This window comes from Amblyomma mixtum, chromosome 10, assembly GCF_055824585.1.
Source record: "Amblyomma mixtum isolate Tamu chromosome 10, ASM5582458v1, whole genome shotgun sequence".
NCBI lineage: Eukaryota > Metazoa > Arthropoda > Arachnida > Ixodida > Ixodidae > Amblyomma > Amblyomma mixtum.
Genome location: NC_143021.1, coordinates 74,054,972 through 74,115,919, shown reverse-complemented (window position 1 = coordinate 74,115,919; position 60,948 = coordinate 74,054,972). Strand labels below are relative to the sequence as shown.

At 45.7% G+C, this 60,948-nt stretch overlaps 1 protein-coding gene and 1 long non-coding RNA gene across 2 annotated transcripts; one reads left to right on the top strand and one right to left on the bottom strand.

The window, feature by feature from the left end:
* Positions 1–1,049: 1,049 nt before the first annotated feature.
* On the top strand, positions 1,050–16,719 carry LOC149326133 (uncharacterized). Its single transcript, XR_016286360.1, has 3 exons — positions 1,050–2,789; positions 12,071–15,844; positions 16,459–16,719. It is a non-coding gene; the product is annotated as an uncharacterized LOC149326133 (long non-coding RNA).
* Positions 16,720–24,552: 7,833 nt separating this feature from the next.
* LOC149326132 (kinesin-like protein KIF23) lies at positions 24,553–52,074 on the bottom strand. Its single transcript, XM_089564485.1, has 18 exons — positions 52,064–52,074; positions 51,447–51,481; positions 46,809–46,873; positions 46,076–46,181; positions 42,630–42,766; positions 40,550–40,662; positions 39,987–40,151; positions 37,398–37,632; positions 34,318–34,420; positions 34,061–34,140; positions 33,650–33,769; positions 32,694–32,820; positions 32,055–32,119; positions 30,264–30,366; positions 30,103–30,161; positions 28,345–28,494; positions 26,708–26,794; positions 24,553–24,893 (listed from the first exon to the last, which is right to left on the bottom strand). Exons 1-18 carry the CDS (start codon positions 52,072–52,074, stop codon positions 24,723–24,725), a joined length of 1,932 nt encoding a protein of 643 aa, XP_089420611.1. The 3' UTR covers positions 24,553–24,722.
* Positions 52,075–60,948: the final 8,874 nt, after the last annotated feature.

Sequence of the window (60,948 nt, the reverse complement as noted above, 5' to 3'; positions counted from 1 at the left end):
TTTCCGGTGCACGGCACTGTGCACACCGCTGACGCCCAGGCTGACAAGCATGCCAAAGTCGGCAGCAGCAAGCTGGCAGACACAAGGAAGGTCGCCTGCATCACAAAGGTGTGGATTAGATGGCTGCACCGTAGTACAGTCACTCAAGTCAGCACTACCGCAACTTTCGTTATGGCTATGAGGGACGCCATACTGAAGGCCTCCGCGGAGTTCGACCACCTGGGGTTTCTTAACGTGTATTGACAATGCACTGTACACGGGCCTCTAGGATTTCACCTCCGCTGATGGGATCAAAGCCGTGTCTTTCGGGTCAGCAGCCGAGCGCCATAACCACTGAGCCACTGAGGCGGCAGACTCGGGAAATGAGTTGGCTCACAGTACAACTCGAGGTTATGTCAGCCGAGCAATGAGTTGGGCTCAGTCCCCAAGTTTCACGAGAGATGCCTTCATATCCGTTCACGACACTAATCATTTTAAACTGGAAAGGAGGATATATCTGCTACCAGACAAGAAGCTCGACAAAAGGCAGGAGGTAATGTGGCGTTGGCACCAGACACGAGCCTTCTTTAGCCCGTAGGAACTAGCACTCATGCACCCAGTGCAATACAATCCAACTTGCAAAGAATGCGGCGCGATAGCCGGATATGATCACATTTTATGGAGCTGCAAAAAGGTGCCGCCACCAGTGGACCTACCACCAGTCCCTTCTCTGCAGTGGTGGGAGGCTATACTGGCCAACTCAGACCTGTTGACGCAAGTACGGGCCACTGAGTTGGCTCACAAGGTCGCCGAGAGCCACGGGCTCGAAGCCTTCCAGTATAGTGCCCGCATAGGGCTTGATGCTGACTATAAATGTTTTCCAATCCAATGCGAGCAAATGAGGGCCTACTTCATGTTTGTTTTTCCCTTGCAACTGGTGTGTGCCTACGTGTGACGGAGCAGCACACGCTCCGCAGCCACAACATCATGGACAGACGGCAAATGCCTACTCATTGTGACTCTCGCCCAATGAGGCTTTCAGCCTGTCCAGGTGAGATGGTGACCTACGGTCAACACACTCAAATCCAGTGCGAGCAAATGAGGGCCTACTTCATGTTTGTTTTTCCCTTGCAACTGGTGTGTGCCTACGTGTGACGGAGCAGCACACGCTCCGCAGCCACAACATCATGGACAGACGGCAAATGCCTACACACCACAACAGTCGTTGTGGTGTGTACTCTCTTCTTGTCCGTCGTCTTGTGTGACTGGTTTTTTCTCAGCACACTCAAATCTCTGGGTACACAATGCCCTTTTCATTGTAGCCATAGTCTCTTTAAGCTTTGCAGGGCAGAATGAGGCTCTCAGTGCCACCGGATGTCATCTGCACATAAAGAAGGCTCATATACAAGCCACGTTTGTTTCGCAAGGGCTTTATAATAGGCAGGCACTGTTTTGAAGCTTCTGCTCCAGCAAGATTTAAGCCTGGGTGAGTATGTGCACTGTGTGGTAAACGTTCGGGTACTAAAAAGTATAGTACAAGAACAAGTAAGACAAGCGCTGTACAAGTGTATCATGATTGCCCTTGCCCAGTCTATTTTGGCATGGAGAAAATGACCACTTTGTTTCAGACTAAGACATGCTGAATATCTTGTTATTTAACTGCCAAGGTACTTGAGGAAAGTTGTTTAAATAATTGTGATATCTATCCATTGAGGAAAAAGTATGATGGATGACACACATTATAGTGCTTAGGTTCAAGATAGGCTACTTAATTAAATGACTACCAAACAAGCATCTCGTTTTTTGCTGCCACTAGGCTTCCAGCTTTTGCAGGTCCAAGCCCACATAGCAAGTTGTGCACCTTCTAATCATTCCAGTCTTAACTTGCACCATGACTCACATGTGACAATGTGCCACTTTCTTGCACCAGTGAAATGCTTTCGACCATATGAGCAGCTTTTAAAATTAAAAAAAAAATACCAGAACTTCAAAAAAGCCAGAACTACGATTATTAAGCGATGAAAGTGGGTTTTCCCAACATTGAATTGTTTTATGTCTGCGTCCTGATGAAGTGGAGGCTTACATCTGCACTAAATGTATGACACCATGGTGAAAACGAAGCTTCCAGCAGAGATACTTCGTTGTGAACACATGACAGTAGCAATTCACTAGTTTCAGGAAATGGAGAGACAGCTTTCTGTCATCGAGTGTGCCACAGCTTGTGGAGGTAGTTATGAAAGGGCACAAAACTTAAGGATCACTGCTACCATCAATTACTCTGTTACTAGCTGTTTCTGCAGCCAGTCATCTCCTGGAGGTAAGAAATTTTGAATACTGAGTTTTTTTCACCTGCAGGATTCAGTACACTAGAGGGACTGATTAGTTTTTGAAGAAATAAACTAATACTATACAAAATAAAAGTGTTCACACGCATGTCATCAGAGAATATTTTTGAGATGAAATGCAAAAAAATTTCCAGAAGAGTTTTGAAAAATGAAACAGTTACAATGCGGCCACAACGAGGCTGTGTGGTTGGTAAAAACAATTTGGTATAGCAGAACCTCAATGAGTTGCATCCCAAGCAGTACACTACATCAGGACTAATCTGCAGCTACAAAGTGTGCCCCCTACTTCTTTTTGTGTTTTACAGTGCCAAAAAACTTCTACATATATAGAGCACCTGGAAGGCCACGCATTGTCTCATACTAGCCCAGTCTGCTGCAACATACCCTGACAAAGAGCACTGCAGTATCAAGAACTGTAGAATGGTGCCAAAGCAAATGAACACGAATTGAGAAGGCCTTCCCAAAGTAAGCACTTTCTAGCCTCCTGCCATCTACAAACTGCATGCTTGCACTATGAATTAAGTCATACTAATACACTGAAGTGAAGATTCTTCCACACATAAAATAAATTGAAGTAACGCAGTTGGACAGCAGTTTGGGTGGATGGGTGCGTCATGAAAGAAAGCTGGAAAAACTGATTAGTAACAAGAGGAGAATCACAGGAGAGTTTATTGTTTCTGCACTGTTTTCTTTCAAGATAAAAAGTAACGCAGGCCTTAACAGTCTTTGTATTAGAGTAAAAAAGAAAGAATGACTTCTCAATAAGCACTTTCTACAAACCACATCAGAAATTCCCTTTATATTTGTTACATGTTACCTTGTAAAATATTTGCATAGTCTCTCTACATCAGGTGTATACATTGAAACCACGTACCGTGCAAGACCTATGCTTGTACTAGTTTGAATGACTGTCACATGCCACATTTGGCAATTAATTGATACTGCGTGACATTCCCCTGCCAATAAATCCTTCCTCCTCTGAGGAACAAATCATGCGGAGAATATGCCTGTAGCCCGCTCTAAAGTTTTTATAGCCAGAAGGTCTGGATATGTAAAGAAAAAAAAATCGAACCTGAATACCAAGACAAAAAGATGTATGCCACCAGCTGAGATATCAGAGCACACTTATAGCAATTACCAGTATTATATCCAGAAACACGTACGCTGGAAGAATGAAGAAAGCTATAATGTACAGCATACTGGACAAACAAACTACAGTGAAATGTTCACAGTGAAAGAAATTTGTATTCACCTGCATCAGCCCTCCTTATGCATTGCCTTAAGTTACAATCTGGCAATATATGGCATCTCCGCCAAGGTGGAAAGACAGAGCCACGCAAGTGTCTAAGTGGAGCTGTCAGGATCGACGCTCAAAAAGATTAATTCCGGATTTCCCCAGCTGCACTCAGCCCCCCGTGCAGACTCTACTCACGCTACACAGCTGTCAGAACCTCCGTGAAAGGGATTCAGCACCAACGAATCACTTCTGCCCCCCCATCTTGCGTGCAGCCACAAAAGCACCCGCTTGCACCATTTCACTGGACAGCGTCCGCGTTGCGGTCTCGCTCTTCAAGGATGGCCTCGTGCAGATGGCGAAAACTGCGCTGTGCCACATGTCAGTGCGCATTAAAAATCCCCAAGGGGCCGAAATTATTCTGGAACCCTGTATTAAGGCTCCCTTCCCTCTCTTACATTGACTACAGCCTTCTCCCCTCCGCTTACGGCGCGGCTGTGTCGTCCAAGGCATACCCTTTCTCGATGGCATACCTTTGTCCCTTCCTATTAAATGTTTTCTCTCTTTCTTATAATGACTCCCGCTCTCGTCCCTCCACTGAGGTGTCCACCGCATGCCCTTTCCCACAGACCCTGTCCCTTAATTCCGATTAAATGTTTTCACCACCACCGGTTGCGAACGGGCGGGAAACATTGGATTTGTCGGGAACGGAGGTGGGCAACACTGGGCTTGGCCGGCTGCAGCGGCTAGCGAACAGAAACATACTTAAAGGTGTTGTAAAACATGTGCAAAGGCTTTAAAGATGCATTTGCGCACGCATGTTTTAAGAGATCTGTACACATGATCGCTTTGAATAAGAGTATTATTTACGCACTAATATATTTGCGCAAGTAAATATGTTCTCTCAAAAAATTTTCAACTATGTAGCGCCATATTGCGTGTTTGAAAATGTGGCACCTTCGCAAAGCAGTGGTTATAGCCATATGCCAACCGTTTCGGATACTTTTCCATTTCCATTAATGTGGACCTAAGTGTGTCTTATCTCATATTCTGAGCTACCGTATAATGAAGGAAGCAAAGTGAAAGGAGAATAGGTCACTCGGCAAGCACGTCGTACCCTTGCCAAACCTGAGTGGGCGGTAGAACTGTTTGCAAGGCGGATGTGGAATGGCGGCGAATGCTGGGCATAGATTCTCAATGGGCTGGGCCCTAAAACGTTTTAGCGGGGATACCCGCCGCGGTGGCTCAGTGGTAAGGCGCTCGTCTATCGAGCCCGAGTACCTGGGTTCGAATCCGACCGCGGAGGCCGCGTTTCGATGGATGCGAAACGCAAGAGGCGCCCGTGTGCTGTGCGATGTCAGTGCACGTTAAAGATCCCCAGGTGGTCGAAATTATTCCTGAGACCTCCACTAAGGCACCTCTTTCTTCTTTCACTCCTCCCTTCCCTTACGGCGCGGTTCAGGTGTCCGCCGATATATGCGAGACAGATACTGCGCCATTTCCTTTCCTCAAAAAACCAATTTACAATTTACGGGGCTGCAAAACACTTAGCTGGCGTTCTGACGCGTCGAGAAGAAGCGAGGTCCGAGCTCCGCTTTGGATGGCTATATCGGCGGAAATATTGCCAATTCACCCAAAATTTTGGTCGGACGAGGTCCGGGAACGTGCGAGGAACTCGGGAAGCCCACCCGCTTCGAGGTAGGACCACCTGTTCGTTTTCTGTGATTCTTAAAAAGTTCGGGCACCCACGCCGGAACGCTTGGCCTCGTCAGGCCTAGCCTCCAAGCGGCGCCTCCGCCGGGGCGACCGGAAGTGCCGTGACATCATGGACTGGTACCCGGAAACCAGCCAGGGTGGCCAGACCGCCCGAAATAAGCCAAGAACAGGGAAATGATGCCATTACCGACCAACAGGAAGCCACAGGCACCTGGTTTCGCCGCCAGGGGCGCAAATACGTGGAGGAAAGGGCAAATATGCCCGAAGCGGAAGAGAAGGGGCGTGCCAAGCCCTATAAAAAAGAAGGAAGAGCGATTGCGGAGAGATCCGTTGGCAGAATTAGATCGAAGATATCCGGAGAGATGCACCGCGTGGTCCTTCGCCCCAAAGGCGGTGCAGATCAGCTGATGAAGAAAGCTGGACCCTTCCTAAGAAAGATTTTGGTGGAGGCGGCTGGCCTGACAGTCCTCCCGGAAGACAAGTTTATCGTGAATGTCAAGAACCAGTCTCTGCTCATCGTGACCCCGTCGCTGGAACGAGCTGAAAAATACGAAAGGATTACAAGTCTCAGAGTGGGACAGCAGGCAGTCGAAGCTACTGCTCATGCGGCCATGCCGGAAGGCGGAAAAGGGGTCATCTACGACATCCCGCTCAGCCTGACAACACAAGATATTCACGAGGGCCTCCAAGAAAACGAGGACATCCGAGGGGCAAGAAGATTAGGAAAGAAGTCAAAGACCATCTTGATCCTCTTCGAGGGTCCCGAGGCACCAAGGGAGGTGTGGTTTTTCGGCGTAGCCTATCGCTGCAACCTATATAGAAAGAAGTTAGATGTATGTTATGCCTGCGGAGAGCTCGGGCACCGCTCGGACGTGTGCCCTGACACCACCAAAGTCCGATGCCGGGGATGCAGAGCCAGCAATCCTGAAGAGGGCCACACCTGTGAGCCCAAATGCTTGCTATGTGGAAAGAACCATGTGCTGGGAGACAACCGGTGTAAAAATCTCTACCCGACACCCCACATCATCAAAGTGCGTCAGGCGGCAAAGATCGCCAAAGATGCTGAGGTAAGGAACCAGAAGCAAGGGCAAGTCAGGGGCAGACCACAAATAAAAAGCAAGTCCCCACCAAAGGACGAGCGGAGATGTAAGGTCCTCTAACGGCACATCTCGACCCAGGAGTGCCTCGCAATCCAGAAGCAGGAGCAGAGAGGCACCACCTCGATCCCAAAGGGAATCAGGACAAAACTCATGGGCGGAGAAGACCAAGTTCCCGGGGAAGAAGACACCGCCAGGCGAGGCGCCGGTAGCAGGTAGGTCGGTTAGCTTCGCGGGTGTGGTCTCCAACCCAAGTAAAACGCTAGAAGCGCGAGTAGATGAGAACACAGCAGCCATACGGCTACTAAATGAGAAAATAGATAAAATTTCCGAGGCAATTCATGAACTTGCGCAGCAATTTCAGCAGTTGAAAAAGCCGCAACCGCTACTCAGACCAGCCACCCCGATGTCAATCCGCAAAGCAGGTGACCTCAGCGACTCTGCTGAAAACATCTCTGCAGAGATGAGCGTAGACCAAGTTAGGCCTGCCAAACGAAAGCAGGATGAAACGATAACAGTTGAGAGCCAAATTAAAAGGATAGTAGCAAAGGAAAATGAAAAAATGGAGAAGTCATTCGAAGAGCTCGAACAGCACGGGGCCATCCTCGGCGCTAGACTAGAGAACCTCGAGTCGGTAGTGTGCAGACAACTCGAACAGCTGACGAGGCACATCCAAGTCATAGGCCAGGCCTGTAATGTTAACATCCAAATTGATAGCCAATAGCACGTCGAAAATATGGCAATGGAACTGCCGCCATCTTGCCAGGAAACGATCGCTATTGCAACAGTACATCCTCAGCCAGGACTACCCGCCTTTAGCAATTGCAATGCAGGAGACGGGAGGGAACTGGAATATATCGGGATATAAGGGGTACGCTGCTAAGGATGGCAACGACACCAATGTAGTAACGTATGTTAAAAGCAACATCGCGGTAATCCAACACGACATATTGGAAACCAGGAGACGGAGACAGTATGCGTAGAAATTTTAACTGGAAAAAAGACTAGGGGTAGCATATTCCTTCTAAATATTTACAGCCCACCAAAAAAGATGAAAGTAAAATTTGGCCCCATATTCAGAAGGGCAGCTAAACTCGCGGGCAAAAACCCCCTGATCATAATGGGCAATTTCAACGCCCGGCACCAGGAATGGGGTTACGTAAGCAACAACGCCAAGGGTCAAGCCCTACTGGATGATATAGTAGCATCCAATTTCTACATAGCCAATGACATCTCCTGTCCCACGAGGACTGATAACAGCGTTACAGCGGACACATCTCCCGACCTTACGCTATGTAGGAATGCTGGTATTGTGAAATGGCGGAACCGACAGGAAGATTTGGGTAGCGATCACTTTCTGCTGGAGCTCGAGCTCAGCAGAAAAGTCAGCGTGAAACCTACAACCTACAGGCAAGAGAAGCTTACGGATTGGTATAAATTCAGAGCTATCAGAGAAGAACATGAGCATAGTGACATAACCTGTATCCAGAACTGGACGGCAACGCTGCTTGAGCATGTAGAAAGAGCAACTGAGGAGGTTCAGGTAGATGACTCCCAAGATAGAATGGACAGCAGGCTCTTCAGCATGTACAAAAGGAAGGAACAGCTAAATAACCAGCTGAAACGCCAAAGGTGGAACAGAAACCTAAGGAGGGAAATAGCTAGACACAATGTAGAATTAGAAAGGTATGCTCGACAGTTGGAATCTCAGAGATGGGATAATAGATGCGAGGAAATGGAGAAAAGCATGGGAAAATCTAGTACATGGCAGTTGCTCAAATTTCTTATAGACCCAAATAAATCTAAGACTGCTATGAGAACTGAGCAAATAAAAGCTAGGTATAAGTTTAATGGCACAGATGAGCAACTTATTGACACGCTCAAGTCACTGTATATTTCTCCCCATGGGGCCGCTAAATATGACGACTATAAGGGACAACCAAATGAGGAGTTGGATGCCCCCATATTAAGAGCAGAGGTCAGGATGGAACTGCTGAAGCTAAAACGAAGGTCAGCCCCGGGGCTCGACAGAGTAGAAAACAGAATGTTGAGAAATCTGGATGAAGAATCAATAAATAGCCTCACTAGGTATCTCAACCAAGTGTGGAAAGCAGGCGCTGTCCCCGAAGAGTGGAAGAAGGCCAAGATCACGCTTATACACAAGCAGGGCAAACCTCCGAGCTTGGAGAACTTCAGGCCGATCTCACTAACATCATGTGTAGGGAAACTGCTTGAGAAGGTCATCCTGACTAGACTGACCAAATACATGGAGGATAACGGCCTCTGGCCAGATGAAATGGTCGGATTTAGGCCTGGGCTCACCACCCAAGATACAATGCTAAGACTCTATGCAGATATAGTAGATCAGCTGGACCTCGGCAACCTGAAGGCGATCTTAGGTATAGATCTTAAGCAAGCCTTTGACAATGTCAGCCATAACGCCATCCTTGATGGGCTAAATGAGATAGCTGTAGGAAAAAAAACACCTATAACTACATCCGATCGTTCCTAAGGGACAGGACAGCTATCATTACCTTTCAGGGCATCACATCCGATGAGTTCCCCATGGGATGCAGAGGAACCCTACAAGGGGCTGTCCTCTCCCCATTTCTCTTTAATCTGGTAATGAGGGACCTTCCCCGCAAGCTTAGAGAGATAGAAGGCTTAAACATCAGCCTCTACGCAGATGATGTAAATGTCTGGCTAAACAAAGGAGGCGAATCACAAATGAAAGAAAAGCTACAGAAGGCAGCGGATATCATTAACGAGCGTGCGAAATGCGTGGGTCTCAGCTGCTCTCCGCAAAAGTCGGAGCTATTTGTAGCAATCAGCACGCACAGTCAAAGGATACCGGCAATCGAGGTTACACTTGAAAATAGAACGATACCAATTGTCGAGGAAATAAGAATCCTAGGCATGTATATTAACAGAAAAGGAAAAACAAAAGTACGCTAGACAAGCTGAAAGCGCAAGCTGAACTTGTCGTCAGAGCCTTCAGAAAGGTATCTAGAAGGGGGGAAGGACTCTCAGAGTCCAGCAAACTAAGACTCACGCAGGCCTTCATCGTTAGCAGGATATGCTACGCAACCCCATTCCTGAAAATAAACAAAACCGAAGAAAAGGCATTAGACACAATCATCAGAAAATGTGTCAAACGAGCGCTAGGGCTGCCCATTTCCACGTCCAATGATATACTGGAGAAAATGGGCCTGCATAACAATTGGAGAGAACTGACTGAAGCGGTTAGAACATCGCAAATCGAAAGGCTAACATCCACACCCGCAGGAAGGAAATACCTAGAGCCAGCGAAATGGGCAACCGTAGATAGCACAGTGAACACCAGAACAGATCTGGGAAGAGAAATAAGAGAGCATCTTATTATCGCTCCCATACCTAGAAACATGCATCCCATCCACGACAAAGGCAGCAGGAAAAGCAGGGTCGCACAGCTGGCTGCTAAGCTAGGCAAGATGCCACGGGGAACCGTGGCCTACGCTGATGCCGCGGTAGGCACGAGACACCGTCTCCGTAGCCGTCGGGGACTCAGGCAGAACGTTACGCGTTGTAAGACACCTTAACTTAAAACCCCTTGTGGCGGAGGAGGTTGCAATAGCGATCGCTCTAACTCAGCCAGGTACCAAATACGTAGTAATTAAGCGACTGCAAAGCCGCAATTAGAAATTACAGCAAGGGACGCATCCGCGAAATGGCGGCTAAATATCTAAAAGACTTTATCCCAGCCCACAATATTCTAATTATCTGGACCCCAGCCCACTCGGGTCTGGTTGGAAACGAGGCCGCCCACAGGCTCGCCCGCTCCTCTTTACCCCGGGGAGCCGTGCACACCTCATACGAATTCAGCACTAAAGAGGAAACCAATACCTTTAATAGCATCACAGACATTCAGAAAAAGAACAAAAGGATCTATCCGGCTAGATCGCTTAGCTCGGCTGAGGCCTATGACTGGAGAAGACTCCAAGCTAGAAACTTCGCATCCCCGCTCTGGAGGAGCTGGACAGGAGGTGACACGAGGGAGGATGCAGAGGTGTGCGAGATCTGCGGGCATACCGCTACACTCGAACACATATACTATGGAGATGCCCCAGTGCCCCAGGATATGGCAGAATCAATAATGCAGAGGAATGGGAGACCATACTCAGAAGTGCCGACCTTAGCATACAACGATACGCTACCCGCCTGGCAGCAGAAGCTGCGCGACTATACCGTTGCTAGTCTTCCAGCTGCGACGCTGCCCCTCCCCGGACGCCTGCGTGCGGACCCGGAGGGGCACGGGTCTTATTCTGGCGGAAATAAAGTTTCTTCACTCACTCACTTATATAAAGAAATTCAGAAGTACAGATAAAAATGGTATAAAACAACAAAAAGAAATGAATATTTTAATCCCACGCTTTATAAAATAGGTAAATTATTTCAGCAAAACATATTACACCGAATTTTGTAATTTTTTTGCAACGCTCTTCTTGCGCCCTTTGTTTATGAGCGTGCGGTGCATTTGCAGCGCGACTTTGCAGGCCTTGTTTCGGTACCCGGCCACAGTGGCCGCGGGAGCTTACGAAGCGGTTTATCTTCAGCTGTCTGCAATGGCGCGCCTGGGAAAGCGTGTAAATTAATCTAGTTCACTATAGTGTAAATTAAGCTCGCCGGTCTCCAAATGGCCCTTTCGAGAAGTTTTTGTCGTCCTTGCTCGTCGCTTCTCTGTCACTGTTTGGTTAGATTTGCACCCCGCCGCACCGCTGCAGCAGTTTTATTGGTTCTATCGTTTCCTTCGGTCTACGGCCAGTGCGAAACCTTTTCCCGTCGTTGTGTCACGCTCGCAGTGTTCGTTTGAATCCTTTAGCTCTTCATTTCAAGATGAGCTCGCGTCATGTGAATAAATTTTGCTCCGTGGCACATTGCGGCAGTGTGGACTGTACCACGGCCGCTTGATGGACTGTACCATCGGTGTCTTACTACACCGCTTCCCACTGTACCTGTCTGTACTTTCACAGGTGAGCTCTTGCCATTGTCTGCTGTAGATGTGCTTTTGTCGGAATTTTTGCGTCTGTTTCGTAGCTGTAGCCGTTTAATGCGTACTTGGCTTCATGTTATCGGGGATATTTAAGTAAACCGCAGGGCACGCACTTGCAGTGCGAAAAAGGCCCACCGTTTGTCTTTTCGTGCAGCCGACTGTCGCCAACGTGAACTTGATATCGGGCTCAACCACGAGCCCTCTACTGGCCGCAAGGCCAATTTAAAAGCATCTTGCTGCCTAACTGCTATGAGCATGACATTAATAGGTTTTTCAACCCCGCGAAGCCAATTTGAGGATCCTCTCGCAACGCAATTGAAGTATCGAAACTCAACCACGTGTATGTGCGCCGCCTTGACGATGCCTTAACTGAATTCGGTCAGCAGTAGTTATTGCCGTTCTACACATTACATGACCGTCAAAGTAGTTTTAAACTACTTTTGCTGCTTCTCTTTCCTCACTCTTTGAGCATAGAAAAACAGCTAGCCGCGTGGTATCTGGCGAGTGTAACCGCACAATGAGGCACGGAGTCTTGACGCGAGCATTTACTGCCACAGTTAAAATATAATGTACTGCATTTAGGTGAAAGGAATCATGGCGTATTGACATTTCGAGCGTATGGTATTCATTTGGTTGCAGTTGTATAACGTGCACACTGCATCATTTCCAGGTGCGAAACGTGGATGCAGTTCTGCCGCAACCTCAGCTTGGAGAAGACGCCGTGCCAGTTGCGAGACCTGAGGGTTTGTTCCAAGCACTTCGCACCGTCTGCGTATCTGTGGCCAGGATGGCTGCGTCACGATGCCGTGCCTACTAGATGAAGGACTGGCTTTATTGAATGTCCTTGTACTTCACTGTAAACTGCATCTCATGTATGTTTTAGTTTGAATAGAATTGCTTCAAATACTGCGGTTAGCGACAAGAAGCAGCTGGTCTCGAGTTTGTGCGCAGGCCCTACGTATGTTGTAATGCTCTAGCGTTGAGCAGGTTTGTTGATGCTAAAACTTGCTTTTAATATTGTCATGCAGGTGTAAACATAGCTGCTGTATTCTTTCAGTTGAAGAAATGAAATGTGAAGAGTAGTGTCAGTGCTCTATGCCCCATGTGTATCTTGGGGCACCTATTTGATGTCATTTTTTATCTAAATTGAAGTTGTCATAGCATGTTTTCTGTACATTTAAATCTTCCAACTGGCAACATTTGTAGCACTTCAGGGCTTTTTCCTGTCTGCGCTTGGTCCATTGACATGATTAGCCAACTTAAACAGTGCTACTGTTTGTGCTGCATGTGACATGCGTTTCTGATTGTGTGCTTTATCACTATATTCATTTGGTTGATGTAATAAACCATCAATATTGTTACGTGGCGGCCAGCCGAAGAATGAGACGTGGTGAACGATGGCTATGAGATGATTTAATGGCCGCTGGCCTAGCGCGGGCGCTCCGTCCCGCGCCACTGCCAGCTTCGTCTTCGTCACACTACCCGGGGCCTCCGAGCGATCGTCCCGATCGGTGACGAACAGACGGCGAAATGGCGATGGTCTTGAGTGAAGGATCGAACAATATGTTGAAGATGGTGCAGTGCTGGCCGCCGCGATGAGAAAGATGAGAGAATGAGTTCCGGCCGGTCCACGAAGCATCCGGCCCGTAGGGTGCCAGGAGCTGACGGCCGAGGTCTCTGGACGCACCGAACGGCAGAGGCAGGGGGACGGTGTCTTCACGTTTGGGTCAGTGGGGTCTTGGGTCGGTGCGGTCTTGGGTCCGCCGGGTCTTGGGTCGTCGTGGAGTATGGTCCGGGCGGGGGACGGGGCTGGGGTGAGCGTCGAGGTCGGTTCAGGTGGGGCGGGCTGGGGAACGGCCGTGCGGCGCTGACCAGGTACTCACGGCCGACGTCTACGGCAGGCCCAGGACGCCGAAGCTCCGTGACCAGGATGGCGATGAAGGGACCCCAGCACCTCACACCAACGTGGCGGCCAGCCGAAGAATGAGACGTGGTGAACGATGGCTATGAGATGATTCAATGGCCGCTGGTCTAGCGCGGGCGCTCCGTCCCGCGCCACTGCCAGCTTCGTCTTCGTCACAATATGAAAACGATACTTGCCGTACACTCTGTTGTGAACTGTGCACATGAGCCAGTGCTTTGTGGATCATACCTTGCTATACTCAGAGACCAAGTACTTGTAAAGGTACTTGCATCAGTATTTGCGCTGCGAATTATGCATGCCTAGCCTGTGTCTAGGGTTGCTGCCTTTCTACGCTGCCTTCTTTGCCAGCTACATTCATTGGGTTTCCAATTGCTCATAAATAGAGACATAACTAGCAGGAACTCGAACAGAATTGACTGGAAAAAGTTGGCGCGCGTTGAAAGGCAACAACCTCCAAGGGACGCGGTCTCGAAAATGCGGATTCTACAAAAAAACTGATTTATAATTCGCGGGAAAAGGGAGGTCATTCAACGTCACTCATGCGTAGATTGCCCCGCAAAATAGGGGCGCTGGAGTGCCCCATGAGCCGACATTTTTTGGACCAATGGGCGTCTATGGAGCCTTCGCTATCATGGTATATCTACCTTGGAATAGGCGCAGATACTCGTCATGGAAGGAGAACAAGAAGCAACAGACAATGCTCCAGGAAAGTGTCATATCTCAGTGGACACCCCAACCGCGCCTTAAAGGGGCACTGCGATGCTTTCCTGGGTACCAGTTATATCATTAAATAGATTCATCATGCTTCCAGAGACCAGAGCAAAAAGAATTATTGAAATCGGAGCATGAAAATTTGACGAAAACGCATTTCACTCGCCCATTTCACTCACCCAGTATCGAGATTGGGCGCTACCAATCAGAACCGCGCCTAGCGCACACGCAGCGGAAGCGTGCATGCAGTTGTTGCTTTGTCGGGGCTGTAGCAACACCCTCTAGAGATTGTTGGCTGTAGACAGCCGCGCATTTTGACGGCGTCTTTCCCCCGTGTACGCGACGCCGTAGTCAGGGCATGGGTGACTAACAACAAAGGAAGCTCCCCGAAGTTTCTTTTTTAGTCGGACTGGAAGGCTGTCGGCAGTAGCTCCCCTCCCCCCCAAACTCGACTCCCGTCTCCTGTCCGGCCTTTCTCTTCACAATTTTGGGCAAGGTGTGTCGACTGGCTTTTTTTTCACTGCCGTCTTGGTATGGTCACGGCCGGTCTCGACGCGCGCGCTTTCTGGTTTGAGCCAACGTTTTTTGAACAGCGCTGGCCGCCACGAAGGTTTGAAGCGGAATTGAAAGTGTCGCCCCTAGCTGTATTCTTGTTGGTTTTCGTTCGCTTTCCCTGCTTCTTTCTAGTTTTTGTGGCATGCGAAAAGCTTTCAGTACTCAGAGACATAATATTTTGGATCCATTTCGCAAGTATAAATGAACAATATGCAAACTGGACGCCCGACTAGAGTGTACTAGAATAGCCCAACCAATGAGAAAGGCAGCGCCCTATCTGGATGCCACGTCATTTCCGCTGCCGCAAATGGCCGCCGCGCTGCGACACCAACGGCTCAAAAAACGCATTTCTAGCGAAGATTAAAATATCAAATATTATGCTTTCGGTGATCTCATTGCGCGTTCAGGACTCACAATGTCCCTTACTCTGCATATACAAACCCAAGCAACCACAGATATCCGTCGGATGTACGAGCTAGATCCGAACGTCCTTTGCCGAGATCGGACGTCCATCGGACGTATGAACACAATCCGATTTCGGATATCCGTATTCGTACATCCGCCGGACGTACAGATAGTGTTCACTTTTGTATATCCGCATGAGAGTCGAGGTGTACGTCCGAAGGATGTAAGGACGAGTATTTTCCTTGGCAATGAGTATGGATGTTTTTTTATTTCACAGAAAATTCGCGTCTTTCGTGCATGTATACTGTTTTATTTGCATCAGTTGGAGGGTTTGACGCGAAGACGTTTGTAAATTGGTGCGATTCCACTCCTACCTGCAGTGCAAGAGCCGCCAACGAGCTAAATTTATCTACGAGGAGAAGCAGGTGTTGCAGAATTTTGCAAGAACTCAATGACTAGTTATATATTTATAAAACTTCTCCAAATTAGTGGAGTTGCGCGACATGTCCGCCGTTTTGCTAGCTAAACTTGCCATTCAAACCATTCGTATCAAAACTCCCGTGCATTCTGCTATCACCATCATCATAGATGTCAGTTCGCGGTCAGTCCACTCCAATCCATCAGTACGGCTCCGTAGCGCTTTGTTGATTTGTCGCGTAATGTTGTCGCGCAGAGCTTTATAGCTCTGTTATTATAATGTGTGGCTTTGTTCGGTCTGTGGACGAAAGTAGTATGTAACTTAAGCAATTCCGAAAGATACGGGAAGCGCCTGAAGCTCTTCTGCAACACCGGAATCCCGTACTGCGCCGACCTTGGTTTAAAGAAAGCTTAGTGCACATGTGATTGCAGGTATGTATCCAGTACACTTCTTGGAACTTGCTTCTAGGACAATGCAGCATGCTCATACAACATTCGTTCACAGGACAGTGGGAGCAGTAAGCGCGAGGAGATGGCTTCCACAAGTGTGTGCTGTTCTCACGCTCTCGGGAGCCTACATCACACAGCTGCGGGAGCCCTCAACTCGCGCGGCTAATTCCCACTCCTCTTCAAAGTTGCGGGATGGAGTATTTTCGCATCTTGTTAATTTTTAAGGCATCACTAGGTTCACTGGGCCTATATAAAGAGTGACAACGCGCGAAAGGCAGAACATAGGAAGTACGTGTAGTTCGCAGTGGTTCGCAACGGAAGCTTTGCGGCTTTCTGTGCACAGTCGCATACAGTGCTGCGTAGGTTAGTGCCCTAAGGCCCATGAGAATAAAGAACAGATACATTGTCAAATATGGTGTGGAAACGTGAGAGCTGTTATTGCCTTATACTTATTGAGGTGTTTGTTAAAGTGCATTGTCTGTTATACTTGCAGCATTAAACACTTCTATTAATTGGTTCCAATGTTTTTACTTGGGCTGCTGCATTGTGCCATTTGTTTCACATGACTGATGTTTGCCGCGTTCATTTTATTTCAGAAATCCTGTGGGTGGGAAGATTACGGATGTGTGTCCCAAGCTTGCCACATTTGAAGAGTCACATTTAAGAAACTTTCCTAACATAACCCATTGCTCTGCTGATGTATCATCAACCACAATAAAATATGCGTGCTACGCATCAAATTGTTTTTGGTTTTATTGCATCGCGCGGAGTGAAAAAGGCACGCATGCACCATATATGCGAATATTCGAGAAAGATCCGCCAATGGACGTACTCAACTGGACGTCCGTCGGCGGGCGAACCGTATACCTTTGGCCACCTTTCGGAAGGCCGATGGACGTCTGCCGGCTGTTTGCAGTTCAGCGGACGTACAGAACATCCGAAACAGACCTCTGTCGGCCGTCCGAAGGATATCGGTGGTTGCTTGGGAAAGAATAAAGACCCCATACTTTATCTACGTTGCAGCGCACCTTTAAGGGAAGGGAAATTAAAAGAAAATTGGTTTTAAGGACAGCAAACGGTGCCTGTCCCTCTCATATTTCGGTGAATACCCGAACCGCGCTGTAAGGGCCTTAAGGAAAATGAAATGAAAATTGGTTTTAAGGAAAGGAAATGCCTGTCTCTCATATCTTAGTGTACACCCGAAAGGAGTGACGTTACACGCGGCACAAATAAAAAATAAATAAAAGACAAGCAGTGCACCAGGAAACTCATATTTCGGTGGAGACCCGAACCGCGCCATAAGGAAAGGAAAATGAAAAGAAAATTGGTTTTAAAGGGGCCCAGAAACACTATCTTAGTTGACTATTTTGCCTGTTGATCGCATACAGTAAGTTGCAATGTCGCTACTAGCGTCGGTAATACCGCGTATATTCCGTTTTTTTAATATTTTAATGTCCTCCCAAAAACAAATTCATGGCTCTGATGGTGACCCCACACAGTGGCGGGTTTCAGCTTGATGATTGTACAAACAGTAAATATACTGCAAAATGTGTGAATAAACAGATAAACATTTTGTCACCTGTCTGCGTTTTATATTAGACCAACAAAAACAACTTGTTTGTCTTTGATAAAAGCCCTGCAAAGCAAGTAAGATAAAAATACACCACCAGGGGCTCTGGCATGGAAACGACGCTGCCAGTTTCAGCAAGAACGAGTTACAGAGAGCAGGCAACCGTGGAGTGCAAACTTCCGCGACGTGCCGTCATTGGGAGAGCGAAATAGGAGTGGGAAGCCCCGTCAAAATCGAGTTGAGGGCAGCGTTTTCTTTGCTTGTATTTTGAAATTTCTTCATCGAATAACTCCCGTTCCTGTGCATCGATTCCTGTAATTCTTTTTGAGTCAGCATCTGTGTGACATAAAGAATCCACCTGAGGTATAGCCGGTATCCCCCCAAGCAGTGTTTCACAGCCCCTTTAAGGAAAGGAAACGACGCCTGTCTCTCTCATACCCCGGTGGATACCCGAACCAAATGAAATGACCTTGGTGTACACCCGAAAGGAATGCACACCACAGTACATGTCTCTAAAGCAACCTTCTAAGGCAGCACCATATTCACTACACGCGCGGCTCCCCCCCCCCCCCTCGCCGCAACTTTTCGCTTCGAGATATCCAGGCTTAACCTTAGCTGAGCCACAGCCAATATTTATGACTGCGCAGTGTAGGCGTCCCCCGACCACGCCCCCGACAGTCACCTTTCCTTCTAGCCAACGCGCGGCGCGAAATTTGAATGAACCGCGGTGGAATTGGAAAAATTGCAGATTCCCTCAGTCAGATGATTATGCAATCGATGAGAGATCGATACGTGATCGACGAGTAACCGATAAGTGATTGATAAGTGATAAGTAATTCATGAGTAACTGATAAGTGATGGACGAGTAACTGATAAGTGATCGATAATTAACTGACAAGTGATCGATAAGCAACTTATACGCGATTGATACGTGATATATATGTCATCGATAAGCCAATTAAATGGACAGTTGTGTGAGCAATATAAAGAGAGGCATTTATTAGCAATGAGAGGCAATTAGGAGCCAAGAGAGGCGACGAGTGCCGAGAAGGCGTCAATGCTTTCGCATTCTCCCAATGCTGTTTCTGCAGTGCCTGCTAGTGTTTTTGGAAAGACTCATTAATAACGTAGTTACAGCAATCGCAACCAAGCTACTTCGCCATGCTCCTCTCCTTTGGTTTGTTGGGAATGGACAGGCTTTTTCATACATAGATCTCTATGGAGCTTGGCTGGACCAAGTGGTGTAGTTCGAATTATCCACAAATTCTAATTATTGAGGTTCAAATTAACGAGCTTTCAGTGTATTGGCTAACCGCTTAAGTAGTGGCTCATGCAATGCCTCGGTTAAAAAAGTAGTTTCCGCCACAGTTTGGCTGATACCGTGCTGTGACAAAAAACATTTTCCACCTTTCTAAAAACCATTATCAACGTGCGGATCGCTGGCAGTAAAACATTATGGCCATTTCAGCCACGTTCCAATGAGTACAACGATGTCCATGTCAACAGGGAGTCCTGGAAGCGTCGCCCACTTCTGTGTTTGTGTGCAAACGCCCCGCTGAGTAATATTGTTGCCAGCCCTGTCACAGCAACCATCACTAGCTGCCATGCTTGGTGCACTATGAGCAGATAGGGGAGCAAGCCTGGAAAGGCACCAGTGGAACTTGGTTTGTTACCAGATTCTAACTTCAGAAAATTCGGTCGGTTCAATTAATCAAACTCCCATAGTTCTATCATTCCTACTGACATCCACAACAACAAAAACATAAAGATAAGAGAGAATGTAGCTGTTAATACATAGCTCCTTGAAGAGAGCTGAAACCTGCAATTTTTGCGGGATAATGAAAAACTAGGGTCCTCAGTTATGCACAACATGGGAATATTCAAGAATACCAAATGTCTCATTCCCAAGTTGAATAACAGGCAATACTGAATTCAACATTGAATCTTGAGAATGTGCCAATGCCTAGTTTAGAGAAAAATGACAAATTCGTTTGCTGTGTTGATGGCACAGTCAACAGCAAACGCTCCATCTAAATGCGAAGGAAAGAGGTAAAAAGGAACAAGAATTATACTGCCACACCCCATCATTATCAAGAGCAAGCGCATCTTTTCAAAGGAAAGCAGAAAGAAAGCAGCAACCACATTGCACCCAAAGAAAAAACTGTATCAGTGACTAACATACTCATCGAGCTCACTGTATACTGCAGGCGCCATCTGCTTCAAAACATATCAGTCGGTAGTGAGCTGCCCCAGAGTCATCACTTTTCTCTGGAACCATGGGGCTGCTGTCTCTGTATGTACACTCAGGGGGTTTCATTCAGCTGTGTGGCTTGTTACGCAACTTCACCGTTACAAAGTCTCTTGAAGGTGAGAGGAGCTCTTGACCTCACCCCTCAGAAGCTGAAGAGCCCCACTACATGGCTTGGAAGTAAGACCCTTGGGCTCTAATCTTTTGAGAAAGGCTGCACATCCATAGATGCATGCAGATGTACAGGCGGTTTAATAAACCTTATGCGACTTCAAGTTGAGGATAAATACTTCACCGCTTCCACATCGCTGAAGACCACATGAGCTGCGCCAGTTGCAGATAGAATCACGTCTCCCTAACGAATTAAAAAAAAAGACGGCATAAAATGTGGCATAAACAGTGTCAGCTGGCTTGTGCTCCACCCACAGATCAGGACCAGATGATCTGGACCGTCGTTGACGCATCACTGGGTGTATATGAGCCTGGACACACACGTTAGTGCATAAGCATTCTCACAAAATCCCGAACAAGACAAGTGTGAAACGTGCATGTATACTGCAGTGCTTATTATGATGCAAACAGTCCACAGCAGATTGCATCATACGTCGAGGCATCTCGGATTTTATAGATTGAGCAACATGCTATGCGCTTTTTTGAGCACGTCATCACAACCTGGTGTCTAAAACTTTATGCTTTACAAATTGTCGCATTGATTGTGGCAGATGAATGAATTGCATAAGGTGGTCCTACAATTAAAGGCCCTTACCAATAGCAACCATCAAAGATCACAGCCAACTGTCTCCAATTGATTCCCGGCATACAAGAAACAGATGTAGACTGACAGAAAACACACCACAAAGCACCGTACTTCAACTAGTTTATTTCCATGCAATGTGCCTACATTTATGCAAAGCAACGCATAAGTGCACGCAGGAAAAACCCTGCAAACGTACAGGCGATACATTGGGCTCCTCCTTGATAGTGGCAACGAACAACGTGCTACGCAAAGCAACTGCACAAACTAAACAAACGCATTACTGTACACTGAACAACTAGTAAACACATGAATGGGCAGTCTTTGAACAACCGCTACTGCGTCATTATGCCCAAGAAGTGCCACTCCTTGTCACTTAACAGTACTGAAGGTATGCTGACACAATTTTCTATGCTTTGTGATTTCCCCAGCGTCAACAATTTCCCTTGCGGTCTTTTTGGAACATCTGCGCAGAGCTGTGGTCTGCTGAAAGGAAGGCCCTTGTTGCTTGCAGTGTTGGCAGTTACAACAATGCGTGCCTAGTTGTTGAGAGGCAACTGTGACATTATAGTTGTGCTCCCTGAGCCTTTAATTCAAACATCTGCCAGTCTGGCCAACGTAGGCTCGTCCACAGGGCAAAGGAATTGAGTACACTATGTTTTCTGTGCATGCAACAAACCATTGCCGGCACCTAATGGTGCAGTTCCTATCCTGACTGTCGGTAGAGCTGACCTTCTTGCACAGTTTTTTAGCTTATCCGGTGCCGAAAAGAAGACTTGCACACCCACTCATGTGCCTGTTTGTTTCACTCCATTTCATACATCAAGTACAACTCTGTAAAAGATACGGAAGTAGTCTGCATGAAAAAATAACGGCAGGACAGTTACTCCGCGCTTGTTTTGTGGCCGAGTGGCCTAAAACACCAGAAGGCAAAAACGTGCCATCAGCACTAAGTACGCATTTAATTAACAAATATGTCATGTAATACACATACAGGAAAAAATTCACTACTTATTGCTTACCGCAGGTAACATCCTACTTTTTGATCACGGATGTAGGCAGTGCAAACCAGAGCGCTATCCTTGACAGCATTGCACCTGATGCATGAAACAGAGTATACGTTTGGCAGTACATGTTAACAACTAGCTTTTCAGTAATTATCAACACTTAACCCGCTGTGAAGCTACTTCAAATGAAATGTATAACAATCTGCGGCAGCCCCTGAGCCACAAGAAAGCTCTGAAAGTATGCCCTAACTTCACGCAGAGCAGTTCTGCTGCTGAACCTAGTGCCGTCATCCTGGTCAAGGGTGGCTTGCATGTGATTGGGGGCCTTGTGGAGCGGGTTTTGAGTTTCCCACCTCTCAAATTCGAGGCTGCAACTGGGCGAAGCACACGCTCCTTGAGAATGCAGGGGATAGTGTGACTGCTATTAGCTACTGCGTGCGATGACGCAGCAATCTCTTCCGTCTACCCCCAGTATGCCATCTGCTCTGGCTTTCCTTGTTTCTGGCAGCCTTTGTGTTTTGTTTGCTCTCTTCACATTTTGCCATTTTTCGCTATGACTGTGTATACGACCTCTTGTCATGACCTTTGAACAGTTTCGTGCAACCTGTTGATTTTGTGCAGTCGACACGTGGAACAAAGTTCGACATGCTAAACGTGTTCGGAGCCCAGAAGCGAAGCGTTGTATGAAGTTAGTCTGTACGCCACTAAATTCAGAAATTCAGTGCTATGGTAAAATTTTTCAGCAAGTAAATTTAGAAAAACGGCCTTTTCTTGCCGAGAGGAATGCCCAGGAATGAATATAAATGTCCTTTGCCTTTGTCTGCAAAGTGCATTTCTGGTCAAGAATGAGCATTCAGAGCAAAGAAATTCAAAATGAATTCCAGCATATTTTTAACATTAACAAAAATCTGAAGCTGAACTGTAGCGAATACCAAAACACGATCATTGAAATATGATTGACGCACTGATGGAAGTGAAATAATTGAAATATTGCCTAGAAAGAAATTCACTGTGCATCAACAAATGTGGGCTTCGCAATTTCTTGTTTACTGTGAACTCTTATCTTCCACTCTCTGGGCATTACAAAAAAAAACTAAAATGTCAGTTTACTTTGAGCAGGATAATGAATGTTGCAAGTAATGGCATGATGTGGAAGTAACAAGTACACTAGCGCCCGCACTGTCTCTGAAGGCAGCAGACATTAACCAGACAAGAAAGCACTCCTCATTAAGGGGGGCAAGCTAGTCTTAGAAAAGAAAAGTTTATTATTAATGAAGTCAGTATTCTTAAATTTTCAACAAACATTTTTTTTGTGTGCCAATTCCAATTATGTCTTTTAATTTCATATAAAATAACTCCTTGTGTATTCATGAAATATGTAAGTTTTTTGCCAAAAGCCTTTAAGAAATTTTGTCCCTGGGAACTTACTGAAATGCCTACCATAGAAGTCAAGTTAAGGGATTCTGAATGTGCCACTTCAGAAGAGGGAAGAAAACTTTTGTATTCCTGTTCCTAGAGTGGCAACTTCAAAACTCTGTACCTCAAGTTCTACGAAAGGCAAGAGAACAATTTTACCCTTACTGCATTCCTTGGTGTCAAGACAAACTATTGGCACGCACTTCAGCAAGTTCCCTGCAGCAAACTTTCTTACGATTTCTCTCCAAAATCTTGCATAACATATTACACCAGTGAACAAGCAATTAAATGCCATATTTGGAATTGCAGGGGAAAACACATCTTCCCAAAATCATAATTGTGACTGACATCAATTTTTTTTAAGACCAGCTTCTTTCTTAAAGGACCACAAATCAAGCCCATCTTGGATGCTGACTAAACGTGCTCAAGATTTTGACTACATAATTAAAATTAAAGGCGATTCACTATTAGAAAATGAAAAGCAAGCTACACTGAAACTTCCCTTTATATAATGGTGCGAATACAGTTACATATTTATGCCTAATTTCAGGGGGCTGCATTCAGGGGAACAACAGTTTACTGAAGTTTGTGGCCAGCTAATAAAGCTTGCTCACTAAGCTGAAGATACACCAACAAACACAGTAACAGTGTCAGGACAGGACAAAAGAAGGGTATGACACAAGCACTTTTCACATCTTTTCATTATGCCATCACACCAGCCAGCCGGTACATTGCTCACATATACCACCTCCCTCGTCAGTTACCACTGAGCTTGACACACACAAATAGGAGACATGTCAGCTACTACTGTCCGCCTGGTACACCAGGTACGGCAGTTTCGAAATGTTAATTGCAGTGAGATTAGCAACAGCACAACATCACAAAGCATTTGGCCATATACAATGGCATGTCACAAAAAGTGTTTATTTGCCACACGCATGTTGGTCCCAAAATAAAACAGAAGGAAGAGAAGTCAGGTGCCAATGAAAATGCGACTAAATATAATGAGGCCCTCAAAAATGCTTCGTTGTGTTAAGTTATTGCATAACGATGACTAGGTGTGGCAACCATTGCCCTTTAAAGCAAGTTGTCCAGCATAAAGACACTTGTGCTTGCACTGATGCATAAAACCATGCAGCCCACACAAATGACACAAACAAAAAACAGATTTAATTAACTCTTTGTATCTAATGACTTAGATGAAATCATGAAAAGAAGAGAGTGTACAGCCATGCACCTCAAAAGTCTTTATGAGGCTAGAACGCATTCTTTCAGAGTATGAACACAATTCCAAACTAAAAGAGCTGCAAATTCACATGCAGCAATGAACGATTACTAGATGCAAATTGCGTAAGCAAAGCATGCACGCCTTTTCTCAGGCTAGAGCATAAAGATGCATTGCCCAAAGGTACAAAAGCAAATGCACAGCAAGCCTGCATTCAGTGAAAGGAGCAGCCATCATATGAATGCATGTCCATCCACATAACGAGTGTAGAAAAAAGCAAAAAAAAATGAAAAAAAATGCACGAAGAAAAGGTGTGCTTCAGTGCTACATTCGATGCACTAATTCAATGAGATATGCAAAATGAAGCGCAAGCATTAGAGCAAGCATCAGAAATGATAAAGCGTAGTCGCAAACACTGTTCACTGCATATTAGCATCACTGAACTGCAGTGTATAATTGTAGCATTTGTCACAAGGTTGACACTGCAAGCAAATTCTTGCACAGATGCGCGTGCTTTGAAGGATGCAAGAGAAAACGTCTCTCACTTTTCCAGGCTACTTCAATAGGAAGGAGCATGGAAGCCGCAAGCATCAGCATGCTCGGGAAGCTGGAAAGGTGCTCCACCGATGACAGCAAAAGGCTAACGGTGCCCCGGGGTGTCACCACTCACTGGCAGCAGCAGAGGAGGTGCAGCCGGTTCGGGGTTTCCCGCTGATGCCGTTGGCGGCATGTACGAGTCGGTGGAGTTGAGCACCTCTCGAAGAATGCGCAGCTTCTCGTTGGCCACGCTCAGCTTGGCCTCCACCTCGGCCTGTTTGTCAGGGAAAGACATCGACCAGGATACAGCCTCTTCACAGAGCGCAACAACAAAGCCATCGAGTACTAAATGGGTCTCTAAACTCAACAGTGGGGGCGTTGCACGTGAAATAGCTCCTGGTCTGATCAGCGCCGAAATGGCTGATGAACAAGAGCAGTTGTTTGTAGCAGCAACCATCCCACCACAGAACAGAATAGCACTCTGAGACCTGAAATGGGTGGAAACTCCACTGCATAATAAGTACAGAACAGCCTGAATGAGCATTCGTAATGAGCTTAGCTGTTCACCTGCAAGCTTCTTTGGCATTTCGGCTTTCTGAATCAAAGACAATGCACCGGAGTGGACCGTATGCTTTAACATGCTCAGCTGTAGCAACATTCCTCTGTGCAGCAAAGCGAATTTTTTTTTCCTGTCTACCACTGACAGAACTAACTAACAGCACCATCACCAAGGGCTCCAAGAGGCAATAAAATGCACCCTATGATAGGCACCCAAAGAGAGTGCGCAGTCAAATGTCCAAGTGCTCTTTCTGCTAGGAAATTTCAATGGAAGGAACAAATTTATATTATGCTCCTCAGCTGAACTCATGATGTCCATGGTCTATAGCTCAAGAAAAAGATTTTAAGGAGGAACGCAGGTCTTTAAATTTAAATTTTTATTATTAGACACAGCGTAATGAAATTAGATGTGTGTTGGTATTTCTTCTGTTTTCAATAGTATAATTAGTTTAAGTATATTTTGATTGGTTTCCATGTTATAGAAAAATAGTTCAAATCTAATAGGGTAATTTCTTACGGGTTGTTAAGACGCTTTCCTTAAATAATTTTGGTTCCATTTGAAATGGAGCTATAGCCAATGATCTGCAATGGGGAACTATGCTATTTATATTGTTACTGAAATAAATTATTATAAAAATATGGTCAGTTATGTCGAAGCACCATAAGTATGAAATATAATTAGGTAACATTACTGTTCAGAAAATTTTATGTTTGACTGAGCCATTAAAGATAACATAGCTCCATAGTTCAGTTCTTTCTGACTTCAACGGTATGAGGTTAATTTAACTTGCACCATAAAAAGATTATGAAAATTTCTGTAAGGCTAGTCATGTTGCCGAAGAACGCGAAACAGAAAAAATGCATTTGAATTGTGCTCGCCAGCCATTTGGAGGCGTTGTAGAGACCTAAACAAATGGCAGAATGCGGACGTCGCAAGAGAATTTCACAACAGCGAGTAGCACCAAGATATAGAGAAGAGCACCAGCTTCTGAACAAGACCAATATGACGATCATTGGGGACACGATTGTGGGAAGAGATGGGAGTGAAGTTCTCCGGCATTTTGCTCCAAACTCAACACCCGATATATCGATTTTATAGTAGTCAGAGGTCGAATGAGACCTTGAAACTTTATAGGCAGCTACTTTAAAGTATATTGAATCCAAATAACGTAATTTTTGAATTTTTTTTACCATTTCAAGACTTGCATTTCCCATTAAGCTGGGCGCAATATGGATCGACTTTCGGAACAGTCGGACTTTCGGAGTAAGCAGTTCTCGCAGTACACATGAAATATGGTTGAAAGTAGTCTACATGCATGAAAGTAGTGTCATAAAAATGCACCAATTATGAGTGATGGATCAGGTACAATTGCCGTCGCTACAAAATTAACAGAAAGGTGTGATGGTTTGAAGTATGCTTCTGAAAGCACTGCTATGTAAACTTTGTATCTGTATGCTCCCACCTGCTTGGTCTTCCGAGACTGCAGTATCTCCCAAATAAACAAACAACATGATCAAGCCAACACCCACCATGGCCGACTTCATCCTCTCCCGCTCCAGCTGCATCTGCACCTTTTCCGGGGCCTCCCGGTCCAGCAGCCTCTGCTTCTCGCTGAGCTGCACACAAATGATGAAAAGTCTGAGCTAACTTGCAGCCAAAAACATGTTCAAGCACCGAATACCTTGAAGCAGGCAGCTACTGTCTCCCAGAGGACAAAAACAATGCGAAGGGCCACAGCTAAGTTGTTTCATAGGCGATTTTTTTTTCCACGAATGATCGAGTTTCTGGTCTGAATGCTACTAATGACATTACTATCGCACAATAGTATTTTTCTGCAAGCTCTAGAAATTTCCAAACGTAAGAAATCCAATTTACTTGCACAGTTTGTATTTTGTTAAATTTGGAAGTCAGTGTAGCTAAATTTGCCCCACAATGTACAGGTGCTGTCAAAAGTAAATGGCAATATTAACGAAACGGTTTAATCACTGCCCACTCAATTCATGCATCCTTGAATACATACGTGCAGACTAATTGTGATTGTGCGAATTGCAGTGTGCACCAAGAAACATGGATCATTATGCTTTAGATTTAAAGAAATTAAGTTTTTTTGATGAAGTCGCCTTCCATTTACTTTTGACGGCGACTGTACACAGAATGCAGGCCACAGGCACTTTATAATTAAGCATGGTGCTCAGACAACCAATAAATATCAGCTCAGGTGAAACGCAATAAACTAAGGAACACACTTCATTACACACTTAATTAAGTAAAGATGTTATTTTTAGGGTGGAGATGCCATTTGAAAGGAACAACTCTTTTGTACAGCTCAAAAGTGAAAAATATAGAATGTTCATGTTTGCAACAATCGCTGCTTGATCTGGCTGGACACTGAAACATTCAGATGTAGTTGTAGAACCAGCAACGCATGCCTTATTGTCCAGGTACAACTGTTCATGGTGTGCCTGCAAATTCGCGTACCTGGCAGTCACTTATCACCAGTATGAACAAAGTCAGTGCTTTGCAGAACCAATATGAACCACATTATCCAAAAGATGAGAGGTGGGTACTGCAACCTTGCATGTTCTGAGAGGAGCTGCATAGCCTGGAAGCAGCCGTATAGAACGAAAACTTTACGTCACAAAGAGTCTTTCATACGTACAAATGTTACCCCGCTCTTTTAAATTTGCATATATATCTCATGCTCTCACTTGGCCCATTATAATTAAATGACTACAGAACTTAATTTTATTACATGTTTTCTTCTGATGTGGTGTTCAACTACAACTGCTAAATAATTTGTAATCGAATTCCTCCTCTCATGCTGTTTCGGTTTCATCAACCGAACGATGGCTGTGATGTGCAGTTGTGCCTTAGGCTCTGTGAGGCACAGCTAAAGTGCAATATAAATGTGGATAAGTAGTGTTAACTCACTACAGCACTGAAACCAGCCAGCGTCAGGATCTATAATTACAACAAATGGCATATCAGCAGTTATATTGCCATTTTTTTGTGCCTATCCTGACCTGAAGTTCAACTACTACACATCACAGCCATAATTTGGTTGATGAAACCGAAACAGCGTCAAATGTTAGAGCCCATAATAGCATATCATAGCGAAGGTCAACAACAGGCGTAAGTAAAAAGGACAAGACTGCGATGCACTGACCATGTTCTCCACAGTCCTCTTCTCCTGGGCCATGCCCTCCAGCTTGAGGGTGAGGGCTTGCACAGACTGCTCGGCATGAGCCACTTTCTTTTCAAGCAGAACGACTTGCTGCTCTTTGGCTTTCAGGTCCATCTGCATCACCTTGATATCCTGGACACACCACAGAAACAAGATGGTCAGATGAGGCAGCGCACCACATTAGAGATGCCCTCTGCTTGCTTCCGGTTCTTGCCCTTTCACATCTACCTTGACAATGTCATTGTTACCAATGCATGCATGCCCTACCTTGGAATCCACTCTATCACCCTAAGGGACCATCACTTACATTCCTTTCACATCAAGACTCGCCCATGTCCATTCTTTCTTGATTTCCACTAAGGACAGGTCAAAGGATACCAGCTCTCATTTGTTCCCTAACGTACTCTGCTCTCTTTGTCTTCTAACTTTACCCTTTCAGGTTCACCGACAGTTTGCTAGGAGCTAAAAGCACAAGTTTTGGGAAGTGCTATGTGCAACACCCGTAAAGATTGTCCAGCCACCACCCATCATGCTACTTCTCCTTGGGGAAAGGCTGGCTGAGGACTGCTTTTTAAATGCAGTAGTGAAAAAACAATGCCACAAAGGTACAAAAGACGAAGAAAAAAAAGCATGAAGAACTGCAGTTAAACTACTCCCAATGTAGAAATGCAGTTTCAGAAAGGAGAAAGTGGACACCCCCTTTTTTATGTGCGATTTTTGTCCATATGTTATATGTGATGTCGGCACTCATGAGTGCCCGCATCACATATGCAATGCTCAGCTTAAAGAAGCATGCTTAAATTATTGATTCCTTCAAGTACTTCTAGTATGCCATACTGTGGACCCTATTATCAAAGGTCTTAGTATTAGTTTGACAGTGTCACACAATATAAGACCTTCGAAAAATCCACAACAGCGGCCCATTTGTGGAGTTTTTACATCAATCGCATCAAAGCATTTCATTTTCTATCAAGACAGCTTGGGTGGCATGCAATTTCTGGGGGGGGGGGCCAGAATCCTATCATTGTATTCATTATTTCGCCGATAATTGTATTCTTACGTATGGTTTATTTTTACACAGTGGCAAAAAGGGAATTAATAAATCTAAAGAACTTGATCATTATTAGCAATATATAGTTATATCTGGTATCCTTATAAGTGAATTACACTGCATAGCACAACAAGCACCTCTTAGATACTCTGCGTTCATGGCTGAAAGGTGCATCCAACCTTTTTTTCTTGTTATTTCTCCTCTCCTCCCATCTGCAACACAGCAGTGAATGACCCGGTTGGTGCCGGTCCACACAGCTCCATCCTTTCCCGCTGGCTGGTCCACAGCACAACCTCTCATAAGTGCTGTAGCTTTGAGTGCTTAACAAAAGTGTAAGAGTGCAGGCCACACAGCTGTGAACAGAATACAAATTAGTAGAACATTTGTGCGCATTCTACATACCAAAAAGATCACTGCACTGAAGGCAGTCATTCACAAAAGGAACTCCTAAACTAGACAAGTGTTCTCGTGATGCCTGAAGCAAACGCACAGGCCGTGGAACTGCACTGCACACAGTAGTGGCCTTAATATGTGCTGCCGACTAGTTGCGGCACTAAGCTTAACCCTTGCGCCTTAGCTTCGCATGAGTAAGCCCTGATACGAGCCCACAAATGCAATCATGTGACTGCAATAATCAGCCCGGTGCTTTCAACTGCAACGCTCTCCACTTGTGCCCTTGCTTGTCATACCTCTTTCAAAGCACTGTTCTCTGCTTCCTTCTGGGTGAGCTTACTCCTGAGGTCATCAACTGACAAGAGAAAAAAGCAGGTGAAAGCATGTTGAAAAAATGATGAATACACAAGGAATTGAGTACCAAAATGAACGCTTAGGAAATAAGATGGACAATTACTTTCAGCAGCATTGTTTGGCTTCATTTTTTTCTTGGGATATCTCCTATTGGTCTGCTGCTCGTCCTCTCGCTGCAGAACATCACTGTCAGAGCAGTCGCTGAGCTTCAGAGAAACAAAGAAAGGGTAAAAATATTTAAATCACCAAACAAACCAACGTTTAAGCAGTGCAACGGTACTCTCGCAAGAAGATTGCATCAAGGGAAGCCACCTTCAAGCAAAGTCTGCATATTGTACATCACATACGCTCATGCTCAATGATATAAATATGCATGTTAGTTTTTAGCAGAACAGCTCAGCTGATGACGATGTTGAATTTTAATGGTGCAAGGAAATCTGTGCCGAAGAGCACCATCATACAAGGTATTTTTCATCCATATAAGGTCCCATTTTCCAAGCACTTCACCCCAGAGATGCCGAGCATCAGGCCAAGGAAAAGCTTGTACCCACTTCATCACCGGTGGATACCCACCGGCACTGGGGATTGAACCCCGCACCTTTCACATGAGAGGGGAGAACAGCAGAATTTTAGCAGAACAGAAGGTCAGTTGAGCTACCATGCCATATTGCTATCGTATATTAGTCTCTCTGCATATTTGTCGGTGTGATATTGCAGTGACTGCAGCTTTTATCCTCCGCAAAAATATTCCAAAAACACGCCAATTTTATGATTACCGTTTCATGACCTAGGTTGCAAAACATGCAAATAGTGGTAAGCAAAGCCCATTTTTGAAAGTGATGCATGTACTAAAGACAAAAATAAAATTTGCTACAGCATTCTTAATGACAATATATAGGTGAATTTTGATGCCTGGTCACCTGCAGTTTTTTTAATGAGCACCAGAATCTCAGTGTATAGACATTTTTGCATTTTGCTTCCCCTGAAATACAGAAGATGAGATCATGCCTATGACCTCGTGCTGAGTAGCAGAACACCAAGGCCACCAAGCCACAATGGGTGTTGTCGTAGTCTTAATCCATTACAATGCCTGCACCGCATTCAATGGGCTCAAAATAGCGGCAAAAGAGTAAATAAATTATGGGGGTACCTAAGCAGTTATGATGTGTAAATGCGAAAGTACTGCTTGTGGCTGAGCGTGTTGCTTAGTTGTTGTTGGGGGATAGGAGTGAACGTTGTTTCGGAGCAGCGGCTCGTTTCGCACATTTTGTTGCATTATGGTGGCTGCAAAATTTGTTGCCAGTGAACTGCTGCCTCCGGCCACGCTTTGCTGTCTCGCCTGACGATGTAGACGTGAGCGACTCCATGGTGCCACAACCTCATTCTCCGAAAGCTGAAGGTCAACTGACGGCAGTGGCGGAGACTTCCCCTTTGTGTAATCTCTAGCCCCGACAGTGGCGCACCATATTTCCTAGCGTATCTCGCGGAGGCGGTGTACATGTAGCACTTCACATCAGACGAGACAGTAGCATCTCGCCCAGTGCATGGGGCAGAGGGGGCCATATCTACTCCCATCTTGAGCCTGGTCTGCGCTGTTATCAGCGTGAAAAGATATAGTGTAGTGACCCCAGTGAGGAGGACCCTCAAACCTGTTTCCATTCATCGTGGAAGTCGACTTGCCCTTCTTAGAGGGAGAGAGTTTGCCTGATTTCATTTGCGTGCAGCGCTTCTGCCCCATGTTCCTGCCACAGCTGTCTGGCTATGGCAGGGTTTTCGCACAACGAGCCATGCAATGTTCTCGCGTTAAAAGGTGTGGGCGGCGGGCTAACGTGAAACGTTCACACACATGAAGTAAAAAATGCACCCTGAATACAAACAAAGCAGACAGCCATACCGGCATGCAGCTGACTTCCCGTGGTGGTTCTGGTGGTGGCATTGTGGAATGCTCTTTCAGGCTCCCTGCAGACAGGGTAAAACAGAACCTTTGAGTGAAAGAAACCAGCAGTCAAAGAGCAAATTTTATGCTAATAAGGTAACATAGTACCCCTAACTTTCATGCAAGCACGTCTTTAAAAGGAAAGTGCCTTCACCTCTCCAGTTTCTCCAAGGACAGATACTGTAATTTTGAACTTGTGTTCTCCTATTAGAGGTGAAATGTGAGCAGTATGCTGTGCAGCCTACTACGCTGGAGCCTTAGTGCAAGAAGCATTAACGCATTCCACTCATAGCTCATTCCATCTTCAGCTCCAACCATGAAATTTGCTGTCAAAAAGTAGGCACCTCAATCTTTTTCAACACAATCTTCTGAAATGCCAGTGAGTATCTTTAAAGAAGGCTTTGTGATGTTATAGCAGTATGCTCTGCTCTGAACCTCTGGATACAGGCTGTCACTCAGTCTAGTGGTTGGTGTTCTTTGGTGGTGCTGAGGTTATTTAATTGTAGGCAGACCGGTACAAGGCAGAAATGCAACGAGTATTCAGCATAAGTGGAGAAGTAGAGGAAACACGAGTGAAAACAGAAAACCACACCTCACCCTGAAACTTTGCCGCGCGCGGCAAGATGGGCCGGCGCCGGCCTGCATGCAGGTGGAGGGCTGCAGACTGTGCTGTGGCCGTAGGAACCAGAACCTCCTGGGTCATCTCCGCAAACTTCATCACATGCTGAAAGCAAGGAGGATGTCAAATGAGAGCACTGCCCAACTATTTTTAAAGCATATTGCCACACTGCTGTCTTGACCCGTTGCCAAGCGTCTCTCTGTCTCGAACGTTTAAGTGCAGCTGTTCGGTGATCCTCGCCACAGCAGACTGCTGTGCTGTCCTGTTCCTTGCTGTGTTTGTCGGTAACAATGTGATATCTGAACTCCTTAACGGTTGAAAAGAAACTGCACATTTTCTCTGACACATATTCTGGCTACACCTGTTTGTTGCACAGAGTGCTCCAGTCTAGCAGTACTAGAACAATTTCAGCTGCACCAGTTTACTCAAGCGCAAGATACACTGGTGATGCGAATGGCCATGCTCTCTAATCAAAAATAGTGTCCAAGAAAGATTGGTTTCGAGGAATGTGTCAAACAAGCACCGACTATTCCCAGCGGTTTAATGTTAAAGAGTTGACAAAAAGCACCGCTCATGAATGAAGCCAGTTAATATTTGTCAAAGCGTGCAATACCACTTACAAGTGAGAACAAATGTAAGCACACTCATGTAGGCAGCGTTCACCGACATAAAATTATATGGCACTACATATCAGTTACCCGCGGCAAGCAGCGCACACTTGGCGAGCTGCAATGCGATAAGAAACCCTTGGATGAATTAATATTCTTTCCTCATAGTAGTCTACAGAGATTTGAAGCTAGAAAATATAAACATTTTAAATATTAAATTATGCGCTCAGTGCAATACATATTCGATCTGAACTCAACCTAAATATTCATCCAATCTAAAATGCAAGCTTAACACTGAAATTACGACTGCTCTGCTATATACTTACGAATGTTTCATCATAGTCATCTGGTCGTGGGTTTAAACAAACAATCATGCGAACTTTGCCTTCGCCATCAAAAAAGTTCTTGAACAGGTGAGTGATCTTTGTGTCCCTGTATGGCACAAGCTGAAAAATAAATGCAAGTTTTAGAGAGGAGGCCCCAAGACCACTTGCAGAATATGAAATGCAGGGTTGCAGTTTTTTAGGGTCGCAGGTAAAACAAACCAAAACAAATAAGCAAAAAGTAAGCTTAAAGCTGCTATAAACAGGTTTTTTGCCCTGCTGAAAGTTCTAGAAAAGCGCACAGTGACCCGAGTGAAGATCTCCGAGACAAACAGGCAAAGAGAAAAAGCTTCATCTTTAAGACGTTCATAATAGCACCAATTTATTTACATAGCACAAAAGCCAATACATCACCTTATTTGACCCAGTTGTCTGGTTCTCTCGTAGTGTTTCAATGCAACTACGCAAAACCATCAAGGAATTGTTGATGTTCCCTGGGGGGGGGGGAAGGAAAGAAAACAGGTCCTGAACAAAATCTCACACAGCATCATTTCTAAATGCAAAGATGAGCGTAGCAACATGCTGTCGCACAGAAACAAGGAACAAGGTTTGTTGCATGCATGAAATGGTGGGCATCTATGAAACAAGCTAGCTGTCAAAACGAGTCTCACCAGCTTCCCTGAGCCTGTGGCCAGTGTTCCCAGTCCTGCCTGTGCGTTCACTGCCAGCAAGGTCTACAAGCGAAAGCTGACTAATGACAAGTGTCCTCTTGTCCTGAAAATGAAGAGAAAAAGAGTGGTCAGGTACTAACACCATGAACATAGTCTTGGATTGAATAAAAAGGAATTTAAACATCCCAGCTTATGCACAAAAATGAACGCAGCAGTCTGGTTACCAATCCTAGCAGCTGACAACTTTCAACTCTCCTAATTCACTAGAGTGCTAATAGCCAGAATCCACATTTCTGAGAGATCTGAGAAATATATCCAATGTATGAGTCTACATAGGCCTGAGGGAATAATTTTCTTTGAATAATTTCGAAGCGAATATTTTGAATGCTTCTGGTGCACAAAAAAGGTTGAACGACACAATAGGCAATTTCAAAATCATGTATTCTGAAAATAAAAACAAACTAAGAGTACATCACAGCTTTGCAACACTGCTTCAGGCTGTGCTGACTTTCTGCAAAACTGGCCATCGGAAATTGGAGGAGTCGACCTGCCGACGAAGTCGACATATTTGTCGGACATTTGCGACATTTGTGGGACATTCGTGGGACCTCCACCTGCTTTGAAGAAGCTACTTCATGGACACCTGCTGCGCGTACATATCCTGCGCCTCTGCACCCAGTGCCATCCCGCTTGAGGCATCTGAAAGAGGCACCCATCTCCATGCACCTCGTGCTGTAGCTTTAGCTTCGCGCTCACGCCACTGCACTTGATTGGCGAATTTCGCACTGATAAGAGCAACTGCGACAGCTACACCCAGCTCGGACTCATCATGCAAAAGTCGAGGGAGCTGCACGTCCTTCATTTCATGTACGTGTGCACTGCAGGTAGCGCAGACACAGTTACAGATCTGGGCGTTGCACTCACGGCTGCTCGTGTGTGCTGCAGTGCAGCATTACATGCAGGCATGTGGCGCGAACATTCTCAGTAGTCCCTTGCGATGAGTGCAGAGGCGGTGTGCCGATGCTGCAGAATGTAGCGCCAGTGCAATATGGACATATGAGGCACGAGGGACGGTGTGCTTTAAGGTGTGCATACACCAAACGCTATTTCAAATTGAGCCTTACGGGGGAAGTGGGTCTTAAAAATTTATGTCACAATATTGAAATCATCAAGGAACACGTATTTTTGTGTCCTGATTCTAAATATGCCAGTTTCATGTAAAAAAAGCCCTTCTGCACTAATGTAGTATACTTTATGCAAGCTTTCTGCCGAAGGCTTACAAGGAATTTTTACTGCAGGGAACTTGCTAAACTGCATATCACTGGTTTGTCTTGACATCTAGAAATACAGTAAGAGTGCACTCATATTTTGTATGCTATTTCTCAGAGTTGACGCTTCTGTATACTAAAATAAAGTTTCCAAAATGGTGACGCGCTTCGAAGCAGTACTCTTCAATTCAGAGTGAATTCGTGTCACTGGGTTTTTCAGCACTTCCACTGGTCATAAATGGAGCATTGTGATTTCAGGCCACTCCTAGGAATAAAAAATAATGTCTTACAAAAGTGGTTTTCTTTCTAAAGAAACGAGATGGTGCCATAGGCTTAGGTTATCATTTCGTATGCTTTTGCATACGCTGAACTAAAAGTGAGCGTATGGCAAACAGTAACATCTCACAAAATACTTCCGTTTAGCATACATAAGTAGCATACGTAAGCATACCCTAATCTGAAACTGACTAATGTTTCTTCATTTCCCTTTTTCAACCATATCTGCAAACGACGTGAGCAGACGAGGCAAGAAGTGACACATTTAGCACGCTCTCCTGACCGGCTAAGGATTTCTTGAGCTTTCACAGTCCTGCGAAGATCTTATGGGATTGCATATAGGAAGTGTCCGTGGAGTCGGTTTGCACCATGGTGCCATCGCAGAGGGGGTACACTGAACCAAAACCACACAGAGCAAGGGTTCTGTAAACGCTGCTCACACGAGACAAATGATTAATACTATAGTCGGATACAACCCATGAACAAAGTTTTCCCCGTCGCAGGACCCCCTTCCAGCCAATGGCGTCGATCGATTCTTTAGACCGTGCTAGCGTGACAGTGCAGGGAAGGGACTATCCCCTTTCGTCTGCCACTCCCTGCACTGTCACGCTGCAAGGTCATGAAAATTGGCCGCCATTGGATGGAAGTCAGTTCTTTGACGGGGAAAAGCCGCTTTGTCTTTGAGTTGTATCTGCCTATATGAGATTTCAAGTACCAAACATTTGGATCGAATCAAATATCACATAAACTAGTCGATTGCATATTTGGAATTATCGAATACTTGCCCTACAGCAATAAATGCCAGAGAAATTTAGTTCATTTGGATGACCACATACCTGTCCACAGATTCATTGGTGATGCAAAGAAATTTTAGACTTGCATTTCATCATTTTTTTTTGTCCTCGTGGACAATCCAATCCAAAAACCCTATTTAAAATTGCCGTTCTTTGCTGAGCAGAAGCAACGGAGTCAAAGACATATTCAGCTTGCATGGTGAAGAGCAAAACTGCATAAGTTAGCGCAAATCATTCTTCCACCATTATAAGAGCTACAGCGAGTACTGGGTGGCCTTTAACATTTTATTAGCCATATTCTGGTCTCTTGGGTTCTTTAGGAGCATGATGTTTGTGAGCACTCTTCGGCAGATGACCTGTGCGAGATAAATTTTACGAGAAAAGGCTAAAACCCGCAGCAACTGTTCGGCTGAGTAAGCATACTCTAAGGCGTATCCGAAAACAGTACCTTCAGAATGATTATCTAATGCTTCCTGGTGAACTCATCACTTATGCCATCTCATTTACAGTTAAATAACAGTGCTGATGTCCTCTCACCCGACTTGACATCTGGGGTGTTAAGTGCCTTACAAGCTGACAAGATTTCCAGCATCCAGCTGTGCTTGCCTCAAAGGGAGTCTACCATAATTTGTAGGTTAGGAGAGTGATTAGGGAAGATTTCAGCGAGTCACATAGTCCGACCATCAATACACAGTGTGCATATTTGGATTCAGCATCATAGAACAACAGAACAAAAATGTACCTGTATGATATCTTGTCCATGGGCATCAAGAGGGGCTTGGACCAGCCTAATGTTGAAGACACTGTGGCTCCTGCTTGATTCCGCATTGAGGGCTGTGTGGGCCACGTGCCTGGACTTCTGGCCTTGACACCAGGCTTCAAATGCCTCGTCGGCACTCTTCACTTCAGTCTCAGTCACCCCCGAGATATACACACAACGCTTGGAATCTTCTCGCAGCATCTTCGCTTGCATCTGCCTGGATAGTGGGAGGAAAAGAAAAATAACCACAGAGAACTGTTGGATGGCTGCCCAATGGCTAGTGCCACATGGACTTAGGATGATAGCGCAATGACGGATCAGTTGTGGATGGGTACACTACATAACCTGTTCAGGCCTGTGCGACCATCTGCTAGCATCAAAAAAAGCACAGCATTTTTCTTTGAGTCCCGTAGCCAAGTTATTCTCTTCAAAGCTAAACACAGCTTTTTTTGTATAACCATGTGTTTGTATAACCGTTATCATGTCGACGCCATTTCGCTCGCCTAACCTTACTTCACAAACTGTATCACCATCCCACCCTCCACGACGACTCCTTTTTGCCACACCCTGCAGTCTTTCCTCGCCGCGACCACAATAACAAAATAAAACGCATCACATGCCGTTCATTGCTCTACGCGAAATCATTCATTCCTCGCACTATAATAGATTGGAATAACTTGCCATCACACATAGCTACTGAGGTTAACCTACAATCGTTTCAGCATTCGTTAAAGCAAACCATGGACTAACAGATTTGATATTTTTTGTTGTATTATGCGCATTATCTAATTATCTTTTTCTGCGTTGTTTGTTGTGTTATTTGTGTACATTACTAGTTTTAATTCATTATTACGTGTATTTTGTTTCAGATGCCTGTGCCATATTTTTATGCTTGTATCGCCCCCCCTATGTAATACCCTCGCACGATGGCCCTTAGCGGGTATTGTAAATAAATAAATAAATAAATAAATAAACTGTTCAGGTAAGCAGGAAACATTTGTGAACACTGAATGCAAGTCCAAAATAAGTACATATGAATGCCTGGCATGTGAACTAAAATGAGCCACCCAGCTGGAAATCATTCACATGCTTCAATTCAGTGGTGTCGAAGGCAAGGCAAACAAGCATCCAACAAGGATGGTGCTGTGGTCCTGGTGCCTAAAAAACAAAGCTTGTGAGTGGAGCCCTAAGTACTAACAGTGAAACTTTATGATAAGACAATGAGCATGTACATTAATGCTTAGGTTAAAAATTCTTCACACTGTAGACCCTCCAAAGCAAAAAATTTGTTCCAATTATTCGGAAGGCTGATGCAGCAAGGCCCTGCACTGAATGCTGGGCCATGTGTTCAAAGCACTGATGTGACTGACTGGTACGGTTACTGGTGCGTGGCTTCTCAGTGTGGAGCCAGAAGCGAGCCGTTGTGTTGTGCCTTGTCAGCCAGGATAAGTGGGATAGGCCACCGTTCCCCCACAAACTTTGTAAGCTCATCCGCCCACCTAACCTTCTGCCACCCCCTGCTACGCTTGCCTTCTCTTGGAATCCACTCCGTTACCCTTAAGGACCAGCGGTTATCTTGCCTTCGCATTACATGCCCTGCCCAAGCACACTTATTCCTCTTTATTTCAACTAGGATGTCATTAACCCGTGTTTGTTCCCTCATCCACTCTACATCTCTCAATCAATCAGTTCAAATTAACAAGATTATAATGTAAGTCAATTCTTTAAATCTGGTTTCTGAACTTTTATTCATTTCCACAAAGGATGACACTCATGCAATCTTTTATCGCAGACAGCAGAGGTATGGGTGACTCAACAGTACTGTAAATGCCCACCTCTTGCAATTACAGACTTGTTGCTTGCACCCTGAATGCAAGCAACGTTTGTGGCACAAGTCTAATATTTGGCTTCTGTCACAACATTTGAACATTATTTGATTCAAGGTCAATTCAGTGAGATTTCCCAGTAATGTGTGGAGTTTTGGTTCTCAATGTATTGGACTGGAAAGAGCAAAAGCTGTAGGGGAGCCAGAGTTCTAGCCTAGAATGCATTGCATCATGCATATAGCAAGCTGGAGATGATTCAATGAGAAATAAGTGCGAAGGAATAAGGGATAGTCATCAAAACATACATGACAAGCGCTTATATGTGGTCAGTTGTGACCTAGCACTCCCCTTGTCTGTTTCCACTGACTATAGCCACCATGTGCTCTTCATGCCTCAACACAGATGAGTGACAAAGGATGCTCTAACAAAGCTCAATGCTGCCGTGACAGGCACATTTTGTCACTTTACATAGTCTGAGTTTCTGCTGGTACTGATTACATGAAATAGCTAGTAGCATAGATTTTAAATTATCAAGAAGAGGTGTATGCACCTTTAAAACAAACAGATTAGCAGTTGGTTTCGACAAATAGTAAGTGCAAAGCAAAATACGGATCAGGTTACACTGGTTGAATGTACTGAACGTGTTTGGTGCAATATGCTACAAAGAGATGCAAATAAAGATGCCCAAAGCGAAGGTAATTGAAATTTAAGACAATGATGAACATGGGTAAGGTAAAGCGCTCACTTTGTGTTAGTGTCAATTGGATTGTCATCCAGGAGATCGTAGACGTAATTATTGTAGATCTCAATGTATGACACAAATACTGCGTATGCCGTATCAGGGTCGACGTCTTCCACTTTGCCCGTTTCATGAGCACGAGCAGCCCAGTCCACTCCATCGTCATCCCTCCTGAAATTAAAATATTGTCAACATCAGCAAGGTGTACCATTAAGTGGCACAGTAGCAATCACAAATGTGAATAATGCACATTCCAGTACATTAACAGCTGTGCAGTTGCTTTGTGGGCATGCATGCATCTTGAATTCACAACAACCATTTGAGGTCAGAAGAAGCCAGGCTGAAGAAGAGCCGGGAGAGCTTGGCAAGACTAAGGATGGCGGGAAAGAAGACTTCACCGAACAAAGCGTTACGTCAACTTCCCACCAGGTGTGTCCTTTACACACTAGGCCCAGGACCACTCCAGCAACAAAGCTGCTTGTAAAAAGCAATTACATCACTTCTTTGCGATCACATGTGCGCCTGACTGCAGTGCGGCCAAAAATAATGAAGCATATTATTGCGCATACCTTCTTATTTTTGGTGCCTTGGGTGTCATAGGCACTGTCTCGCGCTGGAACTCGACCAATGCCTCAGCCACTGTTTTCGTTTGGAAGCCATTCCGCTTGTCCGGCTTGAAGACCTGGGAGAAGAGTGCAGAACAGGCAAGGTCAATACATTCAACAATCTTCTGCGGAAGGAGGCAATTTTTCACCAGAAATGAAACTGCCTGGAGGACATTTTGCAATCCCCTGTGTATGTCAGTTCAGTTTAACAGCATTTAAGATGTATCTGACAGGCGCTAAAAAAACTACCTACTTACAGAGATCGCTCACATTGTAAGGCTATAACCCTGGCTCTGCTGTTGGTCTTTCAAAATGCCTTCATTTTATCTTGCCTACCAGTAGCAGTAGGACCTATACTTTTTGCTGCAGTGAGTAGCAGCTGTATCAGCTCCCAGTTTGCACAAAGTGAGTCATGAGAAAATGAAAGAAATACTGTCTGCTTTGTAGAAAAAAAAAGCACGGCAAAAGACGCAGGATGAAGAAAGGCACACAACACAGGCGATTTTCTTGGTCCTGTGTCCCTGTTTGCACTGTTTTTTCCTACAAAATGAACATCACCCAACTCGCCCAGCTTGCCATCTACAGCAAATAAAAATTGCCCTAGAGTTCCCCACATTTTCCAAATGCCATGAAATATATTTAAAGCTTTTTCCAGGTAGCAGATTCACTAAAAAACAGTGCTATCAAAATGTCACGCATAGAGGAGGCTTACACCATGCATACTAAATACCTGTTTCTTACAGCTAGTATTTTGCATGCTCAGACGCTCAATCAAGAGGTGTTCCAATGCCCCAAGGCACCTTTTAGGCATCACAAAATGTGCCGAGCCGTACACATTGTCAGCCTGCAAATTACACAAGCTTCATATCCATTCTCTGCCAGCAACAATTACTGAATGCATCCAAAAACACTTTAGCGTGCTATTAACTTCACATCCACTGTTGGCCACCAAATGTGAAATCACAAGAGAGCTGCCACACCCATGCGATGCCAAATTTATGCTGTTAAAAAGCGAATCTGCCAACAAACTTTTGCCATTACTGGTTCTGCTTCTCCAGCTGCTCAGTATAGATGCTAGAGGTGATATTCACAGACACACACAAAAAAGAAATGAAGTTCTAAAGTACAGTTCATTACCTTGTCTATGAAAGGTGTAGATTAATGCACTTACTATCAGAAATTGCGTAACTAACCCTCTCACTGCCTGGTTTTTCGCAAGAGTGACGCACCCCCAGTGTCAGACCTGTGCAGGCAGCCATCGCAAAGCAATCGTGCACACAGAGGAAGCACTCTCCATGGCCTGCACAAAGCTAGAGTGACAACTTGTGAGAGAAAGACGAAAGAGAGACAGAAGAGTGCAACTACTTCTCCTGCCACTGATAGTGGTGAACGAGCCCGCGGAAAGGCAGCGGTACACGCTCCTTACACTAAACGTGACTTAGCGGACGCGGCGAGAATAATAAAAAAAAAGCTTCTAGACAGTTACAAGAGATGGCAGAGCCATTCTCCACCACCTTTCAAGAGTTGCACGCGTGGAGATAGTGCCGAGCAACTAAGCCCCCTTGGAGAGACATGGCCATGGTCACTCAGTGCACCTCAGCTTATGAAGAAAACACAAGCACGAAATGAAAGTACAAGCTTCTAGATGGATAAAATAGATGATGGGAATGCCTCAAGCAGGCCACCTATGTGTTCCGGTGCACATTTCCGAAAGCAGAAAAAAAGAGAGTAGAGCTAAAGTTCAAAACATACAAGTACGTAAGTGACACTCAAAGGGCTAACTACCATGATGTGTCAGCAGGTGTACCAATATACTACTGAAAATGAGGATGCAGATATGATACCTAGCTGTAGTAGTGACGATTTCAAAGGAAGAAATGCAAAAAATTGATCTCCCAAAATTGAAGCAAATAAAAAAGAAAACAACATGGACGGTAAGAATGAAGCCTGAAGCTTACCACCATGCCATGATAGCCAACACTGCATACACGGTGTAAAAATACATTTTTAAGAACCACTTAACTGAACAACAAAGGAAACCTACGTATTTCCTGGCTTGGTATTCGCCAATCGAGTTGAATATGACGTCCAAGCAACGTGGCAGAATGCCTCCATCCTGAGGATTCCCAGTCATTGTATAGGTCTTGCCGGATGATGTGATTCCATAAGTGAACAGAAGCCCTGGAAGAACAAAAGTTCCCAATGAAAAATTTACATATGCTATCCAATATGATATTCTAGCACAGGAACTATAAGCACATTGGTACACATTAAACTGCACATTCATTCCCGTGTAAATATGCGGCAGGTACATATTCACACAGTGCCTGCTGCAGTGGCTTTGATGCTCAGCTGCTGACCCCAAGGTTGCAGGATTGAATCCCAAACAAAACGGCCGCATTTCAATGGAGCCGAAATGTAAAAATGCACACACACTATGCGATGTGTGACAGCAGTTTAAAGAACTTCAAGTGGTCTCAATAAATCCGGAGCCTTCCACTTAGGCATCGCTCAAAGCCCATGTGTCGCTTCATGGCATTATACCCCCCATACCAAGAGTAAAAACTCGTTGAGTCCAAAAAATCGGATAATTAATTCAGAAAAACTGAACAATTTTGGAAAATTCGATCATTAAGAAAAATGAGAATTCAAAAACTCCGTTCAGTCACGGCAACCAGGTGATAATGATGGTGAGTGGGCAGATTAAAAACCTGGCCACTATAGCACCAGGCAGCCTTGGCTTGTACTGTGGACTGAGGGGTTTTAATGTCCTGGAGCAACTCTGGCTTTGAGGGATGCCACAGTGGCGGGCTCTGGATTAATTCAGAGCACCTGGGGTTCTTTAACACGCGCTGACATCGCACAGTGCACGGGCATCTTTTGTATTTCGCCCCCATTGAAATAGTATGGCCATTGTGGGGCCGCGATCACACCTGCGACCAGCAGCCAAACACCATATACAGCCACTGAGCCATCACGGCGGGTCCAAGTGACGCTGTTGTCGAGCCAAATTGCAAAGGCAGCGCACTCATCGCTACATTAGTCAAGAATGTACAACAGGATGCTCCGATATTTTCTCTTTTCCTTGCATGCACATCGCTGACTGATGTGCAAGGTGTGTGCAGGGGTAGAGAACACGTGTGCGAGTGGTTCATCCCACAGCATGCATGCACTGCACTGTTTGGCAAAACTAGGAGAAACACTTAGTGCTGCACAAATATCTCTATAATTTGGTCCTCAAAAATTAAACACTCAGTTAATTCAAGCATTTTTTTCCAGTCCCATGAAATACTAATTAACAGGGGTTTTACTTGCACAATTATCACTGATATTTTGTAATGTTTTGAGTGAACACACAAAAGTCTGCAGGCAATCTGCAGTCAAGGGGTGATAAGCAAGTGGTATAATACTATAGACATCCAGCAAGAAAGAAAATACGAAATGCAATACAGCTTGAGTAGGAGCTAGTTTGTACGTAAAACGAAGCACTTGAGAGCTTTTCTTTGGCTATGGTTCTCTGTCTGGTAAACAATGTTGCACTTTTTCCTATTCTTTATACAATGCAAATACAGTGGTGGCAGAGTACAGAACGGTGCACCACAGAAGTACTGCCCAAAGGCAAAGTGCCATCACCGCGTGCATCATAGCTCTCGCATTGCGCCAGCTCAGTTCTGTCCCTGTTGCCAAAACATTCGGACGTGCGTAATTCCTTTCAAGAACAACATCCCTCTAAGCTACAGCAATGCTGAAAAGCTGAAGCTTGACACTGCCTCATATTTCTTGTATCACGTTGTATGATTGCCTGGCAATTTTTTTTTATACGTGGGTCATCAAAAAAATAAGGTCACCTATTCTTTTAGAAACGCAGAAGTACGTGAATTTTCAACAAGTCATATATCCGTTTAAGTGTTGAACATCCTGCTGTTTTTCCACATATTCGGCAATTCAGTCGATGCATTTTTCTAGGCACTGGGGTAGTTTTTGTATGCTCTTGTCATACCAGCTCACTGCGATCTCGTTCAGGAGGCGTTGAAGCTGAGCTTCCACTCCGCCATCGTCTTAGAAGCGCCTTCCGGCTGGATGCTCTTTTAACTTTGGAATCAAGTGGTAGTCACTGGATGCCAAGTCCGTAAAACAGGGCGGGTGAGTGATGATTTTTCCTACGAACTGCTGCAGGAGAATGACAACGTGGCGAGCGACATCGGGGCGAGCTTTGTCGCGGAGAAGTCTCACGCCCTTGTTAAGGATTCCTGCTCGATTTTGAACCGCGCGTCTGAGTTATTTCAGAGTCCCACAATACCTGTTAGCATTTATCGTGCCCCAAAGAGCCATAAAGTCAACCAACAATACGATCTTTCAGTCCCAAAAACAGTTTTCATGGCTTTGTCGGCAGACTGCGCGATTTCGCGGCTAAGGCGAAGAGGAATGTCGCCACTCACGTCGTTTTTTTTTTGTCTCAGGTGGGAAGTGGGACGCCTAGATTCCTCACCGCTAACCATAGAGTCCAAAAAGTTCTTGTTTTTTTCTGCGTAACGCAGAAGAAATTCGTGGGAAGAGCAGGCGCGTTGCCCTTCATGGTCTGGTGTGAGCATTCGCAGACCCACCTAGCGCACACCTTCCCATCTTCCAATTTTTCAGCCATAATCCTACGCACGGTAGCTCAAGACACCTCAGGAATCAAAATGCAGAGAACGACGAGAGTAATCTTCCGATCTTGCAACATCACGTCTTCAAGCTTCGCGACTGTGTCGTCAGAAACTGAAGGTCGGCCACTTCTTTCTTCATCATGAATTGCAGTGTGACCAGCAGTAAACTCCGTACAACACTTGCGCTCGTTTTTGGCGTCTGTGCACGAGCATACCTACACTTCCATCAAGTGGTAATGAATTTCAGCATACTGAAGAGCTCTCGCGTTCCAAACCCGAATAACTGCGCCAACTGCGCACCTGGCGGCAGTGACAAGCCGGACCTCCTTACAAAGATGGCTGCCGAGCCCAGACTGGCCGGCCCAGAAGGACAAGCGTGAGCTTGTTCGGGAGAGGAGGAGCAGTGAGCAGAGCAATGTGGCCTGAAGCAGCGTCAATAGTTTTTCAGCAGCGCCAGTGCTTTGGAGACCTTACTTTTAGGATTACCCTCGTAGTTACAATTTATGATTTTTATTAGGGGCTGTAGTGAGTGCAAACAAATCCACTGATGCAGACAGAAGAAGGGAAAAGCACGATATGCTTTAGACATTTTAGTAGCTGTAGCAGAAACCTGTCTGTTTCCCTCACATGTAGTTAAGACAAGACTTTTTGTTTTCGCAAAGTTAAACGTTGCTAAATGAAGTTCAGGGTGGCAGACCTCCATCAAAGAGGAGGAGACAATCTCAGCAATTCCAGCAACAAAAGGAATGCTAAGCAAGCCTTACAAACACATCATAATTCAAAGAAAGAAAAAGAATCACAATTCAATTGGCTATGTGAAATATTGAATACTGAGAAAGCTTACCAGGCTTTCCGTGAACAAGATCACTGACCAGGGGCAGGCCAACGTGGTTGAAAACCTCCTTCTGACAAGCATTTCCATCAAACAAATACTTGAATCTGTAATTGTACTGAAAGAAAAAAAAACACCATTAGTCACTTAGGTTGTCTCAAACAATCAGCTTTATTTAAATTGTACATCATAAAGGACAGCTCTGCTGTAAACAATCTGGGATCAAGCGTGTTCACTATGACAGGTTCATAACATGTTCGTTCATGCATCAATAAAGTGCCCAAAATGGCAGCAACTGCACTGAATATGCAAGTGCCGTGTCACTCAGGAGGTTCTCTAGGCATAAAATTTGGACATACAGCTATTGACTAGCATCAGCAGCACTCAGCACTTTTGCAACAGAGTATAGCCGCAGTAGAATATCAACCCCGATACCAACTGGTTCAGGCATCATGAATTTTTCTTGGCTCCCAAACGATGCGCAGCCATTTTGCATGTTTGCTTCGCAGATTTCAAAGTCAATGTCTTTGTCCCACTCACTGAAACGTGTTTGCAGCATTACCACAATCTGAGAATGGGCAAACCTTTGTGAATGGTGTCCTGAATAATTCAGTCCAGGGAAAAGGCACCTGGCTCTACAAAGTTTATATTTACAGCCTTGTTACACGATTCCATAGTGCCATGACAGCACGGTTTGGGAACGGAAAAGATGAATAGATAGCAATGTCAACCAAACTGAACATACCTCAAAAATGCACTGCAGCACAGCACTAGTCAGGGGTCTCAGCCTTGTCAATCCACTGCTTTTCACTAGGGATAATCAGTATTGTCAACATAAGAAAAAGGTACTAATTTGAAATTGGCAAATCAATTTACTACAAGCATAGGTGTACTATAAAAAAAGGTGCTTGTTCTGCACTGAGAAGACACTATTTTCCAAAGAACACCTACGTTGCAGCAGGAGCCAAGAATTTTTTCAAACATGGCAAGCCCACAAAGCTTGTGGCATATGCATATTCAAAATCTCTCAAGCTTGCCATCCAATAGCAAACTAACAGGTCCCCAAAACTATTTTTCGTTTCACAATGGTGACAACAGTCAGCTGCAGTGTAATAGTCAGTGCAGGCGCTGTTATGAATGTGTGCACAAGTAGCCCGAGAAAGGCTACTAAAGTCTGCAGAGCTGACGAGCGGTTTGGACAAGCTCCAGACAGGTCTCTGCCCTTGATGGAAAACCAAAGAACAACCTTTCGTCTTGCGGAGCTGAACTAGAACCTACATTACATAGCACTGTGGCATTTCTGGACCTCAATAAGGCCTATGAAGGTGTGCAGAGGTCTATGCCATGGGAAACCCTGCAGGAACCAGGCCTCAGTGGAGGGGTCCCTGTACGTGGACCTAACAGCCAGGGTGGACTGGTGTGGCATTACTGCAGCTTTAGTGACAACTAGCAGAAAATGAGGTCATGCAGACAACACACATGAAGCACCAGTGTGGCGCCTTGTGTGAGTTGTCTTCATGTCCTTGTTTTCCACTGAGCCAGTTGTAACTGAGGCATGTCTGACCAACTCACCCAATTGTTTATGTTTCATTTCACTGAGCAACAACTTTGGCAGGAGTGTCTGCCTAACACTCAGGTTCATGTTGTATAGTCGACAAAGTGTACAGCCCAGGGGAATTTGCTTTTAAGCCGGGGCTCTTGTACCACGTAAAAGAAGTCTTCACCATTGGCGGGGGAGGACGACAGTTCATCTTATCTTCAAGAGTTTTGGAACTCCGAGGATGCACAACGAACAACACAGCATGGGCCATAAGCAAACCCCTCTGGGTTCCAGACTTTTGACAAGTGCACATGGTTAGTCGAGGCAGCACAAGAAACAGGAGCAGCCTGTGGTACAGGAGAGCTCTGCTTTAATGTCTGCAGATGACATTGCTCTTCATGCAAAGAGCCTAGCCCAAGTGCAGAATCTGCTTAGTGCATGTGGTGGGACGATGAGTAATGTTTGCCTCTGGTTTAATCAGTCAAGATGAGGAGTGATGGTGTAGGAAGTGGCACAACCCCTTTCAGTTGAGCGGCTTCTCCAGGGCGGCTGTGTATGACTGACGATCACAACAAAATGCTTCGGAGTTCATCTCAACGCAGGTTCAGATTAATTTGCCAAGCACAAGAAAGAACTGAAAGTGAAAGTAGCACGCAACAGAGGAGTGCTTTGTGAACACTCTGTGGGCTTTCAGCAGGTAAGATATACTGAACAGTCTGCAAAAGATTGTTTGCAGCACCAGGATTTGACACAAGAATTCCGTGTTATGCCCATCATTAAGAACAGAGGAATTTCTGGAAAGACACTAGCCGGATTGCACTGGCTGTGCACACATAACACATACAAACTTGTGTAAAGTATCCAGAGGTTGTCTACATTCGTTGATTGGTCCCGAATTTCGCTCGGACTTCTAGCTGACCAATGCTCTGAACTTTACAGCCGTCCACATATGAATGCTGGTAATAATTTTATTCAGTACTCTTCACGGATGGCCCAGGCTTGCATGACTAGCAAAAGGCAGTAAGTACTGCCCACGCTGCAAAGGCTTGCTGACCCTGTCTTGGGGCCCAGGATGATGGAATGTTGGATATGAGGAGCAGAAGAGAGATGAAAGACTACGATAGCCCTTCACAATACCTGGGACATCAGAGGCATGAAAGGGGAAGGAGCAGGTGGCAGAAAAATGTCACCACAGAGATGGCAAAGAAGAGCCAGGAAAATTCACGACATGCAGTGCATACCAGAAGCGGTTAAACACAGCCACTCCGGCCATTGGGCTGTGGGCAGTGAATAAGCGTTTGCTGATCCGGTGCAATCAGGCAGTACACTGGAGGAGAGGGCCTCCCAGAAGGTATGCTGGAGAAGGGTCGCAGATGAGATAGAACATATACGCAGCGTGATGCTGGACACTGGCGAAGCTGACACGATAAGAAGCAGATCGGGCTAGCCCAACTGCACACCAGTACTCAAGGATGGAAAAGGCAGTGTAAAGGCCCCAAAATGCAATGGGAGGCATGTCTGCCATAAGCCAGGTGATGAATGAGATGAAAAGGACAAGCGTGCAAGTGGCAAGGAATGCCATGATGGTGATGGCTTCCAAGGGTCAACACTGGCAGCATGTGGTGAGTGCAGCGCAGGGTTGATGAAGTCACTGTAGAGGACCTGCTAATGTTAATGGGCAACTGGTGTTGCTGGGCCCAGGAATGAGAGGTGCTGAGATCGATTTGAAGAGCCGAACAGTCTGCTAAGAAATGGGTTGCAGTAATGAGACCTCATCAGCATGAAGACAGCAGAGATTTTCAGTGATACTGTCTGTGAAGATTGAGTAGGGCCCAGAACACCGCCTTGGAGTACACCAGACAAAATGGTGCTAGATGTGGAAGCGGATCCTCTGAATACGCTGTACTGAGTTCTGCCGCTGACAAAGGAATCCAACCAAGAGAACAGTTCCGGAGGGCCCCTTGGCTGCAGCGCTGAACAGGAGCACATGGTGAGGGAAATGACCAAAAGTGCATGAAAAATCCAGCCAAACAAGCTTGCAAGGCATCTGCTTGTCAAGGAAGTGGGCACTAACTATGTGGGCCAGCACATCAAGACTAGTTTTGCAGGTGCAGTGCTGGAGAAATTCATCTTGGGTGAGTGACAGAAGGCCAGGTGCCTACGTGTCTTGTTCGGGATCCTATCAAAGATGCGGCACACGATAGGCGCAGATGCAACTGGGCGGTAGGAGGACAAGAGGTCAGCAGGCAACCCCTATATGCAGAAGGAACCACTGCCGAATCAACAACGCGCTGAAACTTGTGGCATAATATAGGTGCTATAAAAGAGGCACTTTGTACATTGAAGGAGCAGGGGATGAATTCCATCGGGGTAAGGGCTCTGAAATGGTCGGATGTAGGAGCAACCTTGCATGACGTCAGTAGTCGGAGGACAAAGTAGGCACTTGACTTGGGAAGGGCTCTTCAAGAAACTATGCCAGATCAGGCCCAAGCATGGGTTGGTCCATCCAAATGGAAGAGAAATAGCTACTCAATACTTCCGGGATGCCACCAGGAGAATAATATCTCACCATCAGTGTGAAAGGAGGGGCACCAAGATTGCTTCTGATGAGAGTTGACATACGCCCAGAAAAGCTTACATTTCTTTGCTGCTTGAGCAGCAATGTGTTCCATAAACGCTCGACGAGCCAACCAAATTTGCTTCCTCAGAGCGCTCTGGTGCTCTTTGGCAGCAAGAAAGCTGGCCGGCAACCAGGTTCTTTGGGCACCCTGAAACAGCTCTTCCTTCTGCTTGCATAAGATTATGATGTCTCCATTAATCCAAGGAGAATAGAGTTTACGTCGAGCTCTTCTAGATAGTATAATGTCAGAGGCAAGGGCGCAGTCGAAAAGGGGTCATCACTGACACTGTGCGAGACACTGGAGTTGACAATTGGCAAAGAGGAAATTTTTTATAACTCATATGATCGCTCAGGCATGTAATGGCACAATGCACACAGGGCACCGAGTGTCCTGCTACAATGACCAACTGTGCAGTGTAGCAGAGGAAACATCAACAACGTCTGTCATTGGGTATTAACATCTCTAGCCACCCACCATGACAGTCCAACTGCCAGTAACACTCAGATTCATGAAGTGAGTAATGTACCGCCCAGATGGGAAGCCGTGCAGACAATAAAATGCCACCTTGAACACTGGTGGCATTGCGGGGCACTACATCAGTTTTGAAAGTTCAAGCGAATGCAAGCTGATCAATGCGCCTGTTTTCTAATTTTCAGAACTTTATTTGGCACATGGGTACCCAGAAAATGGATGGAGGTGCTGGGTAGAGCAAACAGAATTTTCAGGAACCAACTTTCAACTTCGGTTTGGTTTGGTTTATGGGGTTTAACGTCCCAAAGTGACTAAGGCTATGAGAGATGCCGTAGTGGAGGGCTCCGGAAATTTCGACCACCTGGGGTTCTTTAACGTGCACTGATATCGCACAGTACACGGGCCTCTAGAATTTCTCCTCCAAAGAAATTCAACCGCCGCGGCCGGAATCGAACCCGCGTCCTTCGGGTCAGCAGCCGAGCACCATAACCACTGAGCCACCGCGGCGGTACTTTCAACTTCACAACCTCAAGCTGTCAAACTATACTTCGCACATATTTACAGCCTGCCACTAATTCAAATCCAGATTAATTATCGAGTATCTACATAGTACACAGAAGAGTAGGGAATCAGTGAATTTTACAAGCAGGTAGAAGAGAGCAACACTTGCTGTCAGAGCCAATATGACTAGGATCATTTAGTTTTTCTAGTGCTGCAACAATACAACCAATTTTCCATTCGTTCCGCTTACCTGCTTTGGAGGATTTCTTTCCTGGCCATTTGTCTCTTGCGGTTTTAACTGAACAACCCTGTTATCGATGACTCCCACAACAGGGGCATCGTTTGGGTTGAGCAGGGGGCGTATGCGGCAATAAACCTCCACCGGGTCACGCGCTTCTGCAGAAGCCGGCCGGGATGATTCCCTCCTTCGTCGCTTTGTACCCCTCCTACGTGCAAAATACACAGGAAACACTGCTTGGTGACACACGCCATGAGGTGGAGGACAACGGATTAAGCACTTCATGTTACCCAAATTCGTGCGTCGAGTTCGGTAACCAACTTCAAAGTCATGCCACATGAACCTTAGCCGGCAAAGAGCTCAAAGCAAGCGAACCAAGGTAAACGCGCAGTGACGTATGGCCGCGTTCCTGACGCGGCAACGATGCCGGTTCCATGAGAATGGTGCGGCCATTCGAAACGATAACCCTATAATGTTAGTATGCGTCTATTGCAATAAAGACGCACCATATCCTGACGGGGTCACTCCTTACTTTGAAATATGTCTCAGTTTGAAAAAGTTATGGTTAACAGTCAAACCGCATGAAACGTTCGCTCCGAACAGAAACGAAAAAACAGCGGGTAACTTACCCAGGATTCATGTCCAGACACGACGTTAAGCTGCCCCAAAAATACACTTAATACTGTCGATCGAACGCTTTGGCAGTTTCCAACTCTCAGCTTGAAAAGGTTTGAACTACGCGCATCAACGGTTAATTGATGGCCGAATGCGTCGAAGTGCAGTCAGCCAATCAGCGCCCCCGGCGCTAGACTCATGGTTTCCAGCACTCCCAATATTTGTTGTCAATCTTGTTCTTAAGAAAAAAAAAACAATTTTTATATTTTCAATTTTATAAATAAAAAACTATACTTTATATAAATAAATTTTACTTAAAACAACCAACTCATGCAACTTTATTCATGTAAAATTTGTTAGTCGACGCCTGTACGCCTCTACGGCCAACGGCCAATAGACGATATGCGAAATGCGCAGCGCCATCTCTCGACGCTCCGAGAACTAAGTCCTCCATGTTGGCACGGTACAGAAAACGAAACCGCTGCCCAGCGTTGGGTTAAAACGGCTGCGCTTCGTTTGAAAAGTAAAATGCCGATGCAGTGTTGCGCTACCCTCTCCACTGTGAAAAGACACTACGATGCGTGCCAGAACTAGGTGCGTTCCAGCTTTTCGCTTTTCTATTTTTTTACTCCGTCCCAACGTTTTAGTAACACAAAACGCCATGCGAGGTATCATGTGTCAGCACGCGTCAGTGCGCAGCTTTCGCTTCCTGCGCTGATTTTTGACAAATCTCTCGAGGTGATTTGCGTTTAAATTAAGATAAGGACCACAGCCTTTGTTGTCTCTGATCAAAATTAGAAGCCGATTTCGTGCATTTATCAACTCCCCGGTCGGGCGTGAATATATATAGACGCATACTTGAACAACGTAATAGAGAAGGTAATTTTTTTGAGCGGGCCAATCGCTCGTGCCGTGGCGAAATAAGTTCACTCGGAAAAACCATATGCCGATTACTGCTTAGTTTGCTACGTGTTCAGTTAAGTTTTTCCCGCGTTCAATTAGTTTTAGAAGGGCGAGCAAACTCTCTGGACCATACGCATATGTTATGCGCGTTAAGGAGTCTTTGTGAACCAATACACCGTACGTATAAAAACTGAGGTGCGAATGCTTTATTTCTTGAGGATTCCTATACCTTCCATATCTGCGGCGACGAAAATTAAAAAAAAAGAAGCGAATAATATAGCTACTTTATTATGAAGGAGGGATGCATTCTAGCTAGAAAGTTCGTGCAACAGTGTTCTGAAAACGCTTCAGGCCATCAGATTTTATTATCGTTGTGACAAGCTTCAACAGCTTGCTTCGCAACAAAGCCATTTGTCCAAGTTTTTGAGCAAGCTAATTAAGTTTCGGAAGCAACCGAACAAGCTAATTTCGCCCCTGCACACACAACTTGACCAGCGTATCGAGTCCGTGCAGGCACCTACAGCTGTACGCTCTTTCTCTAATCAAGCCGCCGCGGTAGCTCAGTGCTTATCTGAAAAAAAAAAACTGCGTCTTTGCTTACATTTTGAATTATATGTGCCCACTTTCCTCTTGGTAATATCGATTGACAACATCGCAATACTCGCTTCAACTGCGTCTTAAGCAAGACGCGGTTTCAACGAATTGCGGCGAAAATCAACCGACGCCGGGCTCTGAAACGGTGACGTTGAAAACCGCAGGTGCGCATTGCACATTACAGTAAAGGAATCGAATTACGCAGCTGGTCGAGGGTCTTGTGTGATTATACTGCAATGCACGAAGCTCCTGGCGTCGGCGCGAACGAAAGTTCGCACTATCACAGAAGTTTGTCAACACACGTGCGCACTCACCGCAAGATAACCGCTCGCTACCCTACCAGATAAATTCACGTCCACCTGGGAATAAAACAGCCATGATAATGCGTGATACTTGAACTGGTGCTTTAATGCGAGCATTAAAACGACAACAGCACACGGTCACGGTTCGACTTTCCAACCCACTTTCGAGTGCCGATTATTGCGATCATCAGCGCCAGACTTCAAGCGAAGCTGAGGACGCGGAAGGAGTAAGCTGGCGCTTATTGAAAGCACCTACGTTTAGTCAAAGATCAGCTGTGAAAACAACGCAGCAGCTGAAGCTTGCCTGTTGAAATTCCACTCGCAAGAAGAAAGTACGCATAGCGAACGATGCACCAGCTCGCAGAGCTCGACCGCGCCAAGATGGAAACCGGAAGTTGTGGGGGCGGTGTTGCCAGACCGCCAAGCAATTTCGCATATCGTCTATTCAGCTTCGGTAGCTTCCGTTCGGCTCAGCCAGCTCAGCTGATTGTTGTTGTCGCGCTCCCATCATTTGTGCGATCGCTGATAACAGTCCAATAACGCTGATTTTTTAAAGCTAGCTTGGCTCAAGGTATTTCTGAACTTGTTCTAATATGATCCTCTGGACTAAAACGAGGTGTCGTCGAAGTACACGCCGAGCTTTGAAGGATTCTAATGCACGCACACTGTCAGGCTGACTCGCACGCTTCTTCGCACAAGGCCAAGAAAAACGTGAATGAAATTCCTTCTGCTCACTGATACGCAATATTGGCTCGGACGCATGACAATGACTCCCGACACGAGCAGGGGCGCGATTACGAGTTGCTCAAAATCGTCTCAATCGGAAAGTGTCTCAAAAAGTGTCTCATTTGCCCCGTTCCTATTGGTCGGTCGTGACCAGCGGCCATATTGGTTTTTTGCGTCACCGGCCGACGTCAGAAGTGCGCCAGAAGTGGTGACGTTGCTTGCCTAATTATGCGAGCCGATTGAGACGATTTTTTGAGACTAGAACGAGTGGTCTCAAACCGCTCGAGACAGAAAATGGCGGTTGTTTACATGGCCGGTGGCCGCGCGAGCAGCGGTGCAAGAGGGTGCATGAAGACGGTTTTGACGCGCCGGAGGAGTTGTTTCGACGTTTTGACATAGGAAGGAGCATAACGGCTGTGCGACGAACTCGCCGTTGAACTTGGAGGTGTGCGGGTGAGTGCGCGGTCAGTGGAGCGGCAAGTGCCTGTGCGCGCCTTCGCCGCCGGTGGGTTTCAAGACACCGTAGGAAATGAAGTAAACGTCGGCGTAGCCCAACCGACTGTGCAAGTGTTTGCGGTGAGTTGCGGAGACCACTGTCAAAGTTAAGTCGCAGAAGGTGCGCGCTTTCCGGCGAGACCCCTCTAGACAAGGCGGCGGCGAAGGTGGACTTCCTTCGCATAAACTTTCGCCACCGCAGTATCCCCGGCGGCGTCATCCGAGCATCATCCGAACGGAACGGCAACAACACCAACACGAATATCAAGTGCTTAACCCGAAGCGGGCGGCATGAGTTGGTTACGAGGCGTCGTGAGTGATTGTTGGCGCAGTGACCGTGCGCGTGCCAGCTCTTAATTCCCGCAGTGAGATTGCAAGCTCCCAGCAGCTGCACCGGTCTGCTTCCGTATGTCGGCAGTTGCTGCAGTGTGATTATTCATGGTCGCCGGGTATTTTCTGAACAAAAATAAATAGAATCACGCATCGTCTTTGGAGCACATTTGCCATCGATAGCAGGCTGGGTGAGTTCACACTGGCGAGTCGCGGAGATCGCGCGACAGGCTTAAATCGATTTATTACGCTCCCTCCCCGCTTTACATGTACTTCGGAAACGGTAACTAATTGACCGAAATCGGTCGCCTAGAATACTAGCGCGACGTTTGCAACTCGCCAGTGTGAACTTGACTTGAAGCTGCCTTCGCCGGTTTTCGAGCCAAGCGCTCCTTGAAAATTGATCTCGGCAGGCTCGTAGCAATCACTGCCTTTAAACAGATTTTTCCGCGCACTTCAGACGTCTGCGCAGTACTTTGATTCTACGTAATGTGTAAAAAAAGAGGACAGCCGTTGAATCAGCTGATTTTTTTTTCTGGCTGCCATGTTTACGATGGGTGAATATGTGGGTGGAGGGATAAGGCTGAATGTAGCTGAATCCTTTGAATCAGGCGGCAGCTCACGCCACCTAGCCGACGCTTTTCCAGCGTCAGTGCACCCTCGCGGCAGCAAAAGTGACTGAAGAGCAAACTTAATTGCAGAACTGAGGACGCTTCTTGTTTTGCTTAATATTGTTAGGTTTGAAACATAGTTTGTTGAAAAAATAAAGCATTGTTCATTTCATTAACGGCTTGTTTACAACAAAACGTTTGCATACGGTCCCCTATTGCGCAACTAAATGCTTCCTGGGTGGAGCCCTGCTACTAGCCGCTAAAGGCCCTAGCTAGGGACTTCACTGGCCACCGCTGATTGGTTGACTCCGCGTTCGCATCTTGCGGTGTCGTCATTTTGACGTCAGAGTCTCAAAATTGAGACGAAAACTCGTAATCGCGCCCCAGTGCACGTTAAAGAACCCCAGGTGGTCGAAATTTCCGGAGCCCTCCACTACGGCGTCTCTGATAGCCTTAGTCGCTTTGGGACGTTAAACCCCATAAACCAACCAACCAACCAACCAACCTTTGTCGCGCTTTAAGCTACGTAGCGTAGCGGTAGTCTCAAATGTGCCCTGCATGCGTTGGCATTGACAACGTTGTGGGAGAAACGCTGCAACGCAGCCGTAGGCCACCGGCGTACATTGTGTTCAATGGCGGTGACAACGCTTTGGACTGCGATCATTTCAAGGCGGAGGCCTTTAATGCTTCATCATTGTAAGCAGGACTTGTCGACAGAAATGTCACGCTTTTCAATTGGTCGAAATGGTCGTGACGTCACAGTGCGCCAATTTCAAACGGGGCTAATTGTACTTCGGCTAGTAGCCATGCAACCAATTAAAGGGATGATATACTGATGCTCCAAGTAAGCGCGACTGAGTTTAGTTAATTATTTAATTAAACAACTAGCCTAGTTAACCTTTATAGTCAGCCCACATAAATAAATAAAACCGAGTAGGAAATTGGTCGAGTTGAGGAATCGAACCAGGGTCCTCGGTGTGCGAGACGAGCACGCTAACCACTCCACCATGCCACCTTGATGGTTTGAAGTGAACAAGGGCGCGTCCAGTGAATACGGTGTCTTCGTTCGCTCCCATCTTTCTCCCTTCCATTACGGCGAGCTTCAGGTGTCGACCGAGACATGCGAGACAGATTTCGTTTCCACAAAAACCAATTTACCGACGAGCGAGGCGCACAGCCCACCGGGTAAATTGATAAATTGGTTTTTGAGGAAAGGAAATGGCACAGTATCTGTCTCTCATATCTCGGCGGACACCTGACCCGAGCCGTAAGAGAAGTTAGGAAGGTAGGAGTGAAAGAAGAAAGAGGGAAAGAGGTGTCGTAGTGGAGGTCTCCGGTAAAATTTCGACCACCTGGCGATCTTTAACGTGCACTGACATCGCACAGCACACGGGCGCCTCTGGCTTTTCGCCTCCATCGAAACGCGGCCGCCGCGGTCGGGTTCGAACCCGGGTACTCCCGCTCGATAGACGAGCGCCTTACCACTGAGCCACCCGCAGCGGTCAAGTGCTTTCGTCACTTCATCTCACCCCGCTGCTCTGTGCGCATGCTCGGGGTTTCATTAGAGACGGAGGCGCGCGTCGTCTGCTTACTACGTGCCCCGGCGAGCGGAGCCCTAAAGCGGTTTGCGATGCTCTGCAAGTTAGGCTTAGCGTAAGTTTATTATTACCCTTTAATGCCTCATATTATCGTTAGCAGCCGTGTCGGCAGCCGTCTCGGAGATGTGTAGGGAGATGTGTTCGCGTTTCGGCGTCAGTACTAAAAAAAACTGTCGAGGCTGAGAATCCAACCAGGGCCTTAGGCATTTGAAGTCATTAACTACTCATTTGGAATTTGAACTAGTCATTAAGCACTCATGACTAGTTAGTCATGATTGGTTAATGACTAACTAGTGATGGATATCAAGTCATGACTGGTAGTCATTAGTTAGTCATTAATCACCCATGACTATTTAGTCATGATTGGTTAGTCTTGACTAGATATTCATTAACCAATATGACTAGTGATGACTGGTGAGTCATTAGGCAAGGTTAGTCATGACAAATTATGACCAATGACTTATTAGTCATGACCGGTTATTCATTAAGCAGTCATGACTAGTTATGACTGATTAATGATTGGTTTACTTATGGCTAGTCATGACTGGTTTGTCGTGGCTGGGCAGTCATGACTAGCTAGTCATTAAACAGACATGACTAGTTCGTCATTAAGCAACGATCACTAATTGGTCATCAACTAATTAGTTATGACTAGCTAGTCATAAACCAGTCATCGTTTAACTGGTCATGACTAGTTTCTCATTACCCAATCATGACTAATTAGTCAATAACCAATCATGACCAGTATGTCATGAGTCATGACTAATAAGTTGTCACGCAATTAGTCATGAGTGGTTAGTCATGACTTGTTAGTCATTACTCATGGTTTGTCAGGACTGGCGAGTCATCAAACAGTCATGACTGGTTAGTCGTTAACCAGTCATAACGAGTTATGAGTGTTGAATGACTAGTTAATCATGACTAGTCATGACTGATTTGTCATGACTAGCTAGTCATTAACATGACATGACTAGTTCGTCATGAACCAATCATAGCCAGTTAGTCATCAAATAATTAGTCACGACTATCTAGTCATTCACCAGTCATAAGTAGTCATCAGTGGCTAATGACTAACCAGTCATGATTTACCATAAGTAATGACTAACTTGTCATGACTAGTCATGAATAACCACTCATAACTAATTGGGTCACAGCTAAATTAGTCATGACTCATGACATACTACTCATGATTGGTTATTGACTAAGAGGTCTTGATTAGTTAATGACAAACTAGTCATGACTGGTTAATGACTAGCTAGTCATGACTACCCAGCCACGACAAACCAGTCATTACTAGTCATGAGTAACCAGTCATTAACAAGTCATAGCTAGTCATGACTGGTTAATGAATAACCACTCATGACTGCATAATTAATAACCGGTCATGACTAATCAGTCATTGTTCATAATGTGTCATGACTAACCATGCCTAATGACTCACCTGTAATGAGTAGTCATTAATGGTTAATGAATAACTGGTCATGACTAACCAATCATGCCTAAATAGTCATGGCTGATTAATGACTAACTAATGACTATCCAGTCATGACTGGTTAGTCATCACTAGTTAGTCATTAACCAATCATGGCTAACTAGTCATGAGTGTTTAATGACTAGTTCAAATGCCAAATGAGTAGTTAATAATTTCATATGTCAAAGGCCCTGGTTGGATTCTCAGCATCGACACAGTTTCTTTTTAAGGTAGTGACGCCGAAACGCAGACACATCTCCCTACACATCTCCCGACTCGGCTGCTAACGAGATTATCAGGCATTCAACGCTAATAATAAACTTAATAAACTAAGCTAAGCCTAACTTGCAGAGCATCGCAAACCGCTTTAGGGCCGCGGTGGCCGCGGCACGTAGTACGCAGACGAAGCGCGCCTCCGTCCCTAATAGAAACCGAGCGCATGCGCACAGAGCAGTGGAGGTGAGATGAAGTGACGAAAGCACATGACCACCGCGGGTGGCTCAGTGGTAAGGCGCTCGTCTACCGAGCCGGAGTACCCGGGTTCGAACCCGACCGCTGCGGCCGCGTATCGATGAAGGCGAAACGCAAGAGGCCCCCGTGTTCTGTGCGATGTCAGTGAACGTTAAAGATCCCAGGTGGTCGAAATTATTCAATAGCCCTCCACTACGGCACCCCTTTCTCGCTTTCTCCTTTCACTCCTACTTTCCTCCCTTCTCTTACGGCGCGGTCCAGGTGTCCACCGCGATATGTGAGACAGATACTGCGCCATTTCCTTTCCTCAAAAACCAATTTACCAATTTACCTCTCCCGCCAGGGTGTTTCGCGAGGACGCTGCCTGGGGATAAGCGCATGCGTATTCATGTCTTGCAACAGGAGGATTGACTGATATTGTTGCGCTTCTTTAGCAAATTCCAGTTTGTTTTAGCGAAACTGGGAACTAGAAATAAAGACTTCTGCATAAGATCACTCACACTGCAGTTTTCCGTAATGCGAACTGAGCGATGTAAAGTTGGATACGGAAGATTCTTGAAGCTAATTACTTTTACAGGGTGCTGCAATGGGCGCACCTTCCGGAGTGGCTTCGAAGCCGCTTGGGCGTTCAGATCCAAGGTTCATCAACTGTTAATAACGCTTTCTTTCTTGTTTTGCTGATCTAGTTGATCGCAATGTCGTTTCCGCAGCCCCATTTTTAGCAGGTTTGCCGCAGGTTTCCACTGAGCTCCATGACGGCCTTATGGCTGTGCCAACAACAGATGAAATCAAGGAGGCGTTGGACTCCATGAAACGAGGCTCTGGGCCTGGTCCAGACGGCCTTCCTGTGGAGTTCTATTTAGAATTTTGGAATATTGTGGGCCCTATTTTCTCGGAAGCATTAAAAATATGCTTTACTCAGCACGTATTTCCTGAATCATTCAAAAGAGGCCGCATGTCCTTATTCCTAAAAAGTCTCCTACGTCGACATGTCCGGCAGACTGGCGCCCTATCACCCTGCTAAATTCAGATTACAAATTATTAGCAAAATTACTCGTTCGTCGTCTACGAGCTATCCTCCCGTCACTTATTTCCTGCCACCAGGTTTGCTCCATCCCAGGCCGTGAAATACATAGTTTATCTTCTGTAACGAGAGACATCCTGGCGTATACTTTACAATGAATGAATGAAAAACTTTATTGTACAACAAGTGCTCTTTATCGAAGAGTAGGTGGAGCCCTCAGTCCAGGGCCCCAGCGGCCTTTGCAGTCTTGCAAGCCCTCTCGATCAGCTTGAGCTGCTCTTCAGGCTTCGAGCTGGACAGCGCAGCCTCCCACTGCTCCGGTGTTGGTGTGTTGTTTATCGGCACTGCCTGCATTTTCTGACAGGCCCATGTAA

Excerpts from the sequence above, each read along its gene's own strand:
- LOC149326132 (XM_089564485.1), bottom strand. Across the intron at positions 46,182-46,808 it reads TGCTGCAGTGCATTTTTGAG|TACAATTACAGATTCAAGTA; the intron begins GTATGTTCAGTT and ends TTTTTCTTTCAG. Across the intron at positions 32,821-33,649 it reads ATGACTATGATGAAACATTC|CATGTGATGAAGTTTGCGGA; the intron begins GTAAGTATATAG and ends CCTTGCTTTCAG.